This window comes from Mustela nivalis, assembly GCF_964662115.1.
Source record: "Mustela nivalis genome assembly, chromosome: 8".
In the NCBI taxonomy this organism is placed as follows: domain Eukaryota; kingdom Metazoa; phylum Chordata; class Mammalia; order Carnivora; family Mustelidae; genus Mustela; species Mustela nivalis.
This window is the reverse complement of record NC_139027.1, coordinates 95,936,355-96,008,443: the sequence shown is the minus strand read 5'-3', so window position 1 is coordinate 96,008,443 and position 72,089 is coordinate 95,936,355. Positions and strand designations below refer to the sequence as shown.

The window sequence follows — 72,089 nt, the reverse complement described above, 5'->3', positions numbered from 1 at the left end:
GAACCTATGTTAGGTAGGTCCTAAGAGTGGAGTCAAAGTTGGTATTTTCATGAATACTCCTTTCACTTAGCATACTATCCTCAACATTCGCCCATATGGTGGGGCATGCCAATATTTTCTTCCTCTTTTCAGAATGAATACTATCCCAACGACTGTATATACATCTTTTCCTCTCTGGACAGATACTTGGATTGCGTTCATGGATTAGCTTTTAGGAACAACGTTGGCATGAAAAGGTGTGCTCAGATAAATCTTCAGGACTACCCTGTCCATTAATTTGGTTATCTACTGCAGAAGTGCAATGACTAAAACACATGGCATTTTGAAAGTTGGGATTTTTATGAAGGACTGCCTTACTAATACCAAAACAGTGCCCTTAAATATTCCTATCACACACAAAAAACATGGTTCCAACTTCTCTGCATCTTGGCCAACACTTGAACTTTTCGAGTATTCTAGGTATTCCCCCAGCCAGTACCCATGACGAGTCAACTTCATGGCTATGAAAAGGTATGTCATTGCTTGTTATAATTAGGATTTCCTGAACTATTAGTGCTGGGAAGTATCCTTTCCATTTCCTTCCATGTGTATAGCTTTGAGGTTATTTCTCTTTCCCATATGTACATTCACACCACATTTCATTTCATTCATTCATTTATTTGTTTGTTTGTTTGTTTGTTTATTTATTTATTATTTTGGTGGTGTTGAGTTTCTGGGATCTCTAGATATTGTGGGTATTGAGCCCTGTCAGGTCAATGGTTTGCAAGCATGCTCTCCCGACTTCTGGACTGTGCTTTCCCTTGGTTGATAATGTCATTCAAGTCACAAAGATTTTAAGTATTCTGAATGTCCAGTGTGTGAGTTTCCTTTTCTTTTCCATCCTGTGCCTTGCAGGGCGTATCCATGAAATCATTGCCCAGTCCTGTTTTGTGAAGCTGAGGAAGATGGATGCTGCGGAGCTTGGAATTCAGAGATGAAAAAGGATTGTTGGTGGAGGCAGGCAGCAGCAGGAACTGGAGACGCACAGGCCTGATGCTGGGGTCCTGACCAGATGCGATGGCGCGATGATAGGAATAGGTATGGTGGGCGAGCAAGAGCTTGCCCTGCCCATTTTGGGCACCACTGTGTGTGGTGATGGCAGCAGTGAGACATAGGACTGGACATGTCCCCAAGCTCAGCCCTTCTTCAAAGGGAGCCTTTTATTGCACCCTGCTCCAGTCCTGTTTGAAGGGTTTCTTAATCCGACGAGGGACATAGACTTCTTCCACGACAAAGGGTGATGACACCTGTCTCCGAGGAACTTCTCATCCCTCTATCGTGAGCCACTGTGACAGGTGAGCCACTGTCTGGAGCCAAGAAGGGGTTCGAATGCCTCAAAGACACTGGGAACAACATCCAAGAGGGACCAGTCTGTCATTGCCATGCTGAGCTGAATTCAAGTAAGACGTTTATACCCCTGTTGTGTGTTCCCAGTTCATGGTCACGTTGTTCTGCAGGTTCTTCTATGGGAGAGAGGGCAGGGCCATGTCTGAAGGGGAGCTGGAGAGCTCTCGCGTGTCCACGACTGAGATGGAGACCCTGCCCCTAGTCATCCCACAAGTGAACAAAGGGATGGATGTCATCCAGAATCCACCTTCCAGCCACTAGTATTCATGCCCCCTTTCTGGGAAACTTGTAATGAGGCCCTTGGAAAGGATGGAGGGGGCACACCTGTGGCACACAGGGATATTACATGATTGGGGTGAGTCACCTTAAAGAAAAAAGGGTTTGCCCCCCTGTCAACAGTGCTCTGAAATGACTAGAAGGTCATGAGGACTGCAACTGGTGAAAGCCTGTTTGAAAACTTCTTTAGGGCTGAAAAAGGTAGAATGTCCTGAGAATTGCCTCCTAGTGAATAGGCTACGTCATTTCCTTGCTTGAGAGAAGAAAAGAAATCATCCTGTATTTTCCACACTGAAAATCAAGAAAATACAGAACCTTGTATTGTATTTTGTTGTTTTGAGGAAAGTCAGTAAGCCACCATACAGTACCTCATTAGCTTCTGAGGTAGTGCCCAGTTATTCATCAGTTGTGTAACAGTCTCAGGGTGCATCCCATTGCATGCCCTCCTTCCCTCCTTAATCTCCTGCCTGGAATGTCCATACCCTACCACCTCCCCTCCAGCAACACTCTGCTTATTTCTTAGGGAAGAGCCTCTCATCATTTTTCTCCCTCTCTGGTGGCTTCCCATTCAGTTTTCCCTCCCTTCCCCTGTGATTATCAAATGGCTTCACGCATAGGTGGAACTTAATACCCAGGGCATGGGATCCCAGTGGGCTTTCTTTCAGTGAGGTTATTGTGTACCTTTCCACGTTTGACCGCATTTCGCTTTTCCTGGGAAATGACCCATTCCAGTGATGTGTCCATTGTGTCTGGAGGGACGGGGGTTCTTCATTCTTGCTCAGGGAGTTGGGATCCTGAAGCTGGTGTCAGGAGAACCTCCTCTGTGTTCCTGTTCCACTGGTGCCCTTGTGGGGCCTCCTTTTCCTTCACTGGAAGACGATGAGAGATCCCGTTGTGCAATGTTTTCCAGAAGGCCCTCTAGCTCCAATCTTCCAGGGGCTAGAAATAGCCAGCTTTGGTTTAGTCCACCAAACATGGGATAGCAATATGTCCTTCAACTACTTCATGAAGACACACAACCAAGTAGAATGGAAATACCAGAGGAGCGTAGCTCCAAGGGGATGTGGGTAAAATGCTTTTACGACAGCCAATATCATAGGAAGGTGTGTTTTTTCTGTGATCACAGAGGTGGGCACTGGCCTTTCCATATCAACAGATGTCACTTTTGTCTTTGCGCTCTTTCATTGATCTTTAATGTGCATACACGTACAGCCTGAGACCTGATTGGGAAACTCTCAGAGCATAATCTTATCTTCGATCTCCTAATACCCACCTTTCAAAGACAATTTTGAAAATACAGTCTAATGGGCGTACAGTATTTTCGTCGTTTCAGTTGAAGAGTAGGGATTCAGGAGTTCTGTATGTGACTCAGTGCTCAGCACAATAAGTGTCTTCTTAATCCCCACCCCCTCTTCCACCCATCCGCCCACCTGGTTCCCACCAGTATGTTCCCTGTATTTGAGCCGGTGTTTTTGATCGCCTCTCTTTCCTGATTCCCTTTATTCTTTTCTGTTTCTGAAAAGTCACACATGAATCAAAGCCCATGTTAACAAAACACCCACGGATGTTAAGTCTTGCATCTGTATCTTGGTCTGTGTGAATTGTGGTGAAGAGACCACCAGGTTCAGTCCACAGTGGCTCCCAGGGTTCCCCATCCCTGCTCTGTACCTGCCTGTCTCTCCTCTGAGTGGTTGCTGAAAGGTTTCTGACCAAGGGAACCTAGGGCAAGAGATGGTCTTTGACAGCTTCAAGCTTTCATGACCAAACCCGTTGTCACTTCCCTGGGACTCTCTTGTGTTCCATCGCTTTCTGCCCAGCATCCCGGAGCTTGGGAAGCCAGCACTGGTGTTTCGAATGGCCTTCCACAGAGGCCACAGTGGAAGCAGCCTAAGAGTGCCCAGGCTACTAGGGAGAAAGAGACTCAAGCTCAGGATTTAGCTTCCACTGAACAAATTGCCTTTCCTGCCATCCTGCCTCCCTATACTCTGGAGGAGAAGAGGAGGAGAGGCCTGCAGGGGTGGACCAAGCCCTGCCTGGCTGTTGATCTTCCTGACAATCAAACACCTCTTTGTGGCTGCCAGACTGTTGCGGATCGATCTCTTCCTGGTGGTGGAAGCAAGACATAGTCCTCCTTGCTTTAGAGGGGAGAGAAGCAGCCCCTCTCCTGGGCAGCACATAGTTCTGGGGAGGGGAAGGAACTCTTAAGGACTCTCCTGGTCAGGGTTTGTTGCCTTTCTGGAGAAGGACCTGCAACGTCTCCATCTCAGGGGTCCTGAGGGCTGTCTCTGCTGTTTGCCCAGATGCCTGACACAGAAATGAACCTGTCTTCTGAGGAAACAGGATTTGGAGGTGCCACCAGTAGGTACTGAGGAGGGCTGGCTCCTCTCCTTTCTGCCCCATTGAATAGCTGCTGACTCTGTAAGATTTCTGGGTTCAGGAATGAATAAGAGAGTCTGTACACGTTGTACATTACCATAGGAAATAAAAGAACCAAACACACACGTGGGCAAGAAGAGGAGAAAATAAAAACCTTCTATTATTATTATTATTATTATTATTTTGGTAAGAAAACTTTAATCCCAAGGGTTCTCATTCCTGTTGTTGTTGTTGTTGTTGTTAAATAACAACCCTTTAATTATATTAAATATTGCCCCCTCCAGAACAAATAATTCTGTAGGGGAGAGGAAGGGGTGTTGAGCAGTGGATGGGGCTCGTGCACCACAAGTAGCCCAGGGGCTGAGGGGCAATCCTTGGCTCGGCCAGTGTGCACCGGTTCAGGTCTGATGGTGGCTGTAGCCAGTTATCGTGGTGCTTGTGTTCTGCTGGCCAGCTAGGACCGCAGCTCCAGCTGGCATGACAGGTTGTAGCTAAGGACAGAGGGACACCTGTGAGTTGAGCAGCAGCTGGCATTCAGGAGTCCCTCCCAGGGTTTTCCCACAGCTGGTGTCTGGCTGCTCAGGGAGCCCTAGAAGCAGGATCCCTGGCGGGGCCAGCAGAAAGAGTCCACCCCGACGTCGCCTCACCCAGCTCCTGAATGGGCCTTAACTGTCATCCTCGCTGAGCCGCTCCACAGCCCAGAACCAGGCCGTGAATGGATGCTGGGGATCTAGGCAGTAATTCTCTGCCGCCGCCTGGAGCAGCATGATGTCCATGAGGACTCGGTATTCCTGGGCCGGGAGAGAGGCACAGGATGCACCCCGAGCCTGGGTGAGGAAGCTACAGGGTCAGGTGAGGGCCGAGCAGTGGGACAGGGGACGGGTCCTGGGTCTTGGCACACATGACCACCCTCCTGCATGCCACTTCATCTGGTCCCAAACTGTTCTCAGAGGCTAGTAGAATTAGCCCCTCCTCCATCAAGGGAAGTTCTCCTTGATGCCCTTCTGGATCCCTACTGACTGACTCGATGGGTCTTGCCCTTCATTCTTAACAACCTGTCCCAGGAAATGGGAGATGGAGGGGAGTGGATGGAGCCAAGGAATGTTCTTCCCAGGGGCATCTCTGATAGGGGCTGCCTGCCCTTCCCTACAGCCAGGGCTATGTATGCTCACCTTATTCTTTTTGCGGTGGTTGATCTCACTGCCCTGGAAAGCAGACAACCATTGTCCTTCAGAGAGAGACCCCTGGTCAGGCCTAGCACCTTACACCCACCCCTTCTGAGGCTGCACGTAGGCCAGGACCCAGGAGGGGGCCGCCAAGCCACACATACAATGAGACTGGGGTTAGGGCAAGCCCTGGGGTCCAGAGGAAGGAAGACTGGGGGCTGGTGAAAGGGCTCCAGGTAGGCACCCTGCAGCACAACACTCTGTGGTGATTGAAGGGAGTGGCAGACGCCTCAGGCAGGCAGGGCCTGCTGGGCTCCTGAAGTGTGGCTGACGTGCAGGGTCCTGACTTCACTGTCCCGGACAGGCAAGCTCTGAGGGAGAGGCTGTGACCCATGCATACAGAGCGCATGTAGCTTCACCTTCAGGATGTGCTGGTGCTTCCCCAGACTTGGGCCACTCATCTGGGTGCAGACTCCCTTCCCTCGGCACTGAGATGGGCAAGAGACCCCAGTTCCCAGGGGCGGCTGTGAGGCTGTGGGGAAGGGAGGTCTCCGAAGGACTCAGAGCTCAGGGCTCAGTCCGGGGACTCTCTGCTCCCTGTCCTCAGGACTCTGGTTCCTCCTCCACAATCCTCAGGCTCACCCACCTCCAGGTAGTCCTCCATTGCTGTATCCAACACCACCAGGTCAGAGAGGAAAGTGCCAAGGTATGGGACGACACCCTGTGTCATGAGGGGTAGGTTTGGTATGAGTCCCTGCTCTCTGGTGCCCACAGGGGCCCTCCCCGAAAAGACTTCAGCGTCCTGACCCACCCCACTTTTCCCACATGGAAAAGGGCCTAGGACCCTTAGTTGCTTCCCCTCGATTCGCTTTCCCCTCACCCTCCCAGAATATCAGACTCCTCCTTATGCCCTCCAGGGCCTGCTTTTTGAAATTCAAAAAATCACCGGCTATGGAGCCCTGGGCCCCTCCCCAGCCCCAAATCCATTCTTTTTTTTTTTTTTAATATAATTTTTTATTTTTTATAAACATATATTTTTATCGCCAGGGGTACAGGTCTGTGAATCACCAGGTTTACACACTTCACAGCACTCACCAAAACACATACCCTCCCCAATGTCCATAATACCACCCCCTTCTCTCAAACCCCCTCCCCCCAGCAACCCTCAGTTTGTTTTGTGAGATTAAGAGTCACTTATGGTTTGTCTCCCTCCCAATCCCATCTTCTTTCATTTATTCTTCTCGGACCCACTTAAGCCCCCATGTTGTATCACCACTTCCTCATATCAGGGAGATCATATGATAGTTGTCTTTCTCCGCTTGACTTATTTCGCTAAGCATGATACGCTCTAGTTCCATCCATGTTGTCGCAAATGGCAAGATTTCATTTCTTTTGATGGCTGCATAGTATTCCATTGTGTATATATACCACATCTTCTTGATCCATTCATCTGTTGATGGACATCTAGGTTCTTTCCATAGTTTGGCTATTGTGGACATTGCTGCTATAAACATTCAAGTACACGTGCCCCTTTGGATCACTACGTTTGTATCTTTAGGGTAAATACCCAATAGTGCAATTGCTGGGTCATAGGGCAGTTCTATTTTCAACATTTTGAGGAACCTCCATGCTGTTTTCCAGAGAGGTTGCACCAGCTTGCATTCCCACCAACAGTGTAGGAGGGTTCTCCTTTCTCCGCATCCTCGCCAGCATCTGTCATTTCCTGACTTGTTGATTTTAGCCATTCTGACTGGTGTGAGGTGATATCGCATTGTGGTTTTGATTTGTATTTCCCTGATGCCGAGTGATATGGAGCACTTTTTCATGTGTCTGTTGGCCATCTGGATGTCTTCTTTGCAGAAATGTCTGTTCATGTCCTCTGCCCATTTCTTGATTGGATTATTTGTTCTTTGGGTGTGGAGTTTGCTAAGTTCTTTATAGATTCTGGACACTAGTCCTTTATCTGATATGTCGTTTGCAAATATCTTCTCCCATTCTGTCAGTTGTCTTTTGATTTTGTTAACTGTTTCCTTTGCTGTGCAAAAGCTTTTGATCTTGATGAAATCCCAATAGTTCATTTTTGCCCTTGCTTCCCTTGCCTTTTGCGTTGTTCCTAGGAAGATGTTGCTGTGGCTGAGGTCGAAGAGGTTGCTGCCTGTGTTCTCCTCAAGGATTTTGATGGATTCCTTTCGCACATTGAGGTCCTTCATCCATTTTGAGTCTATTTTTGTGTGTGGTGTAAGGAAATGGTCCAATTTCATTTTTCTGCATGTGGCTGTCCAATTTTCCCAGCACCATTTATTGAAGAGGCTGTCTTTTTTCCATTGGACATTCTTTCCTGCTTTGTCGAAGATTAGTTGACCATAGAGTTGAGAGTCTATTTCTGGGCTCTCTATTCTGTTCCATTGATCTATGGGTCTGTTTTTGTGCCAGTACCATGCTGTCTTGATGATGACAGCTTTGTAATAGAGCTTGAAGTCCGGGATTGTGATGCCACCAACGTTGGCTTTCTTTTTCAATATCCCTTTAGCTATTCGAGGTCTTTTCTGGTTCCATATAAATTTTAGAATTATTTGTTCCATTTCTTTGAAAAAGATGGATGGTACTTTGATAGGTATTGCATTAAATGTGTAGATTGCTTTAGGTAACATAGACATTTTCACAATATTTATTCTTCCAATCCAGGAGCATGGAACATTTTTCCATTTCTTTGTGTCTTCCTCAATTTCTTTCATGAGTACTTTATAGTTTTCTGAGTATAGATTCTGTGTCTCTTTGGTAAGGTTTATTCCTAGGTATCTTATGGTTTTGGGTGCAATTGTAAATGGGATTGACTCCTTAATTTCCCTTTCTTATGTCTTGCTGTTGGTGTAGAGAAATGCAACTGATTTCTGTGCATTGATTTTATATCCTGACACTTTACTGAATTCCTGTATAAGTTCTAGCAGTTTTGGAGTGGAGTCTTTTGGGTTTTCCACATATAGTATCATATCACCTGCGAAGAGTGATAATTTGACTTCTTCTTTGCCAATTTGGATGCCTTTAATTTCCTTTTGTTGTCTGATTGCTGAGGCTAGGACCTCTAGTACTATGTTGAATAGCAGTGGTGATAATGGACATCCCTGCCGTGTTCCTGACCTTAGCGGAAAAGCTTTCAGTTTTTCTCCATTGAGAATGATATTTGCGGTGGGTTTTTCATAGATGGCTTTGATGATATTGAGGTATGTGCCCTCTATCCCTACACTTTGAAGAGTTTTGATCAGGAAGGGATGCTGTACTTTGTCAAATGCTTTTTCAGCATCTATCGAGAGTATCATATGGTTCTTGTTCTTTCTTTTATTGATGTGTTGTATCACATTGACTGATTTGCGGATGTTGAACCAACCTTGCAGCCCTGGAATAAATCCCACTTGGTCGTGGTGAATAATCTTTTTAATGTACTGTTGAATCCTATTGGCTAGTATTTTGTTGAGTATTTTCGCATCTGTGTTCATCAAGGATATCGGTCTATAGCTCTCTTTTTTGGTGGGATCCTTGTCTGGTTTTGGGATCAAGGTGATGCTGGCCTCATAAAATGAGTTTGGAAGTTTTCCTTCCATTTCTATTTTTTGGAACAGTTTCAGGAGAATAGGAATTAGTTCTTCTTTAAATGTTTGGTAGAATTCCCCCGGGAAGCCGTCTGGCCCTGGGCTTTTGTTTGTTTGGAGATTTTTAATGACTGTTTCAATCTCCTTACTGGTTATGGGTCTGTTCAGGCTTTCTATTTCTTCCTGGTTCAGTTGTGGTAGTTTATATGTTTCTAGGAATGCATCCATTTCTTCCAGATTGTCAAATTTATTGCCGTAGAGTTGCTCATAGTATGTTCTTATAATAGTTTGTATTTCTTTGGTGTTAGTTGTGATCTCTCCTCTTTCATTCATGATTTTATTTATTTGGGTCCTTTCTCTTTTCTTTTTGATAAGTCTGGCCAGGGGTTTATCAATTTTATTAATTCTTTCAAAGAACCAGCTCCTACTTTCGTTGATTTGTTCTATTGTTTTTTTGGTTTCTATTTCATTGATTTCTGCTCTGATCTTTATGATTTCTCTTCTTCTGCTAGGCTTAGGGTTTCTTTCTTGTTCTTTTTCCAGCTCCTTTAGGTTTAGAGTTAGATTGTGTACCTGAGACCTTTCTTGTTTCTTGAGAAAGGCTTGAACCGCTATATATTTTCCTCTCAGGACTGCCTTTGTTGTGTCCCACAGATTTTGAACCGTTGTATTTTCATTATCATTTGTTTCCATGATTTTTTTCAATTCTTCTTTAATTTCCCGGTGACCCATTCATTCTTTAGAAGGATGCTGTTTAGTCTCCATGTATTTTGGTTCTTTTCAAACTTCCTTTTGTGGTTGAGTTCTAGCTTTAGAGCATTGTGGTCTGAAGATATGCAGGGAATGATCCCAATCTTTTGATACCGGTTGAGTCCTGATTTAGGACCGAGGATGTGATCTATTCTGGAGAATGTTCCATGTGCACTAGAGAAGAATGTGTATTCTGTTGCTTTGGGATGAAATGTTCTGAATATATCTGTGATGTCCATCTGGTCCAGTGTGTCGTTTAAGGCCTTTATTTCCTTGCTGATCTTTTGCTTGGATGATCTGTCCATTTCAGTGAGGGGAGTGTTAAAGTCCCCTACTATTATTGTATTATTGTTGATGTGTTTCTTTGATTTTGTTATTAATTGGTTTATATAGTTGGCTGCTCCCACGTTGGGGGCATAGATATTTAAAATTGTTAAATCTTCTTGTTGGACAGACCCTTTGAGTATGATATAGTGTCCTTCCTCATCTCTTATTATAGTCTTTGGCTTAAAATCTAATGGATCTGATATAAGGATTGCCACTCCTGCCTTCTTCTGATGTCCATTAGCATGGTAAATTCTTTTCCACCCCCTCACTTTAAATCTGGAGGTGTCTTCGGGCTTAAAATGTGTTTCTTGGAGGCAACATATAGATGGGTTTTGTTTTTTTATCCATTCTGATACCCTGTGTTTTTTGACAGGGGCATTTAGCCCATTAACATTCAGGGTAACTATTGAGAGATCTGAATTTAGGGCCATTGTATTGCCTGTAAGGTGGCTGTTACTGTATATGGTCTCTGTTCCTTTCTGATCTACCACCTGTAGGATCTCTCTTTGCTTAGAGGACCCCTTTCAAGATTTCCTGTAGAGCTGGTTTGGTGTTTGCAAATTCTTTCAGTTGTTGTTTGTCCTGGAAGCTTTTAATCTCTCCTTCTATTTTCAATGATAGCCTAGCTGGATATAGTATTCTGGGCTGCATGTTTTTCTCATTTAGTGCTCTGAAAATATCACACCAGCTCTTTCTGGCCTGTCAGGTCTCTGTGGTAATTCAGCTGCCAATCTAATATTTTTACCATTGTATGTTGCAGACTTCTTTTCCCAGGCTGCTTTCAGGATTTTCTCTTTGTCACTGAGACTTGTAAGTTTTACTATTAGGTGACGGGGTGTGGGCCTATTCTTACTGATTTTGAGGGGCGTTCTCTGAACCTCCTGAATTTTGATGCTCGTTCCCTTTGCCATATTGGGGAAATTCTCCCCAAATATTCTCTCCAGTATACCTTCTGCTCCCCTCTCTCTTTCTTCTTCTTCTGGAATCCCAATTATTCTAATGTTGTTTCGTCTTATGGTGTCACTTATCTCTCGAATTCTCCCCTCGTGGTCCAGTAGCTGTTTGTCCCTCTTTTGCTCAGCTTCTTTATTCTCTGTCATTTGGTCTTCTATATCACTAATTCTTTCTTCTGCCTCATTTATCCTACCAGTGAGAGCCTCCATTTTTGATTGTACCTCATTAATAGCTTTTTTGATTTCAACTTGGTTAGATTTTAGTTCTTTTATTTCTCCAGAAAGGGCTTTTATATCTCTCGAGAGGGTTTCTCTAATATCTTCCATGCCTTTTTCGAGCCCGGCTAGAACCTTGAGAATTGTCATTCTGAACTCTAGATCTGACATATTACCAATGTCTGTATTGATTAGGTCCCTAGCCTTCGGTACTGCCTCTTGTTCTTTTTTTTTGTGTTGAATTTTTCCGTCTTGTCATTTTGTCCAGATAAGAGTATATGAAGGGGCAAGTAAAATACTAAAAGGGTGGCAACAACCCCAGGAAAATATGCTTTAACCAAATTAGAAGAGATCCAAAATCGTGAGGGGGGAGAAAGGAGATAAAAAGAGGTTCAAAAAGGAAGATATTAAAAAAAAAAAAGAAAAAAGAGAAAAAAAAAGAAAAGAATTAAAAAAAAAAGAAAACACCTAAGAAAAATATAAAAAAGAAAAAATATATGTATTAGATAAACTAGTAAAAAATCGTTAAAAAAGAACAAGGTAACAGTTAAAAAAAAAAAAATTTACCCGAAGGCGAAAAAAAAAAAAAAATGAAAAAGAAAAAAATTAAATTAACCGCAAGACTAAAAAAAATCACACGGAAAAAGCCATGAGTTCCGTGCTTTGCTTTCTCCTCCTCTAGAATTCTGCTGCTCTCCTTGGTATTGAAAACGCACTCTTTGGTAGGTGAACTTGGTCTCGGCTGGATTTCTTGTTGATCTTCTGGGGGAGGGGCCTGTTGTAGTGATTCTCAAGTGTCTTTGCCCCAGGTGGAATTGCACCGCTTTTACCCGGGGCAGGGGTGAGTAATCCGCTTGGGTTTGCTTTCAGGAGCTTTTGTTCCCTGAGCGCTTTCCGTAGAGTTCCGGAGGACGGGAATACAAATGGCGGCCTCCTGGTCTCCAGCCCGGAGGAGCCAAGAGCCCAGGGCCCCACTCCTCAGTGCGCCCTCAGAGAACAGCGCCTAGTTACTCCCATCTGCCTGACCTCCGGCCGCGCTCCGAGCTCATCGAGCCTGCGACCGGTTCAAGGTCACCCCGAGCTGCGAGCTTACTGTCGGCTCTGTCTCTGTAGCCGGCTTTCCCGTTCCAATACCCGCAAGCTCTGCGACACTCAGACACCCCCGATCCTTCTGTGACCCTGCGGGACCTGAGGCCACGCTGACCCCGTGTGGGCTTTGCCCCGGGTAGCCTCTGGAGCGATGTCCCTCAGCGGAACAGACTTTTAAAAGTCCTGATTTTGTGTGCCGTTGCTCCGCTGCTTGCCGGGAGCCAGCCCCTCCCCCCGGGGTCTATCTTCCCGTCGCTTTGGATTCACTTCTCCGCCGGTCCTACCTTTCAGAAAGTGGTTGTTTTTCTGTTTCCAGAATTGCTGTTCTTCTTCTCTTTGATCTGCTGATGGATTTGCAGGTGTTTGCAATCTTTAGATAAGCTATCTAGCTGATCTCCGGCTAGCTGAAGTAGTCTCAGCCTGCTACTTCTCCGCCATCTTGACTCCTCCCCTCCCCAAATCCATTCTTGACCCAGCCTGCTAGACTACTTTCTCCTGGTCACCGGGAAAGAAGACATTGAGCAACTGTGGTGGCAGGAGGTGGAGCTGGAGTCGCAGGTCCCACCTGTCCTGATCTGGACGCTTCTAGCCTTCAGGGAGGAGCCCCTCTCCCCTGGCCTTGGAGGCCCTGTCCCTCAGGCACACTCACCTTCTTCAGCAGCCCCTTCCGCGCTCTCTGCAGCTGCCTCACCGGGCTGGCAAGTTTATTCGAGGGCCTCTTCTAGAGGGCCAAGGACAAGATCCTTGAGAGCAGAATAGCCTCAGTCCCCTTGCGCCCACCGTCTTTGACTTCAGACCCTAGAGGTCAGACCAACGTCTGCTGATACTGACGCTCCATTCCCCTGAAGCATGCCACGAGTCCTTCTAGAACAATCTCAGCTCCCCCATTCAGTCCATGGGGGACCTGGAGCTTGGAGCCTGGCCTCCCTGAGCCTGTTATCCCATGGGCAGAAGGGGGAACTCCACCTACCTCCTGTGGTCTCCTGAGCACTCAGGATCCTCTTACGATCATCATTTTTGTGGCCCACAACCCAGCCCCAACCCCATCTGTGAGCAGGGGCCTGTCCTCTGGGCTGTCCGCGTTCCTCTGGGCCCCCATGTGGACCTTCTCGATGGACACAGAGAGACCTGAAATCTAGCCTAGGGAGTCTGGATGGGCAGCTTGCCCCAGCCCCAGGGGGAATCTTCAGCCCAGGCTGTCAGCACATTCATGCCAAAGGCTTCTGCTCCCCGAGGAATGCTTCAGGCCATTCCCTACTTCATCCACACATGATCATGCCTCCTCACACCCCTCTCCTGTCCTTCGAGCCCTGCACCTCCTGTGCTACCTTGATGAGTAGTTCCCTGCCCTGGGGGTTGTCTTCTCTGCAGAGCTTTTGGAATGTTCAGAAGCTCTTCCTGAAGAGAGGGAAAGAAGTTAGGCTCAGGGGAGGCCTAACGTGGCAGGGTAGAGTGCGAGTCCCTTTTCTTGGAGAACCCCCACATGTCCACGGGGCTGGCTGAGGGTTTGCTCTGTGCTGCTCTGAGCACTGGGGTCTTCGTAGTACATGGGAGGGAGTTCTCCTGGGCGTCCCCCAGGGCGTCCCTTCCCAGCTTAATTGAACAGCTCGGTTTGGGTGGGGTACTGGCTGAACCATGGGCAGAGACTTCAGTGGCTGCCAAGTCACCACGTGGAAATATGGAATTCAGCTGAGGCCAGGGTGGGGCATGGAGGACATTGGATTTTTCAAGCAGGAGGCATGTTGGCCAGGAAGGCTAAGAGGAGCAGCCCCGGGCCTAGGTCCTTTGGTCAGGGTTTGTTGTCTCCCAGGAGGTCCAAGCTGACTGAGGGCAGCAAAGGACAGGCCTGTGGGAGATCCCGCCTCCATCCTGGTCCCTCCTGCAGAGAAGCCTCCTCACCTGGAAACGTTGTCCCATGTCCTCTGCAGGCAGTGAATGGAGACACTCTGCAGAGCCTCCAGGATGGCACGCAGGGAGGAGTAGTTCCCTAGGATCTGACAGGTCTGGGGGAGGGAAGAGAAGGAGCTGTCAGTGGGAGAGCAGGAGCCCTAGATGCTCGAGAGTTTTAGTGCCCCCTTCGATTTAGGGCTCCCCCATGGATGAAGCTGATGTCCAGGGAGCTGCAGAAGGGCACAGGTCAGTCCTAAAGAGGAACACTGCTGGCGAGAGGGAGGATTTTCCCTCACTGCAAAGGAGGGGTCATGTAGGAACTGAGCGTCCCAACGTTGGGCAATGCCCCTGGGAGGAAGAGCCTAGGGACCACAGGTCTAAGAGCAGGGCCTTCAGCCCTGAGAAGGGAGCAAGACAGAAGAGCAGTTCCCGAGGCTCAGGAGAGCCTCAGGGAGCTGGGCCTCCCACAGCATACCTTGGCCACCCGGATCCAGTGGCCCACCACCACGGCCCTGTCCTGGGCTGTCATGCTTGGGTCGCCAAGGCACGTGGTGACGATGCAGCTGGCCACAACATTGAACTGGGCGATGGTGGCCTGGACTGTGGGTGCCACGTGCTCGTTGCCAGGTCTGTTCCTCCGGGACCAGATGGAGCCCAGGCACTGATGGGGCAACACCTTCTTGAACAGCTCCTAGGGGACAGGGGGAGGATTGTTGAGCCCCACACATGTTCGCCCATGCAAGACTTATGTCCTCAGGAGGGGTCCCAGGTCAGAGCTGGAGCTCAGGAGGCTGCGAATGTGGCCAGAGCCTGCTTAGAGGGCCTGGATTTCATGCCCCTCTTCTCCGAGGGAAGCCAGTGTGGGATGCCCCAGGAGCCAAGAGAGGCAAGGGAAGGGAGGAAGGCGTGTGCACCCTGATCATTCCATGTCCAGGGGGCCACTCCAGGTGGTGCTCCCAAGGGGGCATCTCCTCCTCCAAATGCTCATCCCTGCGGTCCCTGTCTCCTTTCAGGTGCCCATTGTTACCTGGTGGCTGAAAGCATGGCTTTCCGTGTCTAGCCTGTTCTTCAGGACACATCAGATGCCTAAGCCAAGTTGATGGTGCTCAGGCTCCCAGGCAGATGGGTGGGCGACCCATGGACGGGACTGCACACAGGGAGCTGCTCCTCCCCCCGAGGGACCAGAGCCTTCCCATTTATGGTCTCTCGCTTCTGACTCATTGCATCTGTGTGGTACCTCTCCCTCAGTCCTTCTCAGTGTCTGTCTCCACAGTCCGCAGCTGGACAGTGAAAGCTCAGGTCTATAAACCATGATGGGTTTCAACGGTTGGTTAGGGCCGCAGCTGAGAATTGTCCCCATATTCTAGGAGTCCACATCGGGGAAAGGGAGGCACAGTTCAGCTGAGAGTAGTAAAAATGTTTGACCTGCCCTTCGACCCTGAAGGTCCAGATGCTCACTGTATACATGTAGTACAGTTGTTCTGCCACCAGTTTGGGATGGAATTCCTGGAGGTCAGGCTTCTTCTCTTTCAGCTCATTCTTGTTTTGGCTGGAAACCTCTGGTATTGCCGTGGGCTCATGGCAACTGGGATAGCTGGAGTGAAAATTTCCATGCAAACTGATGGCCTTGCTGCTGGGGTTAGACCCGTCATCCATACAGGACATGGGAGCCCCTGTCCCAGTTCTGGAACAGCTGAGGAATGGGAGGCTGATAATGACCCTGAAGGTGAGGGCATATGCAGAGCCTGGAATTCCTCTCGTTTAATGGGATGCCCTTTGGCTGGCTCAGCTGCTTAAATGAGTCACAGAGCTGACACTGAGGCAGGAGAAAGGGAAATTTTCAGCGATATCACTGACATTCCATGTGCCTTTCCCTAAACAGGATAGATCCCATGGCCTCTCAAGGAATACCCAGTGCATGAACCCCATCCCATATGGCCTTCTCTGTTTGCAATGCCCCTTACCCTCCACCTCAGCCTCTTTGAGCTGCAGAATTTCATGCTGCCTCAACAGAATGGGGGTATGGGTGTTCAGGTCCCAGTCATGCCACTTGAGGTACACATAGGCCCCTTGACCTGGACGTGGGCACTGTGCCTGGACTGCCCAATACCCTGCAGTGTCTTCTTAGTCCAGGTTCCTATAATGGGACACAGAGTGCTAGGGAGAGTCATATGTGGAGCAGAGTCAGAGACGTGGCTTTTCCTTCCCCACACTACACCCACAAAACCATTCTTTCTGTCTGAGCCCCACAGAATGACCCCAGCCCTCTTCCAATCCCTCTGGAGCTGTCCTTGCTGACAGCTGACCAGGATGGATGAGTGACCCCCCCATAGGCAGATCTTTTTCCCCCTCAGTCATGCATCCTCCATGCAGACTAGTATCAAGGATATATTGGAGGCCAGTTGGTAAGTGGTCTGGTCCCCACACCGTTTCTCCTTGGCACCACTTGCTGTGGTCATCGGAGGCAGACATCCAAAGGGGCAGGTAGAACAAGAATGAGCCACCCAAGAGATGGGTGTTAAAGGCACCAATTCAGCCCACAGTGGGCTCTGCTTCCCAGGGAGCTTGGCAGCCCATCCTCAGCTCTCTTGGATTCATTGGCTTCTTCACAGGAAGCCGCCCCATTAAGCTCTCCCATGGAAATCAAGAGTTCTGGGAGATCCATGGTTCGGGACGTTCCTCCCCAGCAACAACCCTTGTCATATCCCACACTGCTCTGTGGAGGCAGCAGGCCCTGCTTTGGGATCTAAAGACCTATTGTGTTCTTCCTGATCTTACAGTGCATCCTCATGGTTCCAATAGAGGTGGATCCATTTATCACATGAGTAGGCTGCAGAGATGGCCCATCTGATGAACTCTAGACCTGCATTCTTTGGATGTGGACAGTGCCTATCTGACCCTCGGACATAATTTAGACCCAGACATTGTGTCTACTTTACCCATACACTGCTTTTGGTGACTAGAGTGTGTCTGTATTCCTAGGTGTTTAAGACCCATGATTGAATGCAATCACCCAAAGAAGACTTTGCAAATCCTGAGTGGCCCTTGGGCTGCTCTGCCTGCTCCCAGTCTCCCCTGGACTATACACCTAAAGGACTACAACCAGGACAAACTAGAAGGAATCTCAGAAATCCTTTGCAAATAGAAAACCTGCCAGATTTCCATTTCCTTTTCATACCCAGAAGGGCCACAGACTTGTGAGGGTTGAGCCTGAATGCATCTTCCCTGGAGAGACAGAATTGTTCAGAGGGAAGATGCCCAGCATGTCCAGCAGCCCTTTCTACAGAGCCGGGCCCCAGAGAAGCACATGCCATATTTTCTCCCATGACTTCCCACAGTCGCCCTATGAGGTTCATCTTCTTAGCACCCCCACTTTTCAGTAGAGGAAAGAGAGGTTCAGAGAGGTGCTTTAACATGCCTAAGACATACAACTAGTAGACAGAAAGCTTCCCCTTGTGCTGTGTATGGAGTGTGCACTCACCTATTGAACTGCTGATCCTGGACCTGCTCGGCCTATGTGACCATCTGGTAGATGGATCACATTGTTGCGATGTTTGAGAAACTCCTATCCGGGAAGGATAGGAGCAGGGAAAGTACGCAATTTTGCACTGTGCCTTCTCTGAGCGCCAGCATTGTGCAGGCCTCATCCAGAGACCAGAATTATTTCTTTTCCACCAGGTAGACAAGGGGGTGTGTTTCGGGGGCTATATAGTCAGCTTCAACACCATGAACCACCAGGAAGAGCAGGGTCTGGAGCTCAGACTGCATCCTCCCATCCCTTTGGGAACTTGTGCAAGACGACGAGGGACTTGAGTGCCCACCCAGAAAAAAGGTTCTAGGCTGAAAATCTAAAACCAACCGATTGTAGGTTTCCAAAGGACCATGTAGGCTTAAAAGTACTGGTGACTTCAACATCTTCTGTTAGCTGGACAACGATAGCATATCTGTCTCTTCATAACCTGTGTGAAGAGACATGTGCCTTGGAGTCATGAGGAAAGATCCCTACTGTCGAGAGGAGAAAAGAGAGGCTGAGAATCTCCAAGTCTGCTCAAGATCATCAGCCCTGGTCCTGAGAACTGTCCAAAGCATGGGCTGCATGGGCTTTCACCTATGCTGATGAGGCTTGGCCTGTTGATTTCAGGGGGAGAAAGATTCAGGGGAAAACCACCTTCCCTGTCAGGACCCAGTGCAGCCCGTTGTGTCTAGCCTGAGTTCTGGCCTTCTCCTTATTATCTCTCTTTCCAAACTCCTTGGTCTGGGCCCCATCTTGCCACCCCTGTGGCTTCTACTCCCTTCTACAGACCCCAGGGCAGAGGGAAGAGCTCCCACAGGAACTCTCCTTAACTGTGGGTCTGGCATGCTGGGACAGACCTCCCCCAACCTGGGGATGGCTTCATGGCACCTTCTCCTTTTGCTGAGGAGGATGGAGCCTTCAAGGAACCCCAGCCTGAGTACCCTAAACCTCAGGCTCCTAGGGATCATTGATGGCCTTGACTAAGTCCTGGCCCCCCACTGGGCTTGACTCTAGCTCCTCTCACTGGTCTGGGGCCCCAGTTCCTTTTGGTCACAAATGTCAAAATGCCCATGGCATTCTCCCACAAACCACAAGATGCAAGGCAGCGGTAACGGACAGCCCAACCAGTGGCTCTTCTGCTAGGGCGCCTGTCATGCCTAAACTCTCAGGCCTCAGGCCTCACTGTGGCCCAGTGACCACAAACTGGGAATTTCTCAGAGATATATATGACACCCAGATGGCAGATCTCGACAGGGTCAGACCTGGCCCTTAGCTTCACCCTGCACCACACTCCTGCCTCTGGTCCCTCCCCAACACCACCTGGCCCCACCCTTGGGATTTGCATTTGCCTTGCAGCTCCCCCATGATATAAGGGCCCAGCCAGGATGCATTGCGAGCCTGTTTCCATGGAGTTGGGTTGTCTTGGGCTCCTCCCTCCTCACCTCCCCCACCCCCCACCTGCACTTGCCCTTCCTGGGCAGGGAAGGAAGTTAGAGACCTGGACCTCTGGGTGACTTCCTCATGCTGAACCTGGGTCACCAACTCACTCACGCTTCCCCCAGGCTTCATCTGGACAAGGCTGGTGAGCAGGGGAGCCTCACTGCCTACCCATCTGCTGTACCTTGACCTCACTGAATCCTCACAGTGGAAATGTTGATTCACATTGAGGTCTTTTGGGGGCTGGGGTGTCTTCCTGTTGGCACAAAGCTGATAATTAGGAAGATAAGTGGTCATAAGTAAGGCTGAAGGACACATTCATTCATTCAACAGATAGTATCCAGATCCTACTATGCACTAGGCCTGAACCCTGATGCTGGCAGTAAGTTTTATTTTTCTGTATACAGTAAACCTCCCACAGCCCTGGTCCTCTGGTCAGAAACCTCTCACGATGTTCTCTTCCATCTCTGCCTATGCAATGCATTATCCAGGGGTCTGAAGGAAGGTGTGTGGACGCCTCCAAGTCCAGGCATCCCTCTTCATCCAAAGGCTCTTCCTTGTCTAAACCCCAGAATTTCCCTGCCTGGCACCCAACTTGGGGTGCCATGGGAAAACTGTAGGCTGGGGGGCCAGAGTGCAATAGGTGAGGCCCCGCTCGGCCCTGACCAGCTGGCAGCCTTGCCAAGGTCACGTGGTGTCTTGGGACAGGGCAAGGGGAGGGAGGGAGGCATGACCACCAACCATCCATTCCACACACTCGAGGGGCATGGCCCTTCCTGCAGAACGAATAAGCATTTCATCCCGGAGAGACCTCCAAGCCTCCATCTCCACCCATCACTGCAGATGGCTGCTGGCAACAGTGTGGTATTCTCCAGAGCAGTGTCTGGCTTTCCAGCCTGGCTACAGATCCTAGAAAGCTGGGGCAAGCCACTGTCCAGGCACAGCCTCCTGGGGCCTGGAAGACAGGATGGAGTGTGCAGTGGGGAGCCTCCACCTCCCAGGCCTATGGAGGGCGGCTGTTGGGGCAGCTGGAGGAGCCAAGGGTGGGGGCCAGACTGCCTGGCTTCAGTAGTCATGGTTTCTGTCATGTGGCCTTCTGCAAGCCACTCATCCTCTCAAGCTTCAGTCTCCTCCTCTGTACAACCTGCAAAGAGAGGCCAACCACCAGGCTGAGCAGGAACAGTGGGATTACATGAATAGCGTGGTGGGTTGGTGCTTATTCCCTCTGTAGTGGCCACCCAAGTCATCTTGTCAGACCACCCCAGAATCTGGTTAGTTTGTCAGAGTCTGAACGGCAGCATCCAGGTGGGTATTGCTGGGGTGGGCACCCTCATTTGGGAAGAGATGGTAATAGGGAGATGAGAGGGTTGAGTTTGTGAGGGCCCTTGAATATCTCTTGGGAAATGTTCATCCTGGAGGTAGCTGGGAGCAGCGAGGAGGGGGGGTGAACAGGGGCACCGTCTATGTCCAAACACCAGCGATGGTCTCCAAGGTTGCATAGGAATTCTAGAATCAGCTGCACCCTGCTGAGCTTCACTCCCCGGGGCCAGGTAGATATGGGGGGAAACAGGGGGGCCTTCCCAACCCTGTCAGATCTGGGGCCTCCCACTAAGAGTGTCAATACACCACCCCCATCATTACTCAGGTGTCTTGGGCATCTTTCCGCACTCTACATGGACTGCCTGTGGAAGCCCAGGAGGGCCTGAAGGAGGTCCCTTGTGCTTCTTCTATGTTTTTGGCTCAGACATCCACTTGGGGTCCTGTCAGAGAGCTGAGGCAGGCTGGGTGGCCTCTGCTTCCTCCATATTCTGGGGGAAGTCCATGTGCCCTCTGAATGATGCTGTGGATAACCCCTCCTACATGCACACCCCCACCTGCTCTTCCCAGATGCCACTCCATTCCCCCTCTCTCCAGGGACTGCATCACCCCAACTCCTCCCATGAGCCCAAGGATGTGGAGCTCAATCCATTGGCATCTCCATTTTACAGATGAACAAACTAAGGCTTGAGGGGGTGGTGAATCTTGTGTGCAGGGCCTTTATTCCCCTGCAACCCCACCACAAGGGACAGGAGGTGAATCCACCATACTGTACAGCGGCCCTGAACAGGGCTCTGGACCTGGAGGGCCTGGGTTCAAATCATGCCTCTGTGCTTAGCTGCTGTGGGACCTTTTGCTGGAAGGTCCCTCTGTCAGAGCCTCAGTCTCCTCTGCAATAGGTGCCAGGATGAAGGACTTGAACACATCCATGGTGGGTCTAGTGTGGGTCCTGGGCTGCCTGCTAGTGACCCAAGGAGTTGGGTCCCTTGTACGGAAACCCTACAAGGCAAAGGGGTATCTGGGAGGGTGGCCCAGGATCATAATAGGGAGCATAAATGGGGTGGGGATGGTGTGGGTCTAGCAGCCCCTGGAGTAATATTGGGAGCGACTGGCTAGAGGGACCAGGGATTCGAGCAAGAAGGGAGTCTGGGAATTCCGGTTAGAGGGCAGGGCAGGGGCCAAGGTTCATTTGTGAGGAAAACCTCAGCTAGTTCTGTGAACCTGCAGAGACCTCAGGCCCAGTGACAGAGCCTCACATGTGGCCAGAAGGGGTGCCCCGCAGAGGATCATCATGTATGGGAAGGAGCTGGCCCCCCGCTCCCCTCCATCCTCTGCACCCTCCTTGTGCATCTACCATGTGGTACCTGACTCGCAGCTTCTAAGACAGGCTTGCTTTCTGAGGGTGACAGCAAGAGCCAATGGGATGACGCCTTTAAAAACAAGCCTATTTGGAAATTTTCTTTGGGGTGTACAGTGGAGCCCCGCCCCCAGGCACTCTGTTTCCTTCACACCTAGAGCCTTCCAGGCCTCTGGCCCCTCTGAAGATTTAGGAAGCCAGAGGCCACAGAGGATCCCCCTGGTTTTCCCCCTGCCCCAGCAAGGTCATGCATTCCCTAATGCTGAGGGTCTGTTGGTTTCATTGTAACTCATTTTTCCCCCAGCCAGTTACTTGGGATGCTCTGGGAATGAGTGCTTTGATTCTGGGCCAGATCCACCTGGGTTCTAGTGTTCCCTGTGAAATGGGGCAACGATAGAACGTCACAGGGTCACTAGGGCTGCTAGAGATGCTGTGGCAGAGGGTAGGCCACACAGACCACAGTCCCAGGGCTCTGTTTTACTACCTGGCTGTGCAGGGATCCCTAATCACTCGGAGCGCGAGCATGGAATAGGACTTGCTTTGTTTAAAGGCTTTGGTAAGGAGAGCTCCGGGTATGGATCCCTCATCCAATGCTTTAGTGTGCTTCTCAAAGTCTTCTCATTACCCTCCACTGAGTATCCTAGCTCATGTTTAAAAACAGAGCATATACTTGTCCTGGGGAACTCTTAAGTTTCAAAACAGATAGGGACAGAAGACCGCTGAGTGTGCTCCAAGACTCATATCAGTGTTTCTTCCTCTTCATGCCTGTGAATGATGCATATTCCATTTCCTTTGCTTATAATTTATTTAAAATTCAGTATTATTCTTGTGATTTAAGCATTTCTTCTGTGCTCCAATAAACGTTTTTTAATGGCTGTGTATGAGTCTCTCTGTTTAATCTCCCCTGTGATCAGATATCTACATGATGTCCATTTCACTATTGCAAATAACCCTGGTGAACATCTTTTTTGCACTAGTCTTTGTCTGAATGTGGGGGTAACTGTCTAAGGATAGCTCCTTTCTATGAACAGACCGAAGAGATCCTGCATGTCACACTTTTTTCTTTTCCTTCCTTCTCTTCTGGAGCCACACCTCCTCTTGTGGATGATATTGTTGCTACTAGAACATCTGCCTCCCTGCATTCATTGAGTTTAACCTAGTGCTTTGCTATTAGAACATCTGCCTCCCTGCATTCATCGAGTTTAACCTAGTACAGGTAGGAAACCAGTAAGTGCACCTGCTAAACCTGGGAGGAAAATGTCAGTTGATGGCTCTGGTGTGAGGGTCTGAGGGCCACTTCTTGCAGCCAAGTGCAGAGGCTTGTGATAGCTTTTCTGCTGGTTCCATCTCTGTTTTTTTTTTTTTGCTGTCTTCTCTGGGCTGAAGTTGTGGGAAGCCTGACCTCCAGGTCTCCCACACTCCCCCTGCCTCTGTTTTTATTTTTTTATTTGTTACTTTTAGATTATTGCTCAATTTCCAGAAGCAACAAGAAAACCCCAAATTCCAGGCATTGTTTCCAAAAAGTAAACACTCCCATGTCTGTGGTGAAGGAGGTACCCCTCCAAGGACTAAGGGCAGAAAGAATGAGGTTTCTGGTGGATTTCAGAAAACATTTGGGCTGATGGAAAGCTCTTTGTAAATAAATGGAGACTGTGCAACCTGCCTCTGCCCCAGGGGGATGGTTTGGCTCTGGTGGCTCAAACAGAGACTGGAGACAAGGAGGATGGGAGGGAGGGTGGCAATTGGTCATGGGCTTCCAGACAGTGGAAAACATGCTGTGAGCCTTGGACCAGGGAGCCTCACCACCCAGCACCTGTCTCCTTACCTGCAAAATTCAAGTCACTGTGCAAGTTCGGCAGGTTGTGGGGCTCAGCTGTGGTAATGGGGTGAAACAGCCAGGATGGCACAGGGCACTTGGGATGGCTCCAGTACAGGAGCAGCTATGAACAACATTCATTCATCCATTCAACAGATATTTATGGAGCTCCCATTTGGAGGTACTGGGCGGGGAAGCCAGGGACAAAATGTGTATTTGGGAGACTAGATCCCCATATCTCATAAGAAGAGACGCAAAAGGGTTTTTCAGAGCAAAGAGGCCTCTGGCCTCATCCTGTGCCCACCTCCTATCCCCCTGCCCTTTGGACCTCAGTTTACCCTGCCTATCACCCAGGGATGGGCTGGAGGATCTGTAAGAATCCTGACGCTGTGCTTATGACCCTCCTGAGGTTTGCATCTGGTCATTGAATCATTTTCCTTGCAAGGAGATGGGGCTGGATTGGTGAGGTGACAGGTCTATCTGACCCTCAAGACTGGGGATCTGCAAGGGCAGGGATTATGGGCTGTCTGTCACTCTGGTGTGTCCAGGGCTCAGCATAGGGCTGGCATAGGAGTGGTTTCCACAGGTATCAGGCACCTTTTACTACTTAGTAAGGACTGGGAGGCTCAGAAGTCAGGCGTGAAGTCCCTCTGTGGGCTCTCAGAGGAGGCCCACATCTCCCCTCAGATTGGAAGGCTGGCCAACACACTTTCTCTACACCATATTACTGGGGAGGTACCAAGAACTCCCCAAACAGATCCCAAACAGACAATACCAGACAATTCTTTACAGTTAGCCATCACTGCCACTTACTCAGTCTCCAATCCTCACACAGCCTGGGAGGTGGAGGTACTATGTGCCTGGTAGACAGGGAAAGGCTTCTTCACACCATCAAGGATGGGTCAGCCAGTCCTGCACCTGGAACTGAGCCGAGGGAGCTGAATGCACATGCTTGTCTTCCTCCAGCAACAGCTTTGCATCCCTCAAAGAAAAAACTGGGGTGAGAATCATTCTGGGGGTCTCGGGGTTCAGTCTGCATGGGGGAACTGGACAGCTTTGCCAAGGCAGTCAGTAGTGAGCAGCAGAGCTGGGATTGGCACGGGCCACCCTAACATAGTTGACTCATTATTATGGAGGGGTGCTGGGAGGCACCGAGGTTCTCACAGATGAGGGGAGTGCAAGTGCCCACATAGCTTATCTCACTAATTCTTAGGCTCACTGAGGGTGTAAGTGACTGATGGGCCCTGGGAAAGGGCTCTGGGCTGGGGAAGGGAGCTGCGGGTGGGTGGCAGGACAGGGGAGAGGGTGAGGAAAAGGCAGATAGAGGGTGTCATGTAAATCTATGGGCCATAATGTTTTTATCTTTTGTTTTGTTTTGCGTCTGGATTCAGAACAATGGTCGCTAGTCATTGTGGGGTTTCAAAACCCTAAGACTCAGTATGAGGGCTGGAGAGGACTTGGGAGAGTTGCCAGGAACACCATAAAGGTGGATTTATTAATTCTATTTATTACATAGCTAATTAAGTCAGGCCTGAGGCAGTATGTACTCTTCTGTAGGTGTTGTCTTAAAATAAGCAGGGGAAGGTATATTGGGGTTTGAAGGAAACTCAGCATTTTTCCTTAAAACCACCCAGAAATGTAAGCATTTGTAAAAATGCTTATGTATTATGTATTATGCACCAAGCACTGTAAGAAGTGTTAATATAGTCTCTTAAGAGATTTTTTTTTTTTTTAGAATTTCTCACCCCTCCTGCCATCATAATTAGCAGGTGCTATGAGTTTTCTTTTCATTTTTTTTCCTTTTAACTTTTTAAAAATTTTATCTGACAGCACAAGTAGAGGGAGAGGATGAAGGAGAAGCAGGCTCTGCACTGAGCCAGGGAGCCAGATGCAGGGCTGGATCCCAGGACCCTGGACAGATGCTGTACTGAGGGAGCCACCCAGGCACCCTGTGAGAGTTTTTAGACCTAGGATGCAGGTAGGAGAAGCAAGCCAAGGGTTCCTTGGCCCAACACTAATGACCATGGCTCAGACAAATCCATCTTCCACTGCAGGCTTCCAGATACTCTGCGAAGGAGACATTTCCCTTCCTGTCCCTGAATGCTCTGCCAGTTCAAGGCAGATCCATGTTTCTGACGGTTCCTCTTTGGTCATTCTGCCAGGGATAGCCAAGAGGGCTCTAAGCCTTGTGTGGACCCCAGGCCTGGGGGTCCCAGCTCTGAACTCTTTCCTCTGCCCTTGACCCCAGAATAGATCAATCCATGCCAGGCCAGGGAACAAACACAGCAGTACACAAGATCAACTCGCTTTGGCCCCAGGAGCCTGGATTCCCCAAGGAGGGCTTTGCCTGGTCTCTGAAGGGGGTTCGGGGGTTCCAAGATGGCCATGGGTGGAGCCCACCAGGTAGAGAGGCCCCTGGACGGTGTCCACTGGGGCTGGGCAGACAGAAGATCCGCTCAGGCCTTCCCTCGCTGCTCCACTGTGCCCTGGGGAGAGAAAAGGGCCAGCCACTCTGCACCGGGGCTGCGGCTGGCGGGCGAGCATGGAGCTCAAGCAGTGGCAGGGAGGCGGGGCCTGGGCGGGGGACTGGGGTCCTGGAGTCAGACGGGCAGAAGAGGGGGGGGAGCCGGCAGGGGGCGTGCGGCCAGCCCCCTCACCAGACAGGACAGAGCAGGAGGCTGGGCGAGGGCCCACGGGCCTGCGGAGGCTCGCGCCACTGTTTGCCGCCCCCCACCCACGGCAGGACGCGCGCACCTGCCTTCCCCGCCCACCGCCTTGGGTGGGCCCAGCGAACTCGCTGCGCAAGTAGCGCCTCCCAGGGAGGCAGGGGTTCTGGGCTGTCCCCGCAGGGCGCAGGGGATTGCATCGCAGCCCGGTTGACTCAGGTACTGAGGGGCTGGGGAGGGGTAGGGGCGCTAGGGAGAGAGGGAGGCTGGGGTCCTCCTGCCCGCTGCCACCTGCTGCTTCGTCTGCGGGAGCCGGAGGGGGGCCTGGCGCACAGGTTCCTGGAGGCCTGGTGCTCCTACGCCCCACAGCCCTTGCCCCACAGGCCTCGCTCCACTTCTCGGTATCCAGGGAACCCGTGGGACCCTACTGACATCAAGAGGCCCAGCACCACTGGGCCCGTCTGACCCCCCAGAGAGACGCCTGTGCTGACAGGCTTCTTTTCCAGAACTTGATGGAAAATTTTGTCCCTCAGACTCGCCGGGCCCCCCAGCCTGAGAGGAGCTGGCTCTGCCGGCGCAGCCTGGGCCCCACTGGGCCCCCTCCACCTCCAGTGCCTTTTACCCAGGAGCCCCAGGATACCATTCCTTTCTGGCCCTTGGGCCCCTTCCCCCCACACCTCCACTTTGGGGCTGCGACCACCCTGGGATCACTTCCATCTCCTGCCCCCTACCCCACAGGTCCTTGTCCACCTCCAGGCCTGACCCCTGGCCCCTCTCACCTCTGGAGTCACTGAAACCCTTCCACTAGGGGGCCACTGGCATCTGCGATCCCAGGCTCCCAGGACTCCCCCTCCACCTTGGAGCTCCCTACCCTGTTTCCTCTAGGAACTGCTGTGCCTAGAGCGCAGAAACCCCACATTCTCAAGCCAGCTGTCTTCGGGCCAGGGACTCATATCCTCAGGGACCCTCCTTTCCGGGGCCACAAACTCCTCTCTGTGCAGGAGAGACCAGAGAGAGCAGGCTTGGGGATCCTTCCCTCCAGCTGGATGGAGGGGCAGAAGCTGGGGTGTGTGTGTGTGTGTGGGGGGTGCTCACAGGTGGCCTCCCTGGGTAAGGAGGGGCCAGGAGGAAACTTCAGGGCAAGGCCATGATGTGGAAGCCTCAAGAAGCAGAAGGACTGTCTGCACAGACTCCAGGCTCCTGGCTTGGGCAGTGGGCATTTAGTGGCCAGAGCCCTACAGGGCCAACCCCATCCAAACCCACCTTCTCCCCCCACCCCACCCTGGCCGGCTTTTTTGTCTTGAATTTGCACAGCACCTTTTTTTCCAGTAAGAAATTGAAAGCTTTGCTTTGGAAAGTTTTGTGTCCAGGAGGCTCCTGGGCACCCACTTACATTATTTCCTGAGGCTAGTTGAGGAGGGTGGAGTCTTTGGGACCTTAACAGCAGGTCTCCTGATCCTTCCTGACTTCCTTTTTTTTTTTTTTTTTTTTTTTTTTTTTTTTTTAGATTTATTTATTTGAGAGAGAGAGAGAGAGATAAAGAGTGCACCACAGAACGCATGCAGGCACAGGTGAATGGGCCAGGCAGAGGGACCGAAAATCTCAAGCAGACTCCCCACTGAGTGTGGAGTCAGGTGGGGCTTGATCCCAGGACCCTGAGATCATGACCTATGCCAGAACGAAGAGTCAGAGGCTCAACCAGCTGCAACCACCACCCCCTGCCCCCCTTTTGCAGATGGGTTACATCTACACACTGTTAGGTGCTTTGCCTGGACCTGGCTAGTCTTACAGCAGTCTTAGGACACCGTCTCTTGCCCAGTGTCTCTGGTCAGTACCAACCCATGCCTCAAGTGTGGGAATGACTTCTTTCTGACTCTTTCTTAACTCCCTATCCAGCCCGTGTTGCCCACCCCCCTCCAGGCTGTCCTAATTGTATATATTGGATCCCTGTAGATTGTGGGCACCACCGGATCCTCACCTGTTGTGGCCGGTGCAACAAATCAACCAGGAACGTGAGGGTAAGAGGATGAAGAAAAGAACTTGAGAAGCAAAGAGATGGGGGGCAGGAGGAGCCCTGAGGAGGATGTCCAACAGTGCTAAGTTTATTCAAAGGATTAAGGCCATATATATAGTGACATTACATCTGTGTCTAGTTAAACAACCACGGGTTCCTCATGACGCCAAATGACTGATGCCAGTACAAATACAGCAAACCTGAAAGTAATTTATGGTCTGTACTAAGGCAGCAAGGACCAGCAACTAACATTTTACCCCAACCAAATTGTTCTCATTTGTTTAGCAAGCATGTGGGAAGTCACATAGGCGAGCGCAGAACACATAGCACAGACCCTTTCTCAGTGCTAATCAACTTTTCCCGTCCTAAACCTTTTGTTAGGTTATTCAGACTTTAAAGGAGGCACAAGTCAGGGTCTGGTTTGGTTCTCATCTCAAGCCTTATTGCGGCCTCCCACACTCACCCAAATGAGAACATGGCTCAGGGTTATGGAGTGAATATACCCTTTAGGAAACATTAAAGGATGTAGCATAACTGGTCCAGGGTCACACAGCCTGTGAAAGGCATGGGTGAGATTCAGACTGCACTGGGTCCCGCAGCCATTTCAGCTCACCTTAGTGTCCAACCTGGTCCCAGCAGGTTCCTGCTCAGGACTTTGCTTTGTGCTGAGCTGGGCTTGCTTCCTGCCTGTGAAGCCATTTTCACAGTGTGTCCCCAGCCCACCCTCTCACATTGAGCATCAGTGCTGCCTTGGCTGGCCTCTGTTGATCGTGCCATTCTTCTCCATCCCTCTGTCACCCCTCCGGCCCACTGTCCTACTGCCCTCTGTCCAGTGGGCCAAGTTCTGAGTTTCATGCCTGCACTTCTTCTTAACTGTGCTCTGTTGAAATCCTCTCTAACAGGGAGGACCTGCTTATCAGAGCAGCTGGATTTGGAATCCGTCTCCCCTGGGGGTCAGAGCTTCTGACCATCATGTCCCCAGCCTCAACAATGGGGATGCCTGCCCAGCCTATTGTGGGTGCTCGTGGAGCTCTGGGATCTTGGAGAAGATTTGCCATGAAAATAAGCATTTATACATAATACGGAAGAGAAGATTTGAGGAAAATGAGTGGGTGTCATCTGGTAATGTTTGTGTTAGGATGGTTCTGAAATTTACCAAGAATCCTAGATTGCCCAGCTGGAAGGACCTCAGATAGATCAGCTGGGCTCCTCACCTCATTTGACAGATGGGAAGTTGAGGCCCAGAGCTTAGTGCCACAGAGCAGGAGTGAGGAGAGATGTTAGTGACAGGAAGAAACCATAGGGTGAGCACAAAGTGGCTGAGCCTGGGCTTTGTTTATGCAAATGAGTTGCTAAAACAGTGGGCCTGAGGCTGCTGGCCCTATCTAGTGCCCAGCAAGAAGTAACACCAGCCCACACCTTCTGAGGTTTAACTCATACCAGGAATGATTCTCAGTGTTTTATTTGTGGGCACCTGGGTGGCTCAGTTGTTCAGCTGAGGTTATGCTCCCAGGGTGCTGGGATCTAATCCTCACCAGGATTCCTGCTCAGTGGGAAGCCTGCTTCTCCCTTTCACACTCCCCGTGTGTGTGTGTGTGTGTGTGTGTGTGTGTGTGTGTGTGTGTTCCCTCTCTCCCTGACTCTCTCTCTCTCTGTCAAATAAATAATAAAATCTTAAAACAACAACAACAACAACAACAACAAAATGCTTTATTTGCCTGAGGAGATAGGGTCTGTTATGGCTATCATTTTAATGCATGGAAATATGGGCACAGGGGAGCTAAAGGAGTCCAAAGTCACACAGCTTGTAAGTGGAGGAGCCAAGATTTGAACCCTGGGGAACCTGCCTCCAGAACCTGCATTATTTTTTCCCCTTGTGTATGTCATTTTTAAAAACCTTTCCCTGAATTCTAACAGAGATGTGTATACATTGTTAAGCATGTAGTTTATTGATCATCACAAAGCTTAGGTTCTGAAGCATTGCAGCAAGCTGGGGTGGGCTTTGATGTCAGACCTGGTTGGAATCCAGTTTCTGGTGCTTCATGACTTTAGGTGACTTACTCAGCCTCAGTTTCTGCACTGAGTTTGGCAGCCTTGTGATGAGTAGAGCGTGTGACAGTGTCTAGCGGGTTTGGTGCCTGGCAAATGTTTAATAAATGGTTTTCTCTTCTTAATAATGAAGATTCTAAATTGTGCTGGTTTTGTTAAGTGGTCCAAATACCTTCCTCATCGGTCAGTTGCCTGTTAGTCGCCTTGTAGGTACTTGTGATGAGTCACTTTGGTAAGTCACTACATATAGCTGAAACATTTGGGGGTAGTGGGGGGACACTTCCCCTGCCCCCACTGCCCCTGCATTGAAAGTCTGTAATTTAAAATGTTCCACCTGTGCCTTTTTTTTTTTTTTAAACATAACCGCTTTGGGACAGTGAAAGTTGTACGTCTTCTCCTTAGGGTTGTGACGGAGCCTTTGGGGACCTGCAACAGCTTACTTCCAGTTTCTGTCTGGCACGCTGATGGGCCAGAACTTATTTTAACAACATTCCATTCCATTCCAGGCACCTGGAAGGAGGAATATGTTGAAATTCTAGGAAATTATTTTTTGGAACTGTTTTTATCCTGAGGAATTACCCATTTAAAAATCGAATGACCTTTATGGTTGACTTTTCCACTCTACATAATGCAAACTGACCCATTGTTTTCAGCTGCTTCTGTAGCAGTGGGAAGAGCAAGCCTGTGGGAGTCCTCCCCAGGTTGGCCCCAGCACAGAGCTGCATCATTCTACACACCTCTCATGCCTTGTCTCCTTGTCTGTGAGGTGGTAATGATGGAGCGGGGAGCTCTGGGGGTTATCGTGAAGGTTACAGAGATAGGGGGTGTAAATTTTGAACAGTGCGCCCCACATAAAATGCAGATCTGGTGAGCAGAGGCAGCTGCTCACATTAATTGTTGATGCCAAGGCACTGGAGTTCCACAACAGCCTATGCCTTTCTTTCCTGGGTCTTTTTTGTCTTAGCCACCACCTTAGAGAAAGTGACTCAGCAAGGCTGGTGCTTGTGGAGCCCTCTACAAAGCCAGCTAATTCACACGGGCAATGCCCTGGAGATAAGGGGGTTTTCCTGAGTGGTAGGACCCCATTTCAGAGGCTTAACTAGCTGGTTTCTCCTAACTGGTCCTGTCCTCCAGGATCAAGATGAAGGCCTGCCAGGAGACTGGTGGTCTCACCAGAGTTTTCCACTGGAAGCATGAAGGGCCCCATGGGGCCTCGTGTAGAATGACATGGGTGTTGGAGGGAGAACAGGGGGGACACCGCCTGTACCATCATGGGCAGGTCACTATATCTGGCTCACGCCGGCTTTCTTCCCATCTGGGAAATGGCAGAAGACCATGCTTTTTCAGAGGAGGGATCAGGGTTTAGGGAGGTATTTGATGACTGTGTTAAGGCTGCATGAGTAGCAGAGTTGACCGAGGGGCCTTGGAGTCACAGACTTGAGGTCAGGCCCCCGCTGCTGCCACATTAAAGTAGATCGCTTGGGTAAGCCATTGGACCTCAGTGTCCTCCTCTGTGCACTGGGGATAATACCTAGCATGTAGGTCTGTGAGGGGTACAAAATAGAAGGCAATATTAGGAGCTTAGAGCAGAGCCCGGTATTCACTAGATTGTAGTTTTATGGTGATACTCTGGCATCATTGGTGTTGCAGACCTGGCCCTACCCTCTGGAAGCTTTGGCTGTGTGACAGATGGCTTATGAGGCCATGGCTGACAGAAAGAAGCGGTGTCTGTCTTTTCTTAAGATTAAGGGTACAGAGGGGCGCCTGGTGGCTCAGTCGTTGAAGCATCTAACTCTTGGTTTCAGCTAAGGTCATGATCTCAGGATGGTGGGATTGAGCCCTGAGGGGTGCTCTGCTCTCAGTGTAGAATCTGCTGGAGGTTCTATCTCCCTGTATTTGTGTGTGTGTGCTCTCTCTGTATCTCTCTCTCTCTCCCTAAAATAAATGAATCTGTAAAAATAAATAAATACATACATGCATAAGTTAATTAATTATGGGTCCAGAAATCAGTGATGGAGTTGGGTTGATGGGACACTTGGCAGCAAAGACAGGTGCACCCTGCTTGAAGGCTTGGGGGTAGCTGTGGTGTCGCCAGTGGTGATGGGGGTGTGAGGAAGTTGCCTTGTGCAGCATCCAGAGAGGAACTTAGATGGGGAGGGTTCCAGAGAGTAAATGCCCATGGGCAGGAAGCATCTTCAGGCAGATGAGTGTCAGAGGGTGTCCTCATGGGTGGGGAGCACCCTTTCTCCCTGAAGCTGCCCATGAGTGGAGGTGTGCCTGCTGGGGACATAACTAAATCATTGGGGTTTAGCCTCCTAAGGTTTTAATTTATGAAGATGTGGCCAAGACCTAGTCTTACTGCTTTTTAAAGAGAAGTAAATTAAACTCTTGCTTGGGATGGTGTTGTCTTCCAAAGGCTCATTCAGAGTCAGTGGCAGAGCTGCTGTGGGCTTTCCAACTTGTCTTGAAAGCCTGGTCCATGCAGGGTGAGGAATATTCCCATCTCTTGGGGTCTCTTGCCCTCTCTGCTTGTGGCAGAACGTGGTTCTGTGACTGGTAAATAAACAGGCATCTTGTGCAGATCCTTCAGCTCTTCATGTGGCTGTGGTAGAGGAGATTCCCATTTACTGGGCACAGACTGTGGCTGGACGGGTGGTGTGGTGGGGCTCTAACCGAGCATTCTCCTTTCACATAATCCCCAACCAGACATGAGTTTTGTGGTGTTGTCACTTTCCTGCCGGCCAGGAGAGATGTTGAGGCCCAGGAAAGTTACACTTTCTCACTGTGGTAAGCAGCAGAGCCATGTCAGCCCGTCCAGGCCCTGGCTTTCAGATCTGTTTGCTGTGAGCATTTCCTCTTGTGTTTCCAGCTTTTGGCCTGTTTGACCTATCAAACTATATTGATGGCGTATTGATAATTCTAATACTCTTGACATTGTGAGAGATTAGCTCTTCACTTTGTGCTAGAAATGTTTCTTGCTGTATTTTCCTTTTAATTAAAAAAAAAAAAGTGAAAGTCCCACCTTTCTGCCCATTTGCATCTCCCTGAGTCTCCCTGTTGTGAAGTGGCTGGGTTTGGGGATTTCTAGATCAGGGGCCCTGACATAGTTGGTGTTGGCTTTGCCTGGAGGAGCCCAGGACTCAAGACTCAGAGTGAGGACTGGAGCAGTGTAAACTGTGACCTGAAAATGTGTTCATGTTTGCTGAGGTGGTGCCCAGGTTCTTTTGGAGGATGAACTGAGGTTTTGATCAATAGGTTTGAGAAGCACTTGATGGAATAACACTGATAATTTTGTTTTTGCATTCAATCCTAATTTTGTGTTTTTGTTTTGGTGTAGTGCAGTGTGCTCTGTTCTAAGAAAAAATTGGCAATCAATTTATACAGTATCATGATTTAATAATCCTTCCTCAATCACTGGGTCATATTTCAGGTTTTTATATGTAGTTTTTATATCTGTAGTTCTGTTTCTGAATTCTGCATTTTGATTCATTCCTTCATTTTTAAATTTCTTATTTTAAAGATTTTATTTATTTGAGAGGGAGAGAGAGAGGGAGAGGAGAGAGAGAGAGAGAGAGAGAGAGAGAGAATGAGCTAGGAGCAGGGGCAGAGGGAGAAGGAAAGGGAGACTCCTCACTGAGCAGGGAGCCTGATGTGGGGCTCAGATCCTAGGTCCCTGAGATCAGGACCTGACCCAAAGGCACATGCTTAACAGACTGAGCTACCCAGGTGCCCCCACATTCCTTCATATTTTTATTTTTCCTCCAGTGCTGCACTGTTGGCTGGTTGCTTCAGTTTCTGGGAGGGAGGGAGATGACCCCCTCCCCTGTTCTTCTAACAAGTTTGCTTTTGCTGCGTTGACTGGAGAAGGGCCAGGCTTCCTGAAGGTGAGTAGGATGATTCAGTGACACCCAAAAGGCAGTGGCTATTATTGTTCCCACTGTGCTTCAAAACCTTCACCCACTGACTCTTTGATGATGGCAGCCACCAGCAAATCTCCTGCAGAGGACTGCTGCCTTGGGATACTTTTCTTGTGGTGCTGGACTTCATTCCCCGTGGCAGCCAGTACAGCTAGGATTAGAACCTAGGAAAAATCCCATTAGAACCCAAGAAAGTGGGGTGCCTGGGTGGCTTAATCGATTGTCTGCCTTGGCTCAGTTCATGGTCTTAGGGTCCTGAGATCAAACCCTGCACTAGTGTCCATGCTGGCTGTGGAGCCTACTTAAAATCAAACAAACAGAAATCAGCCCAAGAAAGTACCATCCTTTATGTTTTCTATACTGTGGATCAGATTTTATTTTTCTTTTCATTTTTTCTTTCTTCTTTATTTTTAAAGATTATTTATTTGTCAGTGAGAGAGCACAAGCAGGGAGAGCAACAGGCAGAGGGAGAGGCAGGCTCCTGGTTGGGTAAGGAGTCTGATGCCAGACTTGATCCCAGGACCCTGTGATCATGACCTGAGTCATGTTAGGCTGCTGCCTAACAGACTGAGCCAACCAGGCATCCCCCGGGATCAGACTTCAATAACTCTACCAGATTTCTTCAGTTTTGACATTTTAAAGGACAATGAAAGGTAGCTAAACCTACACCAGGGTTCTCCATCTGCTGGGGCTGTGCTGTCCGGGCCTATGTGCCTCCTACCCCATCAATTCCACCCATGTTTTAGCCAGAGAACTGTAGGCAGGTGTGTGTGTGTCACTGAAAGCTTTGACTCATCATTCATATCTTTATTGTAAGCTTATAATATTTATTTTTCCTTTTTTTGGTAAGATTTTACTGATTTGTTTGTTTATGAGAATGAATGGGGAGCAGAGGCAGAGGGAGAAGCAGACTCCCTGCTGAGCAGGAAGCCTGACATAGGGCAAGATCCCAGGACCCAAGATCCCAGGATTATGACCTGAGCCCAACGCAGATGCTTAACCGACTGAGCCGCCCAGGCGCCTCTTTATTTTTCCTTTATTGATTATCTGCCTTTCTGAGGCAGCGTTCTACCTGGGTTTTCATAACTCCACACTAAGGTATTCTTCCACTAGTGTGGCCTCTTTTGAGGTAATTCCTATACATTCTGGCTGTGCTGCTAAATGATGCTATGATCTTGGACTCCTTTTTTTTTTTTTTTTTAAACCTCTCTAAGCCTTGGTTTCCTCTGTGCTAATGGGGATAATATACCCTCTCTTGCAGATGTGTGGAGGGCCATGGCTGACTTGGATGCAGGTGGGGTCATCTCACAGCACATGGAATACACAATTTATCTTGCTTCCTGTCTTGATAACGACATCTTGGTTTTCATGCTGTCTTAGAACAAGTAGAACTTGACTTACATGTAAATTGTGAATTCATGTACTTTTTACAGAGGTGTTAGTTTAGTTTAGTTTAGTTTAGTTTAGTTTAGTTTTAAGCAGGCTCCACACCCAGTGCAGAGCCCAGTGTGGAACTCAAACTCACCACCGTGAGATCAAGACCCGAGCTGAGATCAAGAGTTGGCCGCTCAACCAGCCTAGTCACCCAGGCATCCCTTCTGTTTATTATTTTTCAAAAAATGTGACAAGTAACACTTTCTCTGCCTGGACCTGTCTTCTTTCACACCTGCTATGCTGGCCTGGGGGTCAGACGTGTAACTGGTGTGGTGCTGGTGATGATGAGCAAGACAATTGTTAAGTATTTTTACCATAGCTGCTGTTGTCCTATTATTCCCCCCCCCTTTTTTTAAGATTTTATTTTATATCGTGGTGATATATGCTAAACCTGTTGCTTCTGGTCCTGCATTAAAACTTGAATATGTAGGGCATATTTCAAGGATTCATCCCTGGAGATACAGTATTTGTTTTTCTCTGTCTGACTTATTTTGCTTAGCATAATACTCTCTAGGTACCTCCATACTGTTGTAAATATCAGGATCTCGTCCTTTTTGATGGCTGAGTAATATAACATTGTGTATATGTACAACTTCGTCTTCTGTTGCTGGACACTTGGGCTGCTTCCATATCTCGGCTATGGAAAAAAAAATGCTGCTGTAGGCTTAGGGGTGCCTCTGTGCTTTCAGAATGTTGAGTCTGATGTATCAACTGCCACAACAGTCGTGGCAACTCAGGAAGGGAGCCAGGTGCAGGAGGTAAGAGGAGGAGTGCAGCTTTAGGCAATCTGAGTTGAGTTGTCTGTGAAACCCGCAGTTGTAGGTTCTGGTTGGACAGTCAAAATGTAGGGATGGGTGCTTGGGGGAAGAGAGATTCAATCATGCTTTTGCCAAGGGATATATTCCTTGTAGAGAGAGTGACAGTTAAGGATTTAGGGTAATTCCTTCTTTTCTTGGGCAGATAAAGAGGACAAATAAAGGAGTAGTGGATGGAAGGGGAGGGACGTGGCTTTGATGCCAGGAAGGCATTTTTGCACAGATGTCTAAAGAAGAGAGATTTCAAGGAATGAAATGTCAGCAATGTTCGATGATGTGAAAAGTTGCAGAGCAGCTTTGATTAGGGGGTGGGGGTAGATCGAGGAGGTTGTTACTGAGTACTGAAAGAAAAGGCGAGGTGAGTAGTGGAGTCCTAAGCCAGACAGAGAGATTGAGTGACTGGGCGTGAAACCATGGAGGCCACACACAAGAATAGCCTTTTAGAAAGTTTGATGGTAAGACAGACAATCATAACTCCAGGCATAGCTTGGTCGAGGGTGGGTTTTACAGGCCCTGTTTACCTATTTGCAGGTTGACTGAAGGGAGATGACAGATGGTGCATGGTGCTGGGGGTTGTGGGTTGAGATGGGATCAGGTATACAGAAAAGCACACAGAGAGGAGTGTATGGATGCCCTGACTGCTTCTGTAGAACCCGAGGCCAACATTAGGCATGGAGGGAATGGAACGTGGCTCAAGGAGATGTGCAGTCTCAGATACAGACCACATGGCTCAGAGTCTTACAGGGCTCTCCTTGCCTCTGTGTGGCCCTTCTCACAGGTTTAAGTTTTGAACAGTCCTTTTGTTGCTCTGGGTTTGGGGTGTGACAGGAGAGACAGAGCAGAGAGCAAGGGCTGAGGAAAGACCAAGAGGGCAGAAACTCACAGAGGGGAGTCTACTACCCTCTCTGCCGCCCTGGTATGGGCTCTCTCCTGATCTGGATGGACAGATGACCTGCCATTACTTCTTTTTAAATTGCATTTGGCTTTACCCTGCCAGAAAGCAACACATGGTTATTGAAGAATAGTGGGAAACCCCAGAGAAACTGAAGAAAGAAAACAAGCACTCAGCTGAAGACAACCATTCAAAAGTTCTGGCACCTTTTCCTCCCAACTTTCACTGAAGTTGAACAGATAAGTGTGTGTGTGTGTATGAAGTGATTTCTGGGAAAGACCAAAAAAAAAATAATAATAATACCAACAATAAGAAAACAAAAAAGAGAACAAAGCAGAAGAAAACAGTGTTCATTTTCTTACTGAGGCTGCCCTTCCTCCGTACTGCTACTTGGTTTTACTACCTGCTTTTCTCCCTGGGCTTTCTTGACAAAACATGGTTCCACTACTTTTACCTTCTTCAAAGTATTTGACAGAGTCGTTTGCTTTCAACATGGAGTTTGAGCACAATGGACTATTGTTTTAAAATACTCTATCACGTGTGCTGTAATATCTCATCCTGGACATGAAATAAATGTTATGATAAAAAGAGAAGATGCTTTGAATGTAGTCACCAGAGTTGTGAAATTCATTGGCATGATCATTCTTTTGAGGGCCATAATTCATTTAATTTTTTCTGCTCCAGATTAACCTTCACAGTCTTCAGTTGTTATGTACATTAGACACAGTATTAGCAGTAGTGGCAGTAAAAATACCCCTGTCACTCTTTACAGGTACCATTTTACTAGCATCTCCTTACCACTGTAGCAGCTTTAAACCCTGTTTCCACCCTGTTGATTCCTTTAAATGCCTTTTCTCTCTGGCTTTCCTTAAAACCTTTTTCTTAGTTTTTGGTGTTCTATAGCTTTACCACAAAATGTCTAATTGAAGATTTCTTGTCTTGCTTGGTATCTGTGCATTTCCTGTATTTCTGGATTTATCATTTCTGTAATATGCTCAGCTGTTGTCTTCTGAAATGTTGACTCTGTCCTTCTGCTGTACTTCCCAGGATTCTTATTTAAACCTCCCATCTGTTGTCCATGTCTCTCAAGCTGGTGTTCATCCTCTTCTCCTGCCTCCTTGTGTTGCATTCTGGGGAATGTCTTCACTTCTTGGTGCAGTGTTGTGAAGTCCTTCATTCGGGGCTCATCTACTGCCCCACCATTCTGTTGTGATTTCTGTTGTGTTTTACGTCTCAGTGATTTTTGGTCCCTGTTTAACTTCCTTCAGTTCCATGTTCACACTTGGCCTGTTGCTTTTGATAGGCTCTTGATCCTTCTTCATTTTTAAACCTCTTTTGTGTTCTTAAACAATTAACATGTAATATTTCCTATTCTCTATCTGATCATTCCAGTGTCTAAAGTTTTCATTTTCCCTCAGTCCGCTGTCTCTCACAGTGGCCTCATTTCTTGCATGCTCTGGGATGGGATTTTGAGACCAGATTTATTGGAACATAGATGTAATCTCTTTTAATTCTGGTTTTTTGTTTGTTTGTTTGTTTGTTTTTCCCTGGAGGGTTTGTCTTTCCTTTGCCAGGAGGCTGAGAGTGTTCTTGGTTGGGATCACTTTGGTTCCATTTGAGGGTCCTGGTTTATTAAGGAAAGCTCAGGTTCAGTTCCCCCAACTTACCATGTGGTGGGAACTGGGGTCTGGAGGGCACAGGCCTGTAGAGATCCTGCAGTGAAAATGGCATTTGTTCTCTGGCACCCTGATTTGTTTCTCTGAGCTTGTTGCTTACAGATCAGGTTTTGGCTCACTTGTTTCTGCCACCTCCCTTCTTCCTGCTTCCTCTCCTACCGTTTTCTAAGTCCTTTGTTAGTTTTCTGATGTCCTCTAAAGCTCAGAAATGTTTTGTGAATTCCATTTGCCATCACTAATTGCAAGTCTCATCCTGCAGCAGGAAGGCCAGAGCCAGACACTGTAATGCTCTGCCTCCCACAGAGAAGATTTTAATACCCTCTCCTCGTGTCCAGAAATTCTAGATTGGAGATGGAGTTATGGATACATTACCATCTACAGAGGATTAGTTGCCTATATAATAGAACAAGTATGCATTATTCTAATCTTCTTAAAACTTCCACTTTGCACAATAAATATGAATGAATAAGGAACCCGCATTACTTTTGTTTATGCAGATGTTCTCCTTCTCTCTCTTCTTTAGATGGTAGGTTGTAATTTGTATGGTTCATTCTGAAAACTGGGTAACTTCATTCTTATTTTCTACGTTGGTGCCATATAAAGTGATGATTTACGGAGATTCAAAGGTAAATATTTATCAACATATAAATAATTGGGGAAGGCTTCCTTTACAAAAGGTAGAATTATTAAGACCTGTTTAATCACAGAAGGGATATCCTGTAAAGCTAGCCCATAAATAAAAAGTGGATCAGAAGAAAGCAGAGAGAGGAGTGAGTTTGGAAGAAGCATGTGTAGGGACACCTACTACCTATCCCTGTAAGTCAGGGGTGATCCGGAAGGGAAACCTTGTTAAAGGAGTCAGTAGTGTTTAGATGTAATGAGCTACTGGAAACCTCACAGTGTTCTGGTGAAGCAAGTGGTGTGCAATCAAGGCCGCCAGCCCAGTTGAAGTTGTGGCTTCAGGCAGCAAGCGAGCAGGCCTTTCTGTCTGCCTTTATCTCCAGTGGGAGCAACTTGTCCTCCTTGAAGTCAGCCTCCAGACATCTTTTCCTGTGGCTACACATCTGTGCATCATTGAGAATTTCTGCGGTTGCTGCTTCATGGGGATGTTTGTCAGTTTTGTGTTTTGTTTTGTTTCTTACCGAGGTTCACTTGCTAACTGTACTCTTCTCTTAAAAATATATTTAATCTAGGGGTGCCTGGGTGGCTCAGTGGGTTAAAGCCTCTGCCTTCAGCTCAGGTCATGATCCCAGGGTCCTGGGTTTGAGCCCCACATCGGGCTTTCTGCTCAGCAGGGACCCTGCTTCCCTTCCTTTCTCTCTGCCTGCCTCTCTGCCTACTTGTGATCTCTGTCTGCCAAATAAATAAATAAAATCTTTAAAAAATATATGTATTTAATCTAGGGGCACCTGAGTGGCTAAGTGGGTGGGTTAAGCCTGTCTCTTCAGCTCAGGTTATGATCTCAGGGTCCTGGGATTGAGTCCTGCATCGGCAGGGACCCTGCTTCCTCCTCTCTCTCTCTCTCTCTCTATCTGCCCCTCTGCCTACTTGTGATCTCTCTCTGTCAAATAAATAAGTAAATAAATAAATCTTAAAAAAAAAAAAATATATATATATATATATATATATATAATCTCTTCCAGGAAGAGATTATGCTGAGTGAAATAAGTCAAGCAGAGAGAGTCAATTATCATATGGTTTCACTTATTTGTGGAGCATAACAAATAGCATGTTGGACAAGGGGAGATGGAGAGAAGGGAGTTGAGGGAAACTGGAAGGGGAGGTGAACCATGACAGACTATGGACTCTGAAAAATAATCTGAAGGTTTTGAAGGAGTGGGGGGTGGGAGGTTGGGGGAACCAGGTGGTGGGTATTAGAGAGCGCATGGATTGCATGGAGCACTGGGTGTGGTGAAAAACAATGAATACTGTTACGCTGAAAAATATATATATATACATGTATATATATATATTTCATCTATCATTGCCATGTATTTCAAATGGTAGTGGGGGATGATGGTGTGGGACCCCATGAAGTGAATTTACACTGCCATCTTGACCACAATATAAGTGTCATACACAGCCGTCCTGTGTCCCCTTTCCTTCTGAAATGGATTCTCTCTTCCCAGCTGTTATCAATAGAAGACAGGGGTCTTTGTTGTTGTAGGTGACTTGTCCAAGATCGCACAGCTTTCAAGGTTTAACCTTTGGTCTGATTGTAGGACCCATTTTCTTTAACTCAGTGCCATGCAACCTACCGTGTAGGAGTCTCAATACTCTCCTGCTTTTGAAGCTGTAATCCACAGGCCACGTCTACCAGTGCATATCTATTCTTGTCTAGTTCACTCATTTATTGCACACATTTACTGGATGCCAGCTATGTGTTTCAGGCACCTTTCTAGGTGCTGGAGATATGGAAGTGGACAAGTCAGACACAACTCCCTGCCTTCATTGAGCATGTTCCATTTCCTACTACTGGAAGCATCCACCAGGAACAATGGACTTTTGCCAGAAGTCCAGCAATGATATGAGTTCCAGAAATTTCTGAATGGCTCTTTGTGGAAGTGATGCTTTGGTGGCAGCCCTCGAGGTAGTTCCCTGCACAGGCAAAAAGGAGGGATGGTGTAGAAATGCCTGATGAATGAGCTTCAACGTCAAATAACTGAGCCAGGTCTTTAAGGTCTTATTTAGCTCTGAGGTTTTTCAAGAACTTTCCATGACACATGTGCATATTATAGTGACATAACAAAAACCCTATTCAAAGCACACTGTAAATTTGGAGGACGATTGTCTTTGCATTATTTTTGTGATTAACTGACAGTTGATGATACAGGCACTGTTTTAAGTCACTTATCCCTGTGCCAGCACTTTGTGGTAAATTCTTTTATCATCCTTATTTTTCAGAGGTAGAGACTGATACAAAGGGAGAAGTTTGGTGGTTCTCCACTGGCCACAGCTAAGCTAGCAAAAAGCAGAGCCTGCATTGGAACCAGGCACTGTGGCTCTAGACCCCAACTCTTCACCCTTGGGCTTCTTGCAGCATGCCTGCCTCCTTGTCACTAAGAACTTGGTGCAGGAGTTTAACAGTACCTTTAACTTCTAGTTTTTCTTTCTCAACTGAATCTGCACTGCAGTGCATCTCTGCGTAAACATGTGTTTAATTTTGTCACCTTTAATTTTGTTTTTAGGTAAGATCTTAAGGAGTCAAGCTGTTTCTTCTGTGGCTTCGAGCACTTCAGACAAACTGTGCAGAAGAGCAGGTGCTGATTTTTGCTTGCCTCATGCCTGGTTTCCCAGCGATCATGTCGTCCAGAGGGACCTGTATGGTGGAGACACTCATCAGTCCTAGCCCTGGTGTGGCGGATGGTGAGGAACATTTTAGCCAGCCTTACAGGTTGAAATGACTCTGGAAGTTCTCTTGAGGGATTCCTCAGCTTGTCATGATCCTGAATAGAACTCTTTATTTTGTAGATGGGTTTGGAGGAGGAATTATCCCCTGCTCTTGTTCACAGTAATGTCTTACAGACATTAGAATAGAAAGAATCAGAGCCTTTTTTAATATGCAATGAGGATGGGAGACATTTACTGAAGTGGTGGAAACAGGAATGGAAGGGAGGACTCAGATGTTGGAAACAGCAGGAAGTGGAGACACATCATGTATCTGGAGTGTTTTCTTGGCTGTGAATGAAATTTAAATCTGCCATCCAAAACTACTGTTTATTGTCCTCATCATGATTGTTTCACGTGTACCTTCATCTATTCACCCAGCTGTGTATTTTCATGCTGCATTCATGGAAAGACAGTAGCTGCTTCCTGGGAAAGTCATGGCAACCATCTGTGTCCCATGAGTTTTTAAGGAACTTGCCAGTTAGGGCCATTGATTGATTAATGCACATCACTTTATTGCCCAAAGACAGGTATTTTATCCTTAGGCTGACCGAAGCAGAATTTGGCAGAGAGAAGAATAGTTTAGAGGGAGAGGTGGCTTCATGGGACTTTGTACCACATTTCCAACCCCTTGATGCTTACTGGCCTGGAGTGTAGTGTGAGCAGGTTCCAAAGGAGGGACAGATGTATTTTTAATGAAGGCCATTTTTAAAAACCCTTTGAATGTTGGTGAAAGAACTTTTTTTCCCCACTCTGGAGCAAAGATATATCCACAAGAAATCACTCCACTCTTGCCGGCCATATCAGGGGAAAGGATCGCTGAGGACCAAACATACTTTTTCCTTCAAGTACTATTGAACTGTGTGGTTATTCAGATAAAAGCAAAATCATGGATAATTCAGGAATGGTCTTCCTCTTGATGGGAAAGAGTAAACATTGCTTATTTTCTCCCAGCTCATCCATATTTTGTTTGTTTGTTTTTTGAGTTGACTCTTTATGGTATTTCACTAGAACTTGAATATGTGCTATATCACATCAGCAAAGACCTGGCATACATAATATTTTGTGTGAGAATGTATGTCAAGGAAACATTTCAGTTCTCCCATCTGCTTTCATATTACCATATTCACACAGAACACTTCACTTCTAACACTGTGGCTGAGGCTGTGGATTTTTCCCTCACCAGGCAACTCTGCAACACCAGCTGGGTGTCCTGTAGTTTCACTCAGCTTTGACACTGTCTGCCTTGATATGGCATCTGATCCCACAGGTTAAGGGCTCAGTACCGTGAGACTGTTCCATCACATTCAGGTGCCGGGGGGAGGGGCCCAGGTTACCCACAACTTCTCTACAACTTGGCTACAAATCAGAGGTTCCTTCAACTCCTCCTCCGGTTCAACTGAGTGGCTCACAGAACTCTGGGAAACATTTGTTTTCATTTACAATTTATTAAAGGTATGATAAAGGATACAGATGAACAGTCAGATGCAGAGACACAAAGGGCACAGTCTGGGAGGGTCCCAAGCACATGAATGTCTATTCCTGTGGAGCTGGGTTTCATCTCCCTCCTGGTACCTGGATATGTTTACTCACCTGGAAGTTTCCTGAAACCCCTGCTATGAGGATTTTTATGGAGGCTTCCTTACATAGATGTGCTCTGCTTTCAGCCCCCTCCCCTCTCTGGGGGAATGTAGGGGTTGGGGTGGGGGTGCCGAAGATTCTAAATTCTAATCATGGTGTGGTCTTCCTGGTGATGTGTCCTCACTGAGGAGCCATCTGGGAGCCCACCCAGAGTTGTGTTATTAGAACAAAATATTAAACTCAAAATGGATGAAAGACCTCAATGTGAGATAGGAATTCTTGCCAGTTTTCTTAAGGGGATTCTTTCTCTCTGCTATCCCTCAAGATTCTGTCCTTGCCTCCTTTCCTGACTGCACTGTCCTATTGGGCAATCTTGCCTGTTGGGCAGGTGGAATGGACCAGTAGGGTCAAAATGCACAGCTTCTAGAAGACAAAGGGATACTCCAGTCTGCTCTCAGGACTTTGGAGTCTTTGTGTTTTTGGTGCTGGTGAAAGAAATGAGAGAGGAGAGCAGACAAGAAAGAATGCTAAGTCATTAGAACTGGTGGGATAAAATACAGGCATGATGAGTAGAGTGGGTTTAAAAACATGATATCATTGGGTGATTTTTTTTAATACTCAATAAGAATATTTTTAACAAAGCAAACCATTTAGTTTTGAAGTATTCATTATTATCATCATTTGAGTTTTAAGATAGGATTACATTACATGATTGTCAACATTATTTGTCACCATGACTTTTTTTTAAAAATTTTGGATAGGAATTTTAATAAGATAGCATTTTATTTCAGTAGACATTTAAGTTAAAATTTAAATGTACATATGTTCTTTCCCACATATTATCCAAAGGCTACAAATTAGAGTGGAAGAATAAGGAGAATCAAGATACTTGTTTTAAAGTTCTTTTTACATTGTTTTGAAAATATTGTTTTCCTCATTTATTTCCATCATTTACCATGTTAACAAAATATACAAACCTGTACTTGGTAAGTACTGATTGGGCTGGGTATAGAGATGTCCACAGGGAAGCTGTCCATTCTCTTTCAAAGTGACCTTTGTTTATTTTTAAGCAAAATAGTCACTTTATTCTTATATTTAATGGTAACTTTATTGTAAGAGGTTTAAAGTTTCCTAATAAATGATTTTACCAATTTGTACAAACTATTTATTTGTACCTCAGGAAGACTGTGGCTCCTAAAAAAATTCAACATGTGTCATGATTCTTCTTGGTATAATTATATTTAAAATTATGTTTTAAAATTTTAATTTTTTAATTGAAAGTGTTTATTGAAGGCAGTGTTCATTTTCTCATGCAAAGATGTTGAAATAAACATTCTTGTTGAAGTCTTCTCTTAAAGGTGTTGAGGTATGGTGACCCCAGACCCCAGACCTTGCCCACTGGTGAGGCAGACCATCCCAGGCCATGCAACTGCCCAGAGTAGCCCTTCCTTATATCCTGGATCTTTCATCCACTAGGTGCTACTTATGGCTTCTTATGGAGGGGCCAATATTTGGGCAACTGTGCAACCTAAGGGCAGTAAGCTCCAGAAAGGAAGGAAACATGAGGGAATTTCTAGTTTCACTGCTCAGGGTTTTTTGAGGGGTTTTTGGTTGTTTGTTTGTTTGTTTTCCCCTATGAAAAATGAAGGCTCACAGGACAGAAGTATTCCTTTGATCAGTGCTGGGGTGGGGAAGCAAATTTTCTTCTCCCTATTATTTGGAAGCAGGCAAAATTAGTTAAAGTGAATAATCAGAAACAATTTTGGAGGGGAAAAGATCACAACAGGCATTAATCCATGTGGTGAATGTGGACTACTAATTCAGTTGTCTTTGGGTGTTTACTTACATAAACACAAATGTGCATTCTTGGATCAGGAGAAAACAGCAGAAACTTGATGCATTTTGAAAGATGTAGAAGTACTAATCTTTAGAGGTACCGGGCTGTGTATTTGTTAGCTATCTGTATATGGGTATTTTTTTCAGAACTTGTTTCTGATTTGATAAATAGTCTATATTCACTGTGGAAAACATAGTATACTTTAATATATTGAAATTAAAGTTCTTTGTTGAGAACTTGTCTGCCTCATGCAAGTGCCTCCAGGTATATAAAAGGTGGGAGGTCGGGGTATCAGGTGGTGGGTATTATAGAGGGCACGGATTGCATGGAGCACTGGGTGTGGTACAAAAACAATGAATACTGTTATGCTGAAAATTTAAAAAAAAAGTAAGAGAGCTGGACATACAGCAAGTAGTAGCTCAAGTCCAACACCATGTAATTTTTTGTATTGATTATGAAATTTAAAGAAGGAGAAAGAGACTTCTTTTTTTTAAAATTCTATTTCTTTTCAGTGTTCCAGAATTCATTGTTTATGCACCAAAACCAGTGCTTCATGCAATACATGTCCTCCATAATACCCATCACCAGGCTCACCCAACCCCCTACCTGCCTCCCTTCTAAAGCCTTCAGTTTGCTTCTCAGAGTCACAGTCTCTCATGGTTTGTCTCCCCCTCCAATTTCCCTCAACTCACTTCTCCCCTCCATCTCCCAATGTCCTCTGTGTTATTCCTTCTGCTCCAGAAGTAAGAAACCATATGACAATTGACTCTGCTTGACTTATTTCACTCAGCATAATCTCTTCCAGTCCAGTCCATGTTTATACAAAAGCTGGGCATTCATTCTTTCTGATGGAGGCATAATACTCCATATTGTATATGGACCACATCTTTATCCATTCATCCATTGAAGGGCATCTTGGTTCTTTCCACACTTTAGTGACTTTGGCCATTGCTGCTATGAACATTGGTGTACAGATGGCCCTTCTGGTCACTACATCTGTATCTTCTCGGTATATACCAAGTGCAGTTGCAGGGTCATAGGGCAGCTCCATTTTAATTTTTTTGAGGAATCTCCACACTGTTTCCCAATGTGGCTGCACCAAGAAAGGGACTTCTTATTAATTCTTTGGAACTGGTCAAGTCTGATACCTCAAAGATGAATTCTTTCAGACATAAAGTAGTTTATACTGATTCTATTTTTCAGATTCATCTACAAGGAAAAGGCTATAAAACTAAAGTCCCATGGATTTGATTAGGGTAATATTGGATGTTAAAGTACCTGAAATGATGAAGAATGTCTGTACATTCTTCTAGATTTGTTTCAGTCCTAAAATAATATTAAATTAGTTGTAACATATGTGAAAATATCCTTACTATTAGAATTGCTTATCCTTTCTCAAATTGCTTAGTAGCTTAGGACTTAGTACTTCCACTGCTGTATGCCATAGCTGTAATAAGCAAGCAGTAACAGGAGCCACCATCCCACCTTTGTCAGGTCACAAGGCAGAATCAGAAACAAGCCTACCAAAAAATGTCATCCCTAATATTTTCTGGTACTTTAATTTTAAAGTTTTAGTTGAAATTCATCCAATCAAATATATAGCTGAGGTATATATTTGTGAGAAATCGAACTGTTTAGGGTGATGGGTTACACTCACTCCCCTAATCACATATTTTGTTTCCTTCCAGACATCCCTCATTTGAGACCAATGCCAGTGTATGTGCATTACTACAACTCAAGAAAATGAAAACATTTATAGTATAAAAATTCCATACATGGCAGTTCACATTGTTTTTATTAAATGGATTATAAATTTCTTTTTGGAAAAAAAGTATCTAGCTATAATCCAAAACACTCAAAATCGAGTTGCTGTACTGCCCCAAATCATACAAGTATGTCATTCCTCTTTTTCTTATATTTTACATAGGTAAAAATACACTAACACATACCAAAGTAATCGACTCATAGGGGTTTTGGTTCCTAAAGGATGCTAATTCTAGGGATTATGCTTCTGGGTGGGCTCTCTCTCTATTGCTGAGGTGTCAGAGGGACTTCTGAGGTAGCACTTGCCGTGCTCTGCTGACATTGCCATGACAAGGTGATCTTGGGGGCCAGGAAGATGTTCTGAGAAGATGGTGTTGTGTGCAGTCTCCTGGACCCTCTCATTTTCCTTCCTTTGCTCAAGAACCAGTGACATCAGAGCATAAGACCAGGTGCCTGTGTTGCCTTCACCCATCCCCAGCACCAGGCAGGCCCTCAAGAATCATGTAGGTGTGCTGTGGGAAGGACCTATTCGACTGCCAAGTGCCTTTTGGCATCTCAGGGGGAGGAGTGGAAGAGCATCTCAGGATTTTGAGGTGCCATGATGGAATGCCTGGAAGAAAAGGCCGTCTTTTGAAGGCTTTCAGTGAAGACCTCTTTCTGTGTGGGGCCCATAGTATACCTTCCCTCTCTTGTGCTCCTTGGTCATAGAGAACTGGGCTTTCCCAGCAGGTTGAGTTGCTTAGAGACTTTGTGCTGTGCAGAGAAGGACAACTTGGGGAGGTTTGAGAGCAGTTGCTTCATGGCAGGGGCCTGCTTTTATGCACAAAGCATGGTCCCCTTAGAGCAGGTTCGCTGATGCCCTGGAGTTCCCAAAAGTGTGACTAGGCCTGAGCTGGAAGAGTTAACACACCTGAGTGGCAGGTAGCATCTTGGTGGAGGAGCACCAAACTGAGGTCCAGAGCACGTGTCCTCATTGATTAAGGATTGACTACAGAGCTGGAGAAACTTATTGTCAAGAAGTCTGAGGAGGGTACAGTTACAGTAAAGAGCAGCAAAATACTTACTGAAGATTTTGAAAGGGAGCTTTGGGGTGCGTGGGTGGCTCAGTTGGTTAAATGTCTGCCAGAGATCAAACCTTGTATTGGGCGGGGGAGTCCCTGCTCAGTGGGGAGTCTGCTTCTCCCTTCCCCTTTCCCTCTGCCAGTCCCCCTGCCTGTGCTCACTTTCTCTCTGTCTCTCTGTGTCAAATAAATTTTATAAATCTTTTAAAACATAAAAATACAAGAAAGATTTGAAACTTAAATTCACTAGTTGTAACATGTAATAGGAACACTGTAACCAGTAATGATCACTGCTGAGAACAAAATTGATTTTTTTAAAGATTTTATTTATTTGACAGAGATTCCAAGTAGGCAGAAACGCAAGCAGAGAGAGAGAGAGAGAGGAGGAAGCAGGCTCCCCACCGAGCAGTGAGCCCAATGCAGGACTCGATCCCAGGACCCTGAGATCATGACCTAAGCTGAAGGCAGTGGCTTAACCCACTGAGCCACCCAGGTGCCCCACAAAATTGATTTTCCAATGGAATATCCCAGAACACTGAGGAAAATTTCAAAGAGATGGAAATGAGAAACGAATAAATAAGATCTGAGGTCAGGTCCCAATCTACCTTGCAAGTACCCTGAGGACAAAAGGAGAAAATAACAGAAGTTATAACTGAACTAATGCAGCATTTACTTGAGCTGAAAAACAGTCATGCCTTCAGTTCATAAAGCCTTCAAGTCCCAGGGAGAATTAGCAGAACAGACTCAAACCAAAACAGACATAAACCTATTTGACTTTCAGGAACTAAGAAAAAATTATCAGAGTTCCAAACAGAAACCACCAGTTCCTTCTAGAAAATGAGACAGAGTGTCATTGAATATTTATTTTAAGCTCTATCCCTCAGAGCTGAAAGAACTCTTTCTTAGAATCTTGCTTCCTATCACATATGTAAGCAGATGTCAGATTGATTAACATTGTAAATTGGTTTAAGTTCTAACTCTACAAACAAAATGATAAAGAATTTGGAGACAATCTAGGGGCATGTAAAAATTTGGGAAGTGGTAGACTACCTTAGGTAGAGATAAGACCCACAGACCATAGAAGAAGTGACATGCCACTTTATTTTAAAAATTTGAAAAAGATTTGTATATCAAAAGATAGAGTAAAGCTGCATGTGGGCAACAGGCTGTGAAAAGCATCTGTAACATCAGCTGTTCAAGGAGTTCATGTCTCTGAAGTGCCTACAAATTGAGAAGAAGACAAACAGTCTGATTGAAAAACAGACCAAATGAGAGGAAGGAGAAGTTCATGGAAAAGGAAATAGAAATGACCCTGGATTTCATAGTGAGCCAGGGAACACCATTAGTTCTGGACCATGTTGAGACACCTTTATTCACTCATCCTGTAGACAAAAACTAAAAATCATCAGGTAGACAAAAATTTGCATGAAATCATATATAAGAAACTCAGTCCCACTCTTTGATAAATTTTACAGTCTATCTTGTGTGATTGTTAAGTCAATTCAAAACAATCTATTTAGAGACTCTGACTGTTCCCTACTTGGTTACAAATTTTCAGGGAACCATCACTGTCTTTATTGAGAATAAGTTTCTCATTCTTAAAAAATACATTTGAATGATGAAAAGTAGCAAGAATAGCGGAATAACCACAAATTCAAGGTTCTAGTTTTCCTCCTGCCCTTAGTTGGAAAGGAAACTTTTCACAATGCACAATGTGAGTCATCTACTTTTATTATCTGACTTTCTTAGTTTCTGTAAAGTCTGACCTCCTGAATCAGTTTGGATGGTTGTCTCATCCTAACTCAAACTGTCTTAAAGATTAAAAAAAAAAAATACTTCAGTCTCGTGAAGAAGCAGCTCATGGCAGGGCTTGCAGAGAATGTGTTTTATTCACACTGTCCCCATGATTCTCTCCATTTTTCCCTACTCTGCCCTTTCCCTCTGGCCAGTTTGTCTTCCACCCCCTGCTGACTGTGTGATGGCTGCCCACAGTGGGGGCACTGCTTTCCTTGTTCACATTCAGAGACAACCCAGATATTTCTGTAAAGCTGTTTGTGTGAGTGAGACAACCTAGGTTACTGTCTCTCATAGAACCTATGAAACAGGTTCTAGTAGACAGACAGCTGGTTGTGTGAATGGCCCAGGAGGAACATGATTGGCCTCCAGGAGAGAACCCTTCCCTGTAGTGTGGATGGGGCCAGCTTCCTGTGAGTCACCTGGGCTGCAGTGGAGGAGGCACATGGAGCACTGGGGTTCAGGGAGGGAGGGGGATGGGGGAAGGGTGCTGGCAGTCAACTATCCAGGCCCAGTACTACCACACCCTGCAGACAGTCATACCTAGAAATGGTCATTGCCATTGTACAGATTCATTATGTCTCACAGTGAGTTCTTCTAGTAGTTTTTTAGTGCCACTGTAGCAAATGACAAATTTTCAGTGTCTTGAAACAACACAAATTGATTATCTTGCAGTTCTGGAGGTCAGAAGTTCAAAAATCAGTCTCAGTGTGGTAAAATCAGGGTGTTAACAGCCTGTGTTCCTTCTGGAGGCTCTAGAGGAGAATCCATTTTCTTGCCTTGTCCTGCTTCTAAAGCTGCCTGCATTCCCTGACTTGTGGCCCTTCATTGCACCACCTTTTATCCCTCTGTTTCCAATTTCACATTGCCTTCTGATTCTGATCCTCCTGTGTCCTTATGGATCCTCATGATTACATTGGGACCACCCAGGTAATCCAGGATAATCTCTCCCCCCCCCTCACACCTTAATTTAATCATGCTTGCTAAATCCCATTTGCCAGGTAAGGTAAAGTACTCAGAGCTTCTTGGGCTCAGGGTATGGTCATCTTTGGGGCAGTCAGGACTCAGCTGATCAGTTGCCTCATGTACTCCCTGTACTCCCTTTTATGCCTCACACCTCATCTCACACGTGTCTGCTATGTTCCTCCCTTCATCTACATTGCAAATGAGAAATGCAGCAATTTAAACCATTGAATATTAGATTTTGGAGATAGTTGCAGGAATAAAAACACATATAATTTTATTTGTGTCCTAAAAGTTTTTGTTTGGAATTTTAAATTTTATCTAATTGTCCCTAGGTAAAGTAAATATGACTCAATCAGTTGATCTGAAAAATCTTTTCAAAGAGTATACCGCTGTTGTAAAGGCCCTTCAAAACAGTATTTTGAGTGCTGTTTCCAAATGAAGTTTACACTTTCACCCTTATCACTGTATTAAAGGTCATGTTTGAGGGTTTTGTGTGTGTGTGCTTTTTTTCCAAAGTGAACTTGCTTCTCTATCTAAAACTAATACTTCTAACAGTATTTTTCACCAGGGAGGAGAGGAATTAGTGTATCTTCTAGACTAAGTTTTCTTTCCATAGTTGAAGAATCTGTTAGGACTAATATTCATGGGAGAAGGAAAAGACAGTAGCTCTTACACCCCGTATACTATGTTGACAACATCACCATAAGCCTGACCAAAGCTGTACATCTTGGTGCATCATTTCAGCTGAAACATATTCAGTGAAGTATAATTTATTCCTTAGTAATTCATTTTTGTGTGAGATAAAAGTACATCAACAGAAATTAGGGAAAGTGGAGTGGTAATTTTAAAATTTCATCAGTGACTGTTTTTTGCCAGTTCTATAAGCACATTAATTGATATTAAAACCCATAAAAGCTCATTTGGAAATGAAAAAGAAAGTTTGAGGTGGTATTAATTTTTTTAATGATATTTGTATTTATATGTATGATTACGCTTAGTTACACTTTGATTGAGTCCGAATGTGCCCTTCAACAATAATCCATGGGCACATTTGTTTCAACAATAATCCAAACACATTTGTTTGTTGACTGCCACTCCAGTACTTTCTGTGTCCTAGAGCTCCACCCACGTGGTGCAGGCTGCCCCCATCTGTGCTGGAGAATCATGACGGGGCATTCAGTGGCCTTAGGCATCCCCAGAGAGCTGCAGTTGCATCCTCTCATTTCCCACCTAGTTTGTGGGCATCCCCCTTTAGCTTGACCAGTGGACAGGTCTCAGTATGAGCTGTCTGTATGAAGGAACAAGATGTCAGGGGGGCAGGGGTAGTTGTTAATGGGAAGTTTTAAGTATCAGGTTGTATCTTGCCATTTCCTGAACCCTGGCAGTGCAGGCCTGGGCCAACCTGGTATGTCTGTTTCACCGACCAAATCTTCCTCATGTGCCCAAGAAGTGAAACCATATTTGCATTTGCCACCAGAATCAACTAATACTAAATAATAGTTGAGAATTCCAGCTTGATTATAGTGAGTGGAAAATGGACCTCTCTCTGTGGTTAATTCTTACGTATGATTTTAATGTTCATCTTCATAAAAGGGATAAGAAATGAGGAAACTTGGATTATCAGTTTGTTTTCACTCTCATCACTCACTGCAGTTATAATCGTTTGTCAAAATACCAAGATGTTTTAGGAAAGTAGTTTTTTTGTGGAGGGAGTAGGAACTAAGACCAAGGAAAGCATTGTTCTATCAAGAGAAGTCGTTTTCAATTTATGGTATGATGGGAAATCTATCTCGTATGTCCTCTATTTGGATAACAGAGCTTAGTTTAAATTTTTTAAACTTATTTTGATTTTTTAATTGAAGTATAGTTGACCCACAATGTTGCATTAGTTTCAGATATAAAGCATAGGATTTGACAAGTCTGTATGTTATGCTGCGCTCGCCGTACTGTACCACCAACTGTATTCCCTATGCTGTGCCTTTCATTCTGCAACTTACTAATTTTGTAACTGGAAGCCTGTTGTCTCCCACTGTACTTCACTCATTTTGCCTGTCCACCCGCTGCCTCCTCTTTGGAAACGATCAATTTGTTCTCTGTATTTATGGGTCTCTTTCTGTTTTTCTGTGTGTTCAGAGAACTTTTTAAGATAAATTGGTGACTTTAAACATATTCCTTGATTTACATTATTTTGGATACCTATTTGCCATGTTACCCAATTATTTATGTAATGACTTCAAAATTTGGTGGCTTAAAACAACCCTTTTGTCATATTACATTTGTTTTGGGGGTCAGAAATTAGGGCAGGATCTCATGGGGCAATTTTTATGCTTAATACGGCATTAACTGAGGTCAGTGGGTGGTGGCCTTCAGCAGGCGGCTGCTTGGTCTAGAGGATTCAGGATGACTTTATGCACATGCCTGTTACTTTGATGGGTACAGTTGGGAGATGAGGCTCAGCTGGCCCTCCACCTCCGTGCAGTCTTTGTAACAAGGTTGTTGGACTCCTTTTCTATCCACTCAGAGCTCCAATAGCAAATGTTCCAAGAGAGGGGTTCCTTTTGGACTTGGGGCTGAAACTGACACAGGTTTCTTCCACTCTCTTCCACTGTTTAACACAGTCACAGAGCCCATGTGAATCGAAGGGAATGGGGAGTCATAGGATTTGTGATCATTTTTAACGTGCTACATATGTTTATATGTGCATTTTTCCCCGTTTCTCTGACCTGTGGAAAGTGGAAGTTATTGATCAAAGAGTCACAGGTTATCAAGCTGTACGAGAGACATTAGACTTAATCCAACCTCCATACTTTATAGATTAAAGAATAGGGACGCCTGGGTGGCTCAGTTGGTTAAGCGACTGCCTTCGGCTCAGGTCATGATCCCAGCGTCCTGGGATCGAGTCCCACATCAGGCTCTTTGCTCAGCAGGGAGCCTGCTTCTCCCTCTGCCTCTGCCTGCCATTCTGTCTGCCTGTGCTCACTCTCTCTCCCTCTCTCTCTCTGACAAATAAATAAAATCTTTAAAAAAAAAGAATATATATGTAGGTGCACATGTACATCTCCATATCAGTTATTATACATACACTTGTATATCACTAAAAATGAGTAAAATTTTATTTTTCTGTGGAAAATAGTTGATGCATAAATAGGATAAAATAATTTCTATAGGACAGCTCATCTTAAAGTATGACACTACCTTTGATAAGCCACACAAACTTAATAGCTAAGGCATGAAGAGGAAAATATTAGAATCTTCCATTAATTTTCCTTAGAGATTGGTAATTGGATATTTGCTTTCAAACAATCCTTGGTAGTTCCTGAAATTACTACTTTGTATTACTCTTATCATTTGTTGTAAAAATATGCACAGTGGGTAGAATTTTAGTGGTATTTGAGTTATACATTTTTGACACTTGAAAAATAGTGGAATTTACAAAACTGAAGCAAAATTATACATGTATTATATTTGGAAGAAACTAATTCTTTGGGAAGATAAGTGCAAAAATCTACAGTATACATGAGCATGAATTATTTTATTTCTTTGTGCTCTAAAAGCCTTCTAAATATTTAAAGTTTTATAAATATTTCAGTTAAGTTCAATCTGAGATTCTGAATATAAAGCTCAGATCAAGATTCTTCTCATGAAATACCCTTTAATGATTTTGACACTCCTCCATCACATGTTACTTAGTCCATGAACCAAATAATGCTTTCCAATATTGTGGCTGCAAAAAACCACTGAACTTTCAGATCTCTGTGACCACAGAATGAGTGCTGAATTTAGAAACCAAAGGTGATCATAGTATAAATTCTTTGACACAATCTGTTCTATAATTTTGTAGGTATAAGTTAAAGGTTTTGGTTGAGAAAATTTCACAGCCTCCCTCCGTGAAATAATATAGTGCTGTCCTGTTAAAATAAATGAGTTGGAGAAGGTGAATTGGGGAATTGGTAAGTACAGGTCCTGGAGCCCCTTGTGCTTTGAGCAGTGCTGGTGTTTAGCTTGCCTTCAAGTTGATGGGAACCAGAGTTTTTAAAAATAAATCAAGTCATCCATTTCACCAGGTGTTATTCTTGAATGCCAAAGAGGCCCACTCAGAAGTGGTATGCCTTTTTTCCAGACTGTTGGTGGTGGCACATACCAAGAGAGGGTATGGGAACTGGATGGCAGTGGTCCCTCAGTACAGGACAAAAACCATTCCACCACCTTCTGCGACCAAAGACTCAGCAACCCCAGCCTTTGTAGCATTGAAGAAGAGCACAGCACTGTGTGCTCATAAGTTGACTTATGTCAACTTTGTGAACAAAGTCTATCAGCAGGTTAGTGTGTGTGTGTGTGTGTGTGTGTGTGTGTGTGTGTCTGTCTGTCTGTGTGTCTATGTGTCTGTGTGTATTGTGAGTTCATGAAACTGAAGAGAGTTTTGTTGTTTTTGTTTTTATGTTCAGTTAGCCACTGTAAAGTGCACTGATAAGGACTGAGGCAGAGTTGCCACATGTATGAAATGCACCAGAAGTGATAGAACATAAAGGGGCAGGCTCTGGTCCCTCGGGTGGAGGATGACAGCTCCCTGTGTGCAGCCAAGTCCATGAGTGGCCCACCCATCTGCCTTGGAGCCTGAGCACCCTCAGCCTGGATTAGGCATCTGATGTGTCCTTAAGGACAGGGTAGACAGACAAACGGATGGTTTCAGCAATCATGTGAGAATGGGCATCTGAAAGGAGAGAGGGACCACAGGGAAGAACATTTGGAGGAGAAGATGCCCCCTTGGGAGCACCACCTGGAACTGTCCCCTGGAGCTGGGGTGATATGCTGGGATGATCCTTCCCTTGCCTCTATTTGCCCCTGGGTTATCCTGTATTGGGTTCCCTCAGTGAAAAAGAATGAAATGAAATCCAGGCCCTCCAACCAGTCTAAGGCCACATTCACAGCTTCCTGCTCTCCAGCTCTGACTTGTGACCCCTACCTAGGACATGAATCTTGCATGTGTGAACAGTGTTTGGGTAAACATCCTCCCTCTGTTCTCAGCTGTTCAAGCTGTTCAAGAGGGTGCTGTCCCATCAATACCTTGGCTCCTTTTGGTCCAAGAGGAATAAGTATGGGCATGAGCTCTGGCACCCACAGCATGGGCCCTCATCACCCAGTTGCAATGGCCAGCTGCGTCATTACCATGTGTCTTGGCAACCCAAGCATGACAGCCTGGGACAGGGCCATGGTGGTGGAGTACTGGATCAAGGTGGCCAAGATATGCTATGGGAGGCCCAGCTGAGTTGCTTTCATGATCCTAAGAAACTGCTTTTCTATCTTTAAAAACGTCTGTCATTAGAGAGAGTTGTGCAGCAGGGTGCCAACCTGGAGCCAATTCATCTGCCCCATGTCTACCTTTCTCTTGACCCCAGGGCCTGACCTTGATACCAGTCCCATTGTCTGTGTCTTGAGTGTCCCTCCTGTGTCCTGGCCTATGTACAGCCTAAGGAAGGGTGGGTGTAAGGTGCTAGGACTGACCAGGGGCTCTTTCTGGGACACATTGGTTGTCTACTTTTCAGGGGAATGAAATCAGCCAGCACAAAAAGAATAAGGTGAGCATATGTGGAACTTCCTATAGGGAAGGGGAGGCAGTGAGTATCAGAGATGTCCCTGGGAAGAATATTCCTTGGTTCCAACCCCTCTCCTCCTTCTCACATTTCCTGGGATAGGTTGCTAAGAAAGGAGTGGAAGACCCATCTAGTCAGTCAGTAGGGATCCAGGAAAGGCATCAAGAAGGACTTCCTGGAAGAGGGACTAATTCTACTTGCCTCTGAGAACAGATTGGGACTGGATGAATTTGCAGGCAGGAGGGTGGGCGTGTGTGCCAAGACCCAGGACCGGTCCCCTGTCCCGCTGCTCAGCCTTCACCTGGCCCTGCAACTCTGCCACTCAGGCTCTGTCTGCATCTGTGCTTCTTTCTCGGCCCAGCAATACCAAGTCCTCATGGAACATCATACTGCTCTAGGCGGCAGAAGAGAATTACTGCCCAGAGCGCTACCATCCATTCGCAGCCTTTTTTCAATGTGGAAAACACAGGATGATTTCTTTTCTTCCCTCAAGCAATGAAATGAGATAGCCTGTACATGATGCAATTCTCATGGCACAGTGCCATTTTTATTTCAGCTCTAAAGAGATTTTCAAACATACTTTCACCAGTTCCTGTCTTCTTGCCTTTCTAGTCAATTTGCAACACTCTTGATAGGGTAGCAAACACTTTTTTTTACCCCCAAGCTGAGTCACCTCAAGCAGGTAACATCCGTACTTGCCACAGGAGTTAATACACAGGAGTGTGCACCCTCCATCATCTATAAGGGCCTCACTACACATTTTCCAGGCAGGTGGCATGGACACTGGCAGCTGATGCTTTTATCATTCATGACATCAATCCCTTTTGTTCACTTGTGGGTAACTATAGTCAGGGTCTCCATCTCACTCATGGAGGTACCATAGCTCTCCAGCTCACCAGCAAACAGGGCTCTCCCCTCTCTCCCATAGAAGAACCTGCAGAACTAAGTGACCATGAGCTGGGAAAACACAAGAAGTATACAAAGTTCCTATGTGAATTCAGCTCAGCATGACAATTTTAGATTGGTCCCACTTTGGGTTTGATCCCAGTGTCCTTGAGTCATTCTAACCTTCTTGGCAATTGACTCCAGACAATGGCTCACCATGATAGAGGGATTAGAAGTTCTTTGGAGACAGGTGTCAGCACACCACTTTCATCACCCTTTGTCGTGGAAGACTATGTCCCTCATTTGATTAAGATACTCTTCGAACATTAGTGGAGCAGAGTACAAAAAAAGGCTCACTTTGAAGAAGAGCTGAGCTTGGGGACATGTCCAGTCATATATCTCACTACTCCCATCATCCACATAGGTGGTACCCAAAATGGGCAGGGTACCATTTTGAGTACACGTCTCCTGCTGACCCACCATACCTATTCCTATCACCATGCCATTGCATTAGTTAGAATCCCAGTATAGGCCCGTAAACCTCTTTCATCTCTGAAGTTGGAGCTCAGAAATAATCATCTACATCAGCTTCACAAAACAGGATTTGACAGTGATTTAATGGATAGAACCTGCAAGGCACAGGATGGAAAAGAAAAATAAATTCACACACTGGAAATTCAGAATACTTAAAATCTTTGTGACTTTAAAGACATTATCAAGGGAAAGCACAGTCTTCAAGATGGGAGAATGTATTTGTAAACAAATACAGGGGCTCAATATCTGCAATATCTAGAGATCCCAGAAACTCAACAACAAAAGACAAACTAAATGTGATGTGTGAATGTACACATGGGGAAGAGACATAACCTCAAAGCTATGCACATGGAAAGAAATTTGAAAAGATACTTCCCTTCACTAATTTTTCAAGAAATACAGATTATAAGAAGGAATAAGGTATCACTTCATATCCCTGAGGAAGATTTGCCCCAGAAAAAGAAAAAAAAAAGACTTAGAAGAAAAGAAAATATCAAGTATTGGCAAAGAAGAGAGACAATGGAATGTTGTTCATTGTGTGTGATAGGAATGTTTAACGGCATCATTGTGAAACCAGTACAGCAGTTCTTCAAAAAAAATCAGTATTAGAATTATTCTAGTAATTCCACTTCTGGAGTAGACATCCAAATGGGCAACATAGTCTTGAAGACATACCTGAACACACCTTTTCATGGCAGTATTATTCATAAAAGCTAACCCACGAACGCAATCCAAGTGTCTGTCCAGGGAAGAACAGATGTTGCATATACACGTGTTGGGATAGTATTCCTTTTGTAAAGAAGAAAAAAAACATTGACATGTACCACAACATGGACAAACATTGAGGATATATGATAAGTGAAATGAGTGTTCATAAAAATACCAAATTTGACTCCACTCTTAGGACCTACCTAAAGTAGATCCCTAAGGACAGAAAGTAGAATGGTGTTTGCCACGGGCTGGAAGGTGGTGCTTATGGGAAGATTCTCACTCATGCTAGAGAGTTTTAGTTTTACAAGATGTAGTGAAATGGGAAGATGGGTTACAGGGGGGTTTACAAAGATAATAATGTATTTAAAACATTTAGAACTTCATGGACTGCATGACCTAAAAATAAATTACACTGAAAGGCTGAAAAGATGGAGAAATGAACACAGGACCATTTCATCTGCCATTTATATCCTTCCAGGTAGGCTCTATATCAAGCATTTTACTCCAGCCATTTTCCTTGAGATAACTTGGAGCAAACAAAATGTTGTCCTTCTGTGCCTACTTCAAGGTTTAAAATCAGAATTGTCCCAAACAGGAAAATGTTATTTGAGAAGTTAATTTTTAGAGTTAATTTATTAAGATACATTTTCCTTGAAAATTTTTTAAAACTCAACCCAAATTGAACATTTTACTTCATCTACTTGAGTTTTAATTTACTGTTTTTTCAACTTAGAATCCATTATTCATGCAGGTGGCTTGGATGGTTTTATGCCTATCATAATCTACTGACTTAAGGTTCTGCTGTTTTCAGTTTTGTTTACGTGTCACTCGTTTACCAAGTCAACTTTCCTGAGGTCCATTATGAATAGTAAAATATTTCTGGCCCCAGTTTTATTGATATAATTGATATAGAGAACTGCATACATTTCGGATATACAACATAATGATTTCACTTTCACAGGACCTAAAATGATTACCAGAATAAGTTTAGTTGACTGTCATCATCTCTCAGAGGTACAAAAAGAAAAGAAAGAAAAAAGAAAGGGAAGTTTCTTTGTGTGATGAGAACTCTCAAATGAAGGGAGTTAAGAACTCTCAAGAACTCTTAACACCTGTGAAATACACCATAGAGCATTATGAAGTGTAGTCATCATGTTATAAATATTACTTATTTATCTTAAAACTGGAAGTTTGTACCTTTTCACAATTCACTCAATCCTTGCTCCATCCTCCAACCTCTGCTTTTGGTTCCTTTAAGCTGGTGTCTTTTTCTAGTTAGTTTTTCTCCTTTTCTTTGTTTCTGATTCTGAATAGAAGGGAAAAATATCTACCTATTCATGTATCTAGTATCTATCTATGTAGTATCTATCTCTATCTCTATCTCTATACCTGCATATAGATAGTATTTACTTTCCTCTGCTTCATTCATCTCACTTGGCATAATGCTTGAGTAGTAAATTACTATTGTCACACATAGCAGGATTTCCTTTCCTTATGGCTGATTCCTATCCCAATATATAGGTAAACACTTCTTTATCCAGTCATCACTAAAGGGCACTGATGTTTTTGGTGTCTTGGATCTTGAAAATAATGCTTCTTGAACATGGAGGTGGGTTCCTGGAGTTCTTTGTTTTCATATTCCCTGGTTTTCTATGGGTATGTTCCCAGACATGGAACTGTGAGATCCTATGGTAGATCTATTTTTATCTTTTTCCAGGAATCTTCATACTGTTTTGCATAGTGATTTTCCCAATGTGCATTCCCACCAGTGGTGTCTAAGGGTTTCCTTTTCTCCATATCTGGCCTTTGTTACCTCTTGCCTTTCTTAGGATAGCTTTTTCAGTTGATGTGATGGGATAGCTCATTATGCTCTTGTTTGCATTTTCCTGATGGTTAGTCATGTTGAGGACCTTTTATCCTACCCATTCCTCATGTGTTTATGTCCTCTGGGAAATTGCAAGAGCACTCCAAACACTGTGTTTGGAGCCTAGTGACAAGACTAGTCTCCATGAGACCTTGAGGGTTGTCCCAGGCACATATAGGGGTTGGTGCAGAAGCACTCTTCTGGCTGAGGTGAGGATGCTGTAAAGAGCACACTGAGAGAGTGCACAGAAAAGGAGGAAAGGGAGGTTTCTGATGTCTGTTCCTCTGCCCTTGGAGCCTGGAAATTGTACTCCTTTGCTCCTGTGACTCTGGAAAGCCAGTGACTTGAGGATCCCCTTGCCAAAACAAAACAAAACAAAACAAACAAAGGAAAACAGCATATCTTTCCTGGACTTTCTGCTGGGCCTGGGCTGTCCCAGGACAGCTGGAGAACAGGATGCAGGGCACACCCCGTCCTCAGTACCTAGGCAGTACTGCTGGAGGAACTGGAGCAGGAAGAGTCAGGCTGAGACCATTGCGATTGTTCCCCTGTTCAGAAACAGCTTGAAACTTGGAGTAGCACTTGTCCCCACAGTCTAGGTGCTTAATAGGGAAGGTGGGCTCCAAGACCATCTCAATTATTCATTCACTAACTCTACCCTAAAGCACTCCCCTGTGGCCAGTTACCTTGGTGGTCCCATGCATGGCACTGGAGATACCTATGGCTCCTCTCCTTTAAGAGCCCACAGTCTAGAGATGGATCAATGCAGGAAACAATGCCATGCAAAATAAAAGAGCAAGTGTTTCATGTGACAAACAAAATGTGCTCCAAAGGAAGGCTGCAAAGTCATTGGATAGGAAGGCCTGAAAGGCCTCGCTGAAGACAGAATGAAAAAAAAAAAAAAGAGCTATTCCTCCACAGTCTGGGTGCATTCTGTCAGGAAGAAGGGACCTCTGCTGCAGAGCCTCAGTACCAGAAGCTGGTTTGGCCATAGGGGATGAAAAAGGCATCCAGTGTGGCTGGAGAGAAACTGGGAGGAGAGCAGAGGGGAGGGTGGAAGTTATGAATTGAGAGATGTTGGTGAAATTGAGGAGCCAGGGGAACCATCTGGCTCTGTTGCCTGGAATGTAAACTGGTACAGCACTCTGAAGAATAATGTGGAATTTCCTCAAACAGTTGAAAATAGTGAACCAGCAATGCACTACTGGTTTTTACCTCAAATATACAAATGTAGTGATCCCAAGGGGCATGTGAACCGAATGATCATAACAGAAATGTCCACAGTAGTCAAAGTATCAATGGAGCCTAGATGAGCATCAACAGATGAATGGATAATGATGTGGTATATATGCTAATTGAATACTGTGCAGCTATCAACTGCCCCCCCCTGCAAAAAAAAAAAAAAAAACATTGCAGCAATGTATTTGGAACTTGAGGGTGTTATGCTACATGAAATATGTCAATCAGAAAAAGAAAATCATCATCTCACTTATATGAGTAATTTAAGAAACAAGACAGAGGATCATAGGGGAAGGGAGGGAAAAAGGAAACAATTTTAAACCAGAGAGGGAGACAAACCATAAGGGACTCTTAATCTTAAGAAACAAACTAAGGGTTGCTAAGAGGGAGGGCATTGGGAGGGATGGGGTGACTGAGTGATGGACATTGGAAAGGGTATGTGCCATGGTGAGTGCTGTGAATTATTTAAGACTGATGAATCACAGACCTTGTACTCCTGAAAGAAATAATACATTCTAAAAAACAAAATAACAAATGAAAATATGTACTTATGAAAAAGATATAATTTTTGAAAAATAAAACTGACCTTCAGAAACAAAACAATGTCATGGGAAAGACAGATATCTTTAAGATAAAAGTACTTTAAGTATGAACCTCTTTTAAACTCTTAAAAGAGTCAAAATGATTGCTATTAAAGTAACATAAATGCCCACAGAAGCTTAGGTGTAAATATCTCCTCATGCATAAAATAAATGATCTAATCTCTGAAGTTAAAAATGAAACTACTTCTCCCAAAACATTTTGACATAAACATTGTGCAAATACTCAAAACATGTTTCTTTCCCTGTGCTGACAATCACATTTAAAGTTTCAGTCCTCTAGCAGCATCTTTGGTCACCATCAAGGAGATGGAATCAAAGGTTACTCAGAAGTACACCAGTAAACTGCAAAAACTCTGTGCTACAGCCCACTTCAATGAGTACAGTCTCTCTCATGAGGATGGAAACATAGTACCTATCATTCCGTAAATGTGATCAGGTCTCAGTATGGAGATGGCTTGGCAAAGCCCACCTAAATATCAGATGTAGGCTCTCAATGGGATCTTAACCTGAAAGAAGGAAGCAATCTTTAAAAAGAAAAGTGGACTGGAAGTTAGGCAAGAGGACCCTCCCAAATTTTTCTGAGGAAAAACAAACAAACAAACAAACAAACAAACAAACTACTTAGATCTCCTGCTGACAAGTTTGAGGCAATAATTAAAATTTGGACCTCAAACCATATTTTCCCCCACCACTGTATTTCAAAGAGATGTTCCACCAAAAAACAGAGCCAGTCTCAGCAAATTCTTATAGGTCATCCTGAGGTAGATACATGCATGCATGTTAGTCAAATGCATACAATTTTGTAACTGCTGTGCCATTTAGAATACTGGGGCTTAGTGGAAACTCACCATTGTTAAGACTACCTGATAACACTAAAGAACTAGTGGCTTTTGATTGAGTAAGAGAAGTTAAAGTGCCCTCCTCCCTCTCCTTCTCCTCTCACCAAAGCGTATCAATTAACTTTTGGTCTAGAGCCAGCACTCACTGGGCTAAAGCTCTCTCATAGCTATGGTTCAAGTGCCTGTGCTCATGGGGCTATTTTGTCCCATACCTCTCCTTAATCTGTGTCCTTGTCTCTTGTCTCCATGTTCATCCATTCCTGGGCAGAGTCTGGTGTGCCTCAGTTTAATATTGGCTCCAGTGTGCCCATGAGGACCTCAGGTGGTTGGCAGGTCAACAGACTCTCCACTCCTCAAGAGAGTGTGTGTCTGCACACACAGCTCTCTTCCTGGACATCTTGCAAATCCATCATCATTGCAACATGTTCTTGGAAACACCTTCTCCTGGTCATCATCGTGCATGACCACTGGGGCTTATCAGCCCTTCCTCTTCTTAGAATAGGTCCACACTTTTACTTTGAACATTTGGCTTACCCACAGTTGCCTATATCCACTCATTTCTACACACACACACAGAGAGAATACTCCCAGAAAGGATAGACTTAACAAACAGACATACAGAATGTCTGATCCATATCTACCCATTCTCTTTAAAATTAACCTGATAATTTGTTAGAGCATCAATGGAAAATGAATACACACTTATTTGATCTATCCCATCTTGTTGCATTCAGATACTCCTGTATGTGTAAAGTAGCACAGCTTGGCAGTTACAAGCCAGAGTCAGAAGTCAGACTGCTAGGGTCCAAATCTAGGTTCTGGACTTACCGTATAACCTGAGCCAGTTCCTTAAACTCACCATGCCAGAGCCTTCTCATCTGTAAAATGAGATACTAACAGTGCCTACCCTAGTGGATTGTTAAGGAAGTTTAAATGAATTCATGTATACAAGTGAATAGTGTCTGGTACATGAAAAGTACATTTTCCCCACAAGATATGACAGCAGCTATTTTCTAAGACACACTTTAATATTTTTTTAGTTCTTTTTTTGCTTCTCTTTGATTTTTAGGAGGCCCCATTCTGAGCACAGAGCCCAACTCAGGGCCCCATTTCACAATCCTGAGAAGAAGACCTGAGCTTAGATCAAGAGTTGGGCACTTAACTGACTGAGCTACCCAGGTGCCCACTGAGGCACTCTTTTTAAATAAGAACAACACTAAAAAGAAAATTTGTGTAGTAGAGCACATAGCATAGTGTTTCAACATGAAAATCACTGATCAATACCTGAGAACTTTGCATGGCCACTTTAGATATTTCTTAAGGCCCTAAGTTCACCAAGATACTGCTACTCTAACAACCACTATGAAATCCTTTTCCTTTTTCCTTTCCTTTTTCTTTCTTTTTTTTTTTAAGATTTTATTTATTTACTTGACAGACAGAGATCACAAGTAGGCAGAGAGGCAGAGAGAGAGGAGGAAGCAGGCTCCCTGCTGAGCAGAGAGCCTGATGTGGGGCTCGATCCCAGGACCCTGGGATCATGACCTGAGCCGAAAGCAGAGGCTTAACCCACTGAGCCACCCAGGCGCCCCTCCTTTTTCATTTTAACTTCAAAAAGTTTCTCTTTATGTATCACCCCTGCTTGGACTTGTAAATGCCCCACCCACACTATGGTTATATCCACCCCTACCTCTTTCAGGTGCCTCTTCAACCCTACTGGCTGCCACTGTATGTATTGATTCATGTGAAGAGAAAATGAATAAATGAGCAAATGAAATCTAGTTGGACTAGATTCTACAAACTACAATCAATTAGTTGGACTGATTCTATGAACTTCAAACTTCTGTGGGCTTTTATTGTATTCTATAAATACTCTTTGAATATATTTTGAGGAGGGCTGGGTCTAGGAAAAGAAGAGTGAGGGGGCTGCACAAGATTTAAGGAGGCACAAAAAACTCAGTAATTAAAAATAAGTAACATTTTAATACAATAGCTTCTAAAAGCCAAAATTAATGCAAAATAAATCCATGATGAACATTATTAAAGTTTTAAATAAGTGCCAGTGTTCAGCAGGTACTGGTTATTGGAGCCTAAGGTAGAAAGAAAAATGTGTACCACTCTAGATATGTTTTTCTGGATTCGGAATAGTTAACTTTTTTTTCTAGAACATTTAAGTGTTGAAAAAATATTGAAAAAAAAATCTCAATATCGAGCCATCAAAAAGTATTAAAACTCACCGTGTGCTTAAATATTTTGTTTGTAACACAGAATGCATTATAATTTTACTTTCCTGGCTTTAATGGAACAAATTCAACAACATTTTTGAAATCTTCCTTACTTATCTCATTTTCAATTGTGAGAACTGCAATGCTTGATAATTTCTCTTGACAAAGTAACAAGTTTTTTATATATCTTTTTAAGGTCAGTAGTTCAAAAAGATCATTCTAATCTAAGTTTAACATTATAAAATGGATTCCACCTTGGTTTTAATTTTTAAAAAGCTCTCTCTGAATCATACCTCAAGCCAATTAATAAGCAAAGGCAGTAGTATACCACACCAGGAAAGGGACAGAAACACGGAGAAACAGCCTTTGGTGTGCGCTGGTGTGCAAGGTGTGCCAAAAGTTGCCAGGGAAGCAGGAACACGGACCTTTCCGGCACTGCAGTATCTACGGTAAATCCTCAAGAGCACCAGTCCAGTGAACAAATCTGAAATTAACCTCAAAAGGAATCAAGGACCTAAATGTGATACATTTTAGCTATAGAATTTCTAGAAGAAAACATAGATTTTTGTGATCTTGGGTTAGGCAAAAATTCTTTAGGTCAACAAAAGTACAATCCATAGTAGAAAAATGTGTAAATATGTGGATCAAAAGGAAAATGTTAATTGGTACAGCCACTGGAGAAAGCAGTATGGGAGTTCAAGATATTAAAAATAGAGTTACCATATGATCCAGTGATTCTGCTATTGGGTATTTACCCAATGAAAATAAAAACACTAATTTAAAAATTTTAAAAAATGTATAAACTGGACTATAAAAGTTAAAAACTGAGTCTGGGGTTTCAGAAAGCCAGGGCGTGTCTGGTGTGTGTGAGGGGTTTTTTTTGTTTGTTTGTTTGTTAGTTTAGTTTAGTTTAGTTTAGTTTTGTTTTGTTTTAATTGGGGAGTGAGGAAGCGATTTTCAGAGGGTGTTGTGCGGTGACGTGGATTTTAGATAACCTCCTTGCCCTCTTTCCTTTCTCTGTCCATTTTGTTTGTCCAGAATTATGTCCCCACAGTGTTTGAGAATTAGACGGCCAATTTTGAAACTGACACACAAAGAATAGAGTGGAGTCTGGCACACTTCGGGTAAGAGTGTCATGGGACCGTGCGGTGCTTGGGGCAGGTTTCCAGCAGCACCGGGTTGGGGCGGGGGGCGGCTGCTGTGTGGCATGTCTCAAGCATCCAACAGCGCACCACCAGCGCACTCTGTGACCCTCGTTTAACTTTACCTCTTCAGAGGGGTCTCTTTTCGATGAACGTTTTGTCCCTTCGGTGTGGGGTGGGGGACAAAGATGGGTAGGGGAATGGGAGTGGGGAGAGAAGGGCGCTGTGTGCCCACCGGGTGTTTCGCGGCGGAACCGCTTGTAGCCAGGTGGCCGCTCCTGAGTCGCTTGTGGGCAACCAAGGTGGCCTGATGGGGGCGGGGGCAGGGTGGGCGGTGGGAAATGCCTGCGGGCCTCAGAACTACCTGGCTTGAGGCGGGAGCGCTCCAGGAGCTAACCTGGTGACTGTCGGAGAAGCGGGGAGCACAGAGGGAGTGGTAGGAGGTGGGCGAGAATCCCAGAAGCCACGGTATCCGTTCAGATGAGCCCAGCAATAGACACAGATAATCTGTGTTTCTGCAAATGTGTGGTGTACGTGGTATGTGCACGCATGTCAGACAATACAGACAAGTATCTGTAGCTGACAGGAGGTCATTTAATAAGACACTTGGTCGGATCAAAAACTGGCAGTCTTTCTGAAGAGCAAGTTCTTAATTCCTAGTAATAATCTTATAATATTGCATAATTTTTACCCAATCATGTTTACTTTTAGAAATTCATCCATAAGCAAATAATAAAAGATTATTGTAAAGATACTGTTATGAAGAATTCCTTCAGAGCGTATTTATAACATTAACACGGAAAGAGCATAAATACTCAATTACAAAGGAGTGGTTGCATAGGTTCTGGTACTACTATGGAATGTTTATCCTCAATATGACCATTGAAAATGTTGAATAAAAACATTTAATGATATGTAAATGTTCTTCATAATATGCTAAGTGAAAAGAGAAGTTACAAAATTGTATGTGGAATGATTCCATTTTTGTTAAAAAAAGAATAAAGGATGTTTGCATGGAAGTGAAACTTGAAGAAATGTCACAAATCATTAATAATGATCATCGTGGAGCAGTGAGAGTATAAATAATTTTTACGTTCTTTTTTTAAATCAGAGTTTTCAACTTTTCTTCAATATTTATGTTTTCCTTTTGTAATAAGAAAAAAAATGCACAGAGCAATTTAATGTGAATCTGTGAACTACCAATTTGGCTGTAAATTTTCTAACAGCCAGCATAGGCCAGAATGTTACCAGATCCCTGATTCACTATGCCAATACAAGGAAAATGAACTTAACTGCCTGGGGGAAACACAGCTCTTTCCAGCACTAAGACCTATGAGAAATATATCCTATGGGTCTCCTTAAAGAGGTCACTGTGTAACATTAGAAACAATGTATTTGATGGCATTCTTAAAGGAAATGTGGTCCCGAGTTTTATAGGGCTCACTTTCGTATAGTTCCTTTGGTCCCTCAGCATATGCTGATGAGAGATTGCTAAAGCACATCAGAAAAAAAAGCACTTTAACTAGGAAAGCAATATGTCACCATTCAACTACATAATTTGTTTATCAGGATTAATCCAGTAAGGATTTTGAATAGCTAAAGGAGTAGATGGACGGCATATCCTTCAGTCTTCTCCTGAGGAACAAAGAATTCAAGGTTATTTTCCCTGACACGTAGCTAGGGTTTACAATTTAATCTTGTCTATAACTATGTATAGCTTTTTCCTCTGTCACTAAGCTGAACAAAACCTATGAAAAGAGGGTAAACTATTACCTCTTCATGAGAGTTCAGAGCCTGAGAGGGAGACATGCCTAACTGGAGGCCCTGGTCATGGTAACTCATGTCATCAAGATGATCTACAGAATGTAGACAGACAGGAAGGCAAATCATGCCTAAATATTTTTCATAGAACAGTGCCATAATAATGTGGTCTAGATGTTTTTAAAAGAAGTACAGGCAAATACTCACATCATCTATTAAGGCTGAACAGAACTAAATGATAATAGCTTCGTTAAGAAGGACATTGACATGAGTAATGCAGTTTCTTGGCACATAGTTCAGGACAAACTGAATGAGTTAAATCATTTAAGTTTGAGTCAATCAGATAACAGAGGACATTTATCAAAAAGGATTACCTGTTCCAAAATGCTTTTTTTATGGGGTTTTTTTTTTTTTTGGTATTAGTTAGTTGTCATGGCAGCCATTAAGTTAACCCCCAGTTCCTTACTATAACCTTGAGTTATCTACAGTGAAGAGAGCACTTAACCTCTCAATGACCTGGTAGTGATGGTAGAGGAGATATATATTATGACCATGAAGGAAATATCACATGGTATATTTCCCCATCTTCCCTTTTCTGCCATTCAGAAACAGATTTATATTACACAGGGAGTTCCATGCTATATCCTGACCAAAAAGATACACTCCCAGTATAGTGGGATTTAGACTGTTTCTCATCTCCAACTCAGCTTTAAACAAAGACAAGCACACGAGCCTGCTGATTTTGTGCATGGTCAAAGAAATGTAATGAAAATGTGGCGTCATTCCTCAGAAGTGCGTTTTCTTGTTCATATTCACTGTCTGTCCTCACTGCTTATCAACTAAGTATTGTAATTGTTTGTGTTACAACAATAAAAATGCTTGCAATATTGATTGATTGAGCATATGAACTGTGAATTACAGCAGTGCTTGGAAACTCAGTGAATTTCTCCATGATAAATATGGTGAAAATGCTTAAGTATTAAGAGGTGTATTAAAAATCCAGATGTTGGACAAGGTAAGCTGGCACAGGACAGTCAGAGGCCCCTTGATCATATGGGGAGTTTTATATTTTCTGCCAGTTTCACTTAAATTTTCTTCACAGAGAGGGTGAGAGCTGGTACATACACATTGGAATTGGAATTTGGCAAATGATGGTTATTTAAAGATATGGGTATAAGCCTCTTATCATAGCACTTACTGAGAGTTGCTTGAATCACTGCAAGCAGACTAATTGGCCTCTCAGTTCCCTGTCCTGCTCTCTTGCAACCTAGTCTGTGCGCTAAAGCCAGAGGGATTGTTTGAAAATACAGATTATGGTTACCTTGCAGGGGCTTGCCATTGTTCTTAGGCTAAGTCTGAACTCTTCACATGTAAAAGAGCTGCCATGACCTGGCTTCTGCTTTCTTGTCATCCTCACCTCTGAGTTTAGATGCTACCTCACCTATCCTCATACCTCTTTCACGATACTTCGAAGCTGTCTATCTCCTGGTGTTTTCATGACCTATTTCTCTACCTGTGGCCATCACCACCACCCAGCCTCTTATCTTGGCTGAAGCTTGCATATTAGTCTTCATCAGAGTTCCCTTATTCTGAAGTCTAGGTTAAGAGCCCTTCCCATGTTTTCTACACCAGCACAGGAGCCCTCTGCCTGCTGTGGAAATTTGGTCATTGCATGTTTGGTAGTTCTTCTGTTTAGATGAAGTTCCTTCCTTAAGGATAGGTACTAAGGGAATTTTATTGGATTAGGTTTCCAGTACCTACTTCAGTGCCTCGCATATATTTGTGGCCAATTCAGTGATTTTGTGGGTGGATATTTGGCGCAAAGCTGTCACAAGCACAAAGAGAAACAAGACACTTTTCCTGGCCACAGAAACTTGATGTAGGACATGTACACATGTCAGATAGTATAGTGTAGAAAGGGATGGTGCAACAGAGTGCTCTGGGAATTCAGAGAAGGGAGAAGGTGTGACCATGGCATCAGAAAGAGCTTCCAGGCAAAGGAGATTTTCAAACTGGGCTTTGGATGGCTTAACCTATTTTGAATAGGGAGGGGATACACTTGAGCTCATAGGAAATGAACATACAGCAGAGGAGTAAGGAAAGCAGCAATGTTTGGAGAGAAATGGCGTATAATTCAGTCTAACTGGAACTTAGAGTGGATAAAAGGATTTTTGGAGAATATTCTGGGAAAGCAGGTCATGTCAGATTCTGCAGGCCAAAAAAGCCAGTTTACAGAAAACACAGACTGCAAGCAGAGCTGGTAGCTCCTGTTTTAAAAGATTAGGAGGAACCTAGCAGAATGTTGCCCTTCATTGTGTTCTTCACCATCACTTTTAGGTATGTGTGTAGGTATAAGCACCGTTCCTGTAAATTTTAAAAATGTTTATTATGGGTGGTGCCTGTTCGCTCCAAGCCAAAACCTCTGAGAAAGCACTGCATTCGCTGAGAAATGTTCTGCGGGCTACTGCTGCTTGCCTGAGCCCAGTCTCGCGCCTGGAGAAACCCGCATACAGCGAAAGCCTCTTTGCCTCGTGATCTACACTGGGAAATCACAGCATTCATTTGGAAATCTGAGTTGTGTTTGTGGATGCTGCTGCTGCTAGCCTGAGCTAGTCTCCGCAGCACGGTGGAAGATACCTGCATGGAGCGAAATACTCTTTGCCCTAGCATCCCTTCAGCCTGAGAGAGACGCGTGGTTGCACACGTCTGTCACGGCGTTCCCCAGGAGCAAGTGTGGGGAAGGCGCAGCAGGCCGCGTCCGGAGAAGAGAAGGAGCCCTTGGCCTCGGGGTTGAGAAACGCTCGGGAAGCAGGATAGGCTGCCATGGCACGAACAGCAGGCCGGTAGCAAGACAAGTGTCACCCGCTCCCTGTGCGGAGAGATGGAAGCCTGGCTGCGAAGGAGACATGAGGGGACGACTAGGGCAGAGGCGCGTGCTATCCTCTGAGGAAGGAGTCTGGGCAGAAGGCAGGCCTGTCTTGTGCCTCTGGTCCCAATGGGACAGCATCTCCTTGGCCACCTGTCCCAAGGGCAGACTTGGGCTTGCCACCAGGTGCCATACCCGCAACTCGCAGAAACAACCCCATGGAGAAACGGGCAGTCAGATGCCATCTTCCACCAAGATGTGGCAGCGATGTGGGTGGCAGGGGGTGTGCCGGGGAAGGAGTGGAGACTGTCCTCCACAGTTCCTCATCCAAGTGCACGGGCCCTTTGCAGGGATCCTGTCGCCACCTCTCTTTGTGCTGAAGGCACTGGCCTAGACCCCGATTCTCCCTGAGCGCCAGAGCAAAAGGCAAAGCCTTACCTACCCCAGGAGATCGTAATAGGCATAGAGTGCCATGCTAGGCCACGCAAGCTGCTGCAGGGCTGTGACTGTGTCTGCTTAGTTC

General features: G+C 45.4%; 1 long non-coding RNA gene across 2 annotated transcripts; it reads left to right on the top strand.

Annotated features, from left to right (window-relative positions):
* The first annotated feature begins 26,139 nt into the window (after positions 1–26,139).
* On the top strand, positions 26,140–66,921 carry LOC309871059. 2 transcript variants are annotated; one of them, XR_014314997.1, is made up of 3 exons: positions 26,140–26,342; positions 55,431–55,629; positions 66,836–66,921. It is a non-coding gene; the product is annotated as an uncharacterized lncRNA (long non-coding RNA). The 2 variants fall into 2 exon arrangements; XR_014314998.1 differs by lacking the exon at positions 26,140–26,342 and adding an exon at positions 28,102–28,141.
* Positions 66,922–72,089: the final 5,168 nt, after the last annotated feature.